We start from the raw sequence: 72089 nt of genomic DNA, 5'->3' as shown, positions 1-72089 counted from the left end.
GCCTTGCCCTGGCAGTGGACAAGGCCGAGGACAGGCAGATTTGTGTGGGAGTGGCAAGGGGAGTTGAAATGTGATATGACCGGAAGCTCAAGATGTCCGTTGTGGACAGAGTGCCAAATGCAATAGATCAGGTTGGAGGAGATGCGCATGAATCTCTGCCTCACCTGGAATCAGTGCTCAATACTCAAATAAAAGTCAATCTATAATTTCCCTTCCTAATTACTCATTGTACCTGCATGTTAGATTTCAGTGATTCAAGTACATGGACATACAGGTCGCTTTGCATACCAACAATTTCAAACCCTCGCCACTTAAAATAACACTCTGCCTCTCTGTCTTTCGGTCTTTTCCTACAAAAGTGGATAACCTCATATATTTTTCCATCTGCTATGTCCTTGCCCATTCACTGAACCATTTTGAAAACTGACCTTTTTTTCCCCAGAACCATTTTATTTCACTCCAGACACCCAACCGAGTACTTTCTGCCAAAAATCACTGGTACTCTGGCCTGACCCTTTGTATATGCTAGTCGTTCTTTCTTTGGAGACTTCTTGAACATTAGCAGAATGAAGTAAAGCCTAAAGTTTATCAGTGGCACAGCAGAGACTGTACCTTTGGAAATATACATTTATTGGGATAGGAAAGTTCACAACGGAAGATAACTGAACGAGGAGACTAAATAATAGTCACCTATAAGACCATACTAAACATAAAATATCAAAAAACATGGCTGAATTGCAGATAAATTTTTTTTTAATTTTATTTACAGTGTGGTAACAGGCCCTTCTGGCCCAATGAGTCCACGCCGCCCATTTTAAACCCAAATTAACCTACTCGTACGTCTTTGCAATGTGGGAGGAAACCGGAGCACCTGGAGGAAAGCCACACAGACACAGTAGAACGTACGAACTCCTTACAGACAGCGACGGGAATCGAACCCCGATCTCTGGCGCTGTAATAGCGTCGCGCTAACAGCTACACTATTGTGGAAGAGTAATTTGTAATTTTTAGCAACAGCAGTAATTTATAACCATTAGTAGACATCCATTTCTGGGGGAGGGGGGGGGTTGACAGCTTAAACCCTTTTTAACCTTTTTAGAATCATTCTATACCTGCTGATAATGGCAGAACATGTTCTCCACGGGAGCCGCAAGACTCCCATTGAGAACCAGCTGCTGCCCTTCCTCAGCCATCAGCCATCATTCTTCAGCAAGAAACCAACAGTTAGTGTATGTATGCATGAGAGAAAGACAGGTTTTCATTTCTTCACTTTTTGTAAGATCTAGGCTTCATCAGGAAGTCCAACATTTATTGCCACCACCAAATTGCCTTTGTATTGTGTGTCTTGCTAGAATCTTTCAAGGGGCATTTTGGTCAGTTACTCTGGTGGGCCTGGATTTACATAAAATCCACTCCAGGTTAGGATGGCAGAATTCCTCTCCTGATGGCATATTTAACCAGATCATCTTTATGACAATCCCATACTTTTACATTGCCATTACTCATGAGTTGTTTAATTAATGCCAGTTTATCCACTGAACTCAAGTTCTGCAGCCTCCATTGTGGGATTTGAACTCAGGCTTCTGGATAGTTAGTCATGGCCTCTGGATTACAAATCCAGGAATATAACCATTGCTTCATCACTATATCTGTCAGTAGCTTGGGTGTAAGAGACAGTGTGGGAGGGACGAGAAAGCGTGGGAGAGTGCGCGTGAGAGAGAGACACGGTGAGAGAAATTGAGAGAGATGATGAGTTAGTGTGTGAGAGAAGTCAGTGTATGAAACAAAGGAATGTTTGTAAGAGTGGGAGAGATGAGGTGTGAGAGGGGGATTCAGTGTGAGAATGAGTCAATCTACGTGAGAAAAGGGTATGTGGAAGAAAGGGTGTGTGTATGAGAGAGAGTGGGCGTGCAAGAAAACAAAAGAATTGATGTGTGTGTGTGAGAGAGTGTGTATGTGAGAGGATTGCAAGACAGAGAGAGGGTCAACATGTGTATATGAGGGAGAGAGAGAGGAAGTCTGTGAGAGAGTCAATGTGTGAGAGATCAATGTGAGAGATTGCGTGTGATTGAATGTCAGTGTGTCTCAGAGTTAGCACATGAGAGGGTGTGTGAGGGAATCAACAGATTACAAAAGATTAATTATGTGTGAATCAGAGTATCAATGCAAGTGAGAGGGTAAAAGTCAACCTGTGACAGAGGGAGAGTGTGAGAGGCACTGAGTGATACAGAGTGAGTAGCGTATGTGTGAGAGGGAATCAGTGTGCAGGGGACTAAAAGAGAGTGTTTCTGAGAGGGAGAGAGAGTGAAAAAGAGAGTTAATGTATGCAAGAGAGAATTGGAACATGTATGAGAGACACAATTGGTGTAAGAGAGGCAGTGTTGTGTATTTGGATTTGTTTTTTTGTTTATCAGTGTGTGAGTGTGAGAGAAAGAGGGGAGATTTAAGGTGTGAGTGAGACAGGAAGGCACAGAGAGAGGTAGAATGAGAGGGAGGCAGAGAGATGGAGTGAGGCAGAGAGAAAGGGTGTAGAGAGAGAGGGAGGCAGAGTTAAAGGGAGGCAGAGTTAAAGGGAGGCAGGGAGGGGAGGCAGGCACAGAGAGAGAAGAGGTGCAGAGAAAGGAGGAGGGAAGCACAGAGAGAGAGGGGGTAGCAGAGATAAAGGGAGACGGAGAGATATCCAACAGGTCAGGCTGTGCTAGTGAAGAGAGAAAGACTAAGCCAATATCACAGAAGGATAACTTACAGCCAAAATGGCCATCTCTGACACAGGCAGAGAATATGAGTTACCTGGAGCTTAGAATTTGATTTTGAGTCAGTAGAACTGCAACATATCCAGCCAGAAGATTAAGTGGAGTTCCTCAAACTTGCATTGGGTCATGTTACAATAGTACAGGAACCACAGATGGATAAGTTGGAGTGGAAGCAGAACAGAGAATTAAAGTGGCAGACAACAGGAAGCTTAAGGTTGCCACCGAGGACTGCACACAGGTGTTCTGCAAAGCAGTAATCCGATCTGTGTTTGGCAGAGGAGACGTATTGTGAACACAGAGTAGAATACAATGGGTTGGAAGAAGTGAATGGCTGCTTCACCCTGAAACAGCACCCTGAAACCCAGGCATGATAGTGTAGCGGTTAGCGTAACACTTTACAGCGCCAGCGACCCGGGTTCAATTCCAGCCGCTGTCTGTAAGGAGTTTGTAAATTCTCCCCGTGTCTGCGTGGGTTTCCTCCGGGTGCTCTGGTTTCCTCCTACATTCCAAAGACGTACGGGTTAGGAAGTTGTGGGCATGATATGTTGGCGCCGGAAACATGGCGACACTTGCGGGCTGCCCCCAGAACACTCCACGCAAAAGGTGGATTTCACTGTGTGTTTCGATGTACACGTGACTAATAAAGATATCTTATCTTAAGAGTGTTTGCGCCCCTGTACAGTGGGAATGGAAGAGATGAAAACATAGATTCAGAAGAGATGTGAGGGGTAAGTTTTTTACTTAGAGAGTGGTGGATGCTTGGAATACATTGCCTGATAGGGTGGTGGAGGCAAATTCAGTGGGGGCTTTTAAGAGGGGCTTGGATGGGCACATGAATGAGAGGACAATGGAGGGATATGGGCATTCTGTAGGTAGGAGGGAATAGCTATGTCGGCACAACATTGTGGGCCGAAGGGCCCGATCTGTGCTGTACTGTTCTATGTTCTATGTTCTATGTTCTATAGATGTTGCATCTTCTGAGCTCCTGAGGTTAAAAGGGAAAGCAAATGGTGAAGATCAAAAAAACTCTATCCCCCCTCTGAAAAATAGGATGGGGAGTGAGAGCAAAGGTGTAGGAATTAGATGATCTACAATCAAGGTCTCAGTCAACTATGGTGCAAACCATGGTTCAGGAGGAAAGCAAATATTTCAGAAGCACCCGTGTGGAAAGTCTTATGATTGGAACAAATATGATGGAGAGGGAAGAAATGGGAGAACGGAATGGAGTCCTTATTGGAGGCAGGATGGGAAGACCATAAAACCATAAAATATAGGACTAGAATTAGGCCATTTGGCCCATTGAATCTACTCCACCTTTCAATCATGGCTGATTTTTTTTTCAACATTATTCCCCTGCCTTCTCCCTGTAACCCTTAACCCCATTACCAATCAAGAACCTATCAATCTCTGCCAATGGCTTGGCCTCCACAGCCCTCTGTGGCAATGAATTCCACAGATTCACCACCCTCTGGCTGACGAAATTCCTCCCCATCTCAGTTTTAAAGGGACATGCCTTTATTCTGATGTTGTGCCCTTGGATCCTAGACTCTCCTACTAATGGAAACATTGTCTCCACATCCACTCTATCCAGGCCTTTCAGTATCTGGTAGGTTTTAATGAGATCCCCCCTCCTGAACTTCATCATGTACAGGACCCGAGACATCAAATATTCCTCATACTTTAAACCTTTCATTCCCAGGATCATCCTTGTGAACCTCCTCTGGACCCTCTTCAGGGCCAGCACACCCTTCCTTAGATATGGGGCTCAAAATTGCTCACAAGGAAGTATAGTCAAGAGAGCAAATGGAGTCTGTAGGCTTGAAATGGATATTTCTTGCTAGTCTCTCTCTTGAGATAGAGACAGAGAGATCCAGAGAAGGCAGGTAAGAATCAGAGATGGACCATGTGAAGTGAAGGTGGAATTTAGCAGCAAAAGTAATTAAATTTTTGTGAGTTCTGTATGAGTTCAGGAAGCAATCACCAGTGTACTGGAAAGAGGGTTGGGGGATTGAGCTCAAGTAGGGCTGAAACAAATACTGTTCCACAAATGCCCATAGGTACACCTTTGTTCAGGAGAATGAGTGGAGTTGAAGGAGAGGTTGTTCAATATGAGGACAAGTTCAGCCAAGCAAATGAGTATGCTGGTGGAGAGGAACTGATTAGGTCTCTGTTCAAAGACAAAGTGGAGGGACCTCAGACCCTGTGGGATGAAGGTGTAGAGGGATTGTACATCCATGGTCGAACCAGTGGGGACCAGGGAATTGGAAAAGTGGCAGAAAGCATCCAGTGTCACTGATGTAAATGGAAATGGACTGGACCAAGGAAAAAGGATAGAGTCAAGGTAAGAAGAAATAACTTCAGTGGGGGCAAGAATAGCCTAAAATAATGGGTGTGCCTGAACAGTCCCGCCTGTGCTTGGTGGGCAGAAGATAGAAGCAGCCTGTAGGGGACTGGAACATTATAAGTTTGGAAGCTGAGGAGCAAAGATCTCTTGAGGAGAAATAGTCCATGACTGTGTGGGGGACAATGGCTTGGTGTTTGATTGTGGGATTATGGTCCAAAGGAAGGCATGAGGATGTGTCTGAGAACTGCCATTTGTCATCTATGAGACAGCGGTCAGTTCAAATGACCACAACAACACTACCCTTGTTGTTAGGAGCGATGTGGCTTATCAGGTTGGTTTCTTAAATAAGAAAATGATGCAAGTTTAGAAGGATGTGGGTTTGAATGAGTAAGGGGAGTGGAAAACTGAAGAGAGTCAATGTCCGCCCACTGTTAGCAATGAATAGATCGAGAAAGGGTAAGAGGCCAGAGGGAGAGATCCAGGCGGAGAATTCTGGAGATGGGTTTACAGTCTAGAGTAAGGACTCCCGGCCAAAGAAATGGGCAGAGCAGCAGAGGTGGTGGAAGAAATTCGTCCCAGACTAGAAATTCACTATGATGGGGCCAGAGGGAAAGGAACTGAAGCCTCTGCTGAGGACTATCATTTAGAATCAAAGAGGAGAAGATCAGAAGGGATGGTGAGAACACAGCCGGGGGTTGAACTGGTGGAGAGATGGTGTCAGAGGAAAGGGAAGGAGGGGGAAGGTTAGGACGGGTGTGGAATTCAAGGGCTGTGGGTGTTTGTGTCCTTTGATGTCTGAGAGGAAGGAATAAAGAGAGAGTGTGGGTGGGAGTGAGGCAGCAGCGTTTGGCATTGATGGTCTGGGCTGAACTATTATAAAATATAAACAATCTGCAGTGCAAAATCACAATTTACTTCAGGCTTCTACCTCTGTACTCACTCCCACTTTCTCAATTGTTTTGGCTCTTCCCAAGTCCTTTGTTTCTTCCGTATTTTATTTCAGCTCTCCTATTTATTCACTTGACTTTGATGACTTTTTACATCTCACTGCTAATGTGCTTTGTGTTAGCGACTTTGTCTTATTGACAAACACACCTGAAGCATTGACCAGCTCTTCCTCACACAGACACAGGCTCATCTACCTTCCTGTCCGTTTCAAGGTTCAATACCTTGATGTGCTTTTACAAAGCGGCAGTTGATGAATGTAATAGCCTGTACTTAGATTTAAAACAAGAAGAGCTGAAAAGAGCTTATAAGGAGTTTGTAAAGCATACAAAGGCAGTGTTCATTCATTTAGGCAGGGGTATGGTAAGTTAAATGAGGGAAATCTATAACAGGTGAGGGAAGACAGAAGCCAATAACTTGCCAGGGGCAAGCTGTGGCACATTTCATGTCCCATCCCAGCATCAATGTTAAGATTTGCAACATGCTACTAGCACCCTGGGATAAAGATGCTTACAGTGTTGTGGGGAGATCAGATCACTTCCACAAACAGCAAGCTCACATTGCTTGATTCAGGGATTCCCAAAAACGATGGCAATTCCTTTAGCCTCCACAGATGCTGCTCGAGCTGCTGAGTTCCTCCAGCAGATTGTTTGTTGCTCCAGATTCCAGCATCTGCAGTCTCCTGTGTCTCCAGCCAGCTTAAATTCCTTGATGTTAATAGCATCTGGGAGATAGCCATAGAATCAGAGAGTTGTACAGGACAAAATGGTCCCTTTGGTCCACTACATCCATGTCAACCCCTTTGCCCATCTACACTAGTCCCATTTGCCCGTATTCAGTCCGTACCCTTCAGACATGGTAGTGTAGTGGTTAGCGTAACACTATTACAGTGCCAGCGACCCGGGTTCAATTCCCACCACTGTCTGTAAGGAGTTTGTACGTTCTCCTTGTGTCTGTGTGGGTTTCCTCCGGGTGCTCCAGTTTCCTCCCACATTCCAAAGGTGTACAGGTTAGGAAGTTGTGGGCATGCTATGTTGGCACCGGAAGCGTGGCGACACTTGCGGGCTGCCCTCAGAACACTACACAAAAGATGTATTTCACTGTGTGTTTCGATGTACGTGTGACTAATAAAGATATCTTATCTTATCTTATTCAAATGCCTGTCTAAATGTCCCTTAAATGTAATAATTGTACATGACTCCATCACCTCCTCTGGCAGCACATTCCAGATATCAACCACTCATTGTGTAAAATCTTTACCCTCAGATCCCCTTTAAAATCCTTTCATCTCACATTAAATTTAAGCTCTTTTGCTTTTGATATTCTTACTATGGGAAAAAGATTCTGACTATCTACCCTGTCTATGCCTCTTATAATTTTATATATCTCCATCAGGTCACTTCTCAGTCTCTTTCATTCTAGGAAAAAAAACACCTTATCCAATCTCTCCCATAACTAAAGTCTTCCAATCCAGGCAACGTCCTTGGTGAACCTCCTCTGCACTTTCTCCAGCTCAATGACATCCTTCCTAAAGTGTGGTGACCAGAACTGTACTCTATACTCCAAATCTGGTCTTATAAATATTTTGTGAAAGTTGCAACATTACACGCTAATTTTTGTATTCTATGCCGGACAAATGAAAGCGAGCATGGCATATGCCTTCTTCACCACTCTATTTACAAGTGTTATCTCTTGCAGGGATTTAAGGACTTGAATCCTAAGGCCTCTCTGTTCATCTGCATCCCTTAGTGCCCTTCCATTTACTGTATACCCTCATAAATGTAACGATTATACATTGTTTGCCCTCCTAAAATGGATCACCTCACATTTTGTCAGAATTAAATTCCATTTGCCAGTGCTCCATCCAACCTTCCAGCTGTAGCCTTAGACAACCTTTTTCACTACTTACAACCCCACCAACTCTTGTGTCATCCACAAACTTACTAATCACATCTCCTACATTCACATCCAAGTTGTTCATATATATCACAGAGAATGAGAATCCCAACATCGATCCCTGTGGGACACCAATGGTCACAGACTTCCGGTCAGAAGAACATTCCTCCACCACCACCATCTGCCTCCTATGACCAAGCCAATTTTGGATTCAATTAGCCAGCTCGCCTTAGATCCAATCGGTACTTTGCCTTGTGGTTGTCTCCAAGAGGCCATGGAATCATAGAAAATTTACAATGTAGAGGACGGTTGTTCAGCCCATCATGTTGGTGCTGATTGAGAAAGAGCTATTTACTCTAATCCCACCTTCCAGCATTGGACCTGTTTCTGGCCATGGCTCTTCAATAGCACATCCAGGTAATGTTTAAATCTGGCAAAACTATTGGAGTCCACCATCCTTTGAGGAAGTGTGTTCCAGACCACTACCACTCTGTGCCAATGTCTTTAAATCCAAGTGCCCTGGTTAGTGGCTGCCTGCTAAGGAAACAGGTCTTTCTTATTTACTCTCACTTGGCCCCTTGTAATTTTATTCTCCTCAATTAAAATTGTCCCTTAGTCTCCTCTGTTCCAAAAGAAAATAAAACGAGTCTATCTATCTTTCCTCATAACTGAAATGTTTTAGTGCTGGTAACATCCTCATAAATCCTGCACCCTGTCTATGAAATAGCCTCACCGACATCCAATCTCCCCTCCAAACATTCACTTCCACTGCACACTGAGGCTGTAAGTGTATACAATCTACACGGTGCATGCAGTTACTTCACTAGACAAATCTGATGCACTTCTCTTGTGACATCTACAACCCAAAAAAAAAACAAGAGTAGCAGGTGGATTCATTGTGACAAGCTGCAAAATCTCACAGCAACCAACTTGGAAATACATCACCTTTCCAACACTGCCGCTGGGTCTAAATCCTAAAGCTTCAAACCTACCAGCACTGTGGGAGTACCTTCACCACAAAGATTGCAATGGTTCAAGAAGGAAGCTCACCATCTTCTCATAGGACTTAAAGCCAGAACTGCCCACATCCTTTGAATAAATAAAAGATAATCAATTACCCTTCCACATTTGCTTGCATGTGGTAGTTTCTAATTATTCTGAATTAGCTGCATGGAGATATGTTGAAATGAGATGCATGTGTCCAAGAGGACGCTGAACAAGATTCATTTGTAAACTTCAAAAGGAAATGTTATCAATATTCGAAAAAGACAATGCTTGCAAGGTCATAGGAAAAGGAAGTGGGGGTAAAGTTGCTGTGGAGATGTTACAGGTCTGGAATAAGACGTATTGATTTACCAAGGGACCATAACAAGCAGGCAGAAGCCTTCTTTGCTGCATCTTTCTGTGGGTCTGCTGGGACGGCTCACTCTTAAAGAGTTCAGAATCAGAATCAGAATCAGTTTTATTATCATTGCCTTATACGATGTGAAATTAGTTGTTTTGCAGCAGCAGTACAATGCAAAGACATAAAATTACTATAAATTACAAAATAAATAAATAGTACAAAAAAAGGAATGAGGTAGTGCTCATTGGTTCATAGACTGTTCAGAAATCTGATGGCGGAGGGGAAGAAGCTGTTTCTGAATCGTTGAGTGTGGGACTTCAGGCTCCTGGTAGCAATGAGAAGATGATGGTGAAGGTCCTTAGAGATGGATGCCACCGTCTTGCAGAAGTCCTTGATGATGGGCAGGGTTGTGACCATGATGGAGCTGGCTGAGTCTACCACCCTCTACAGCCTCTTGCGATCTTGTGCATTGGTGCCTCCATACCAAGCTGCAACCAGTCAGAATGCTCTCCACCATATATCTATAGAAAGTTGCAAGGGTCTTTGGTAACATGTCAAATCTCCTCAAACTCCTAACGAAGTGGAGCCACTGGCATGCTTTCTTCGTGATTGCATCAATGTGTTGGGCCCAGGATAGATTCACCAAGATGTTGACACCCAGCAACTTAAAGCTGCTCACCCTTTCCACCACCGACCCATTAGTGAGGACTGGTTTGTATTCTCCTGACTTCCCCTTCCTGGGGTCCACAATCGATTCCTTGGTCTTGCTGATGTTGACTGTGAGGTTGTTGTTGCGACACCACTCAACCAGTTGATCTATCTCACTCTTGTACGCCTCCTCGTCGCCTTCTGAGATTTTATCAACAACTGTGGTGTCATCTGCGAATATATAGATGGTGTTTGAGCTGTGCCTAGCCACAGTCAAAAATGTACAGAGAGTAGAGCAGTGGGCTAAGCACACATCCTTGAGGCGTACCTGTGTTGATTATCAGTGAGGAGGAGATGTTGTTATTGGTATTAGTATTGGTTTATTATTGTCACTTGTACCGAAAAACTTGTCTTGCATACTGTTTGAACAGGTCAATTCATTACTTAGTGCAGTTACATTGAGTTAGTACAGAGTGCATCCATACTGACTTTAACTGGAGGTCATGGTTTAAACAATCAATAACAGGCCAATAACAGGAATATTCTGCACATGATTATCCCACAAGCAACAACCAAGTTGCAAAAAATCAAATCGGTAGTAAATTGCAACAAAAATTGGAACTGTGGAACTGCACACAAGTGAAGCCATGATAACCTTTCAGCTCATTCACACTTCCAACCAAGGTTGAGTTTCTCTTTATCAATGGATGGCTAATTGTTCAATACAACTTATTTCAATCTGGATGGCGTAATGCTTCAAAATGGCTCCATTTGCTGCTTAGCAGCTGTAGAAGTGGAAGAATTTAATTCATTAAAGTCAGATTGATAAAACTGGCAATCAATTTCTTTTGCCTCATTAATACTTACAGTACAAAGAGGCTTGCAGAATGTAGACCACCAGAATAAAAAAGATAGTCCATTATTTCAATAAAATACTAAAATATTGTGTACAAGCACACACATGCACACACACACACGTGCACACACATACAAACACAACTTAAGAATGCACACATAATCATCCTTTCTCCAATACACTCAAAACCATGTAAGTACATACAGAGATACAGTATACACAAACATGCATACATTCTCACATATACACACTCGTAGAAACTCTACCCATTTTCGCAAACATATGCATTTGCATAATTATGAATAGCAATGTAATCACACACAATTATTCCAAACACAGCAAACCACATACATAACTGGTGTTGTGCAAACACAGAAATGCAGACACACAGCTGTACAAGTTCATAAGGCACACATACTCAAACATAGACTCACATAAACAAATCAATATTATTGGCAAAAAACACATCTTTGAAATTTTTCAAAAAGCTGAAAAAAATTCATAAAAATTCATCCACCAAGTTCTAGCAACATTGTGTTTTATTAAAATTGTTAGTTTGTATGCCTCTTGACATTTTGAGTCAAATGTAGAACAACAAAATTGCATTGACAAAAATACGAATTAAATGATAAAGAATACACTTAAGAGGGAAACGAGGAGGGCAAAGAAAGGGTATGAGATGGATCTGGCAGGCAAGGTTAAGGAAAATCCCAAGAGGTTCTATAGATATATTAAGAGTAAAAGGGTGGCTAGAGAGAGAGGGTGGGTCCCCTTAGAGATCAGCAGGGCTGCTCATCTCTCTAGCCACAAAAGATGGATGGGAATTTCAATGAATATTTCTCCCTAGTGTTTACTGGGGAAAAAAATCATTGTTGCTCAAGAGATAAGTGAAACAAGTGGAGATGTTTTGGAGAACATTCATATTACCAGGGAGGAGGTATTTGCAGCCTTAAGCGCATTTAAGTGGATAAATCCCCAGGGCCTGACAGAGCGCATCCTCAGACTTTGTGGGAGACCAGAGAAGAAATTGTGGAGGCTCTTTCAGAGATCGTAAGATACTGGTGAAGTTCTGAAAGACTGGACAGGCTAATGTTGTTCTGTTATTTAAGAAGGGTGGCAAGGACAACCCAGGGAACTACAGGCCGGTCAGCCTGACATCAGTGATGGGGAAGTTACTGGAGGGAATCCTGAGGGACGGCATCCATCAGCATTTATATAGACAGAGACTGATTAGGAGGCATCAGCATGGCTTTGTGCATGGGAAGTTGTCTTTGATGAATCTTTTAGAGTTTTTTGAAGAGGTAACCAAAAGGGTAGATGAGGGTAGGGCAGTACATGTTGCCTATTTTGACTTTAGCAAGGCTTTCAACAAGGTCCCGCATGGCAGGCTGATCTGGAAGGTTAGGTCCCATGGAATCCAGGGAGAGCTAGTTAGGTGGATTCAAAATTGGCTCGGAGGTAGGAAGCAGAGGGTGGTGGTTGAAGGGTGTTTCTTGGAATGGAGGCCAGTGACTAGTGTTGTGCTGTAAGGGTCGGTTTTGGTGCCCTTGTTACTCATTATTTATATAAAATATTTGGATGCGAATGCACATACGTTAGACTATTGTTTATTGACTACAGCTCTGCCTTCAATACAATAATTCCAAGTGAGCTTGTCATCAAACTCCCGAGACCTAGAACTCAACACCTCCCTCTGTAACTGGATCCTTGACTTTCTAACAAACAGACTGCAATCAGTGAGGATAGGCAGCAATACCTCCGGCACGATTATTCTCAACACTGGTGCCCCACAAGGCTGCGTCCTCAGCCCTCTACTCTACTCCCTATACACTCATGACTGTGTGGCTAGATTCTGCTCTAACTCCATCCTCAAATTTGCAGATGATACCACCGTTGTAGGCTGTATCTCAAACAGCGATGAGTTGGAGTACAGGAAGGAGATAGACAGTTTAGTGGAATGGTGTCATGACAACAACCTTTCCCTCAATTTCAACAAAACAGAAGAGCTGGTCATTGACTTCAGGAAAGGGGGTGGTGTACATGCACCTGTCTACATCAATGGTGCTGAGGTTGAGAGGGTTGAGAGCTTCAAGTTCCTGGGAGTGAACATCACCAACAGCCTGTCCTGGTCAAATCACGTAGAAGCCACGGCCAAGAAAGCTCACCAGTGCCTCTACTTCCTCAGGAGACTAAAGAAATTTGGTTTGTCCCCTTTGACTTTCACCAACTTTTACCGATGCACCATAGAAAGCATCCTATCTGGATGTATCACAGCTTGGTACGGCAACTGCTCCACCCAGGACCTCAAGAAACTGCAGAGTGTTGTGGACACAGCCCAGCGCATCACGGACACCAGCCTCCCTTCCTTGGACTCTGTCTTTACCTCTCATTGTCTTGGTGTAGCAGCCAGTATAATCAAAGACCCCTCTCACCAAGGACATTCTCTCTTCTCTCCTCTTCCATCGGGTAGAAGATACAGGAGCCTGAGGGCACGTACCACCAGACTTAAGGACAGCTTCTACCCCACTGTGATAAGACTATTGAACGGTTCCCTTATACAATGAGATGGACTGTGACCTCATGATCTACCTTGTTGTGACCTTGCACCTTATTGCACTGCACTTTCTCTGCAGCTGCGACACTTTACTCTGTACTGTTATTGTTTTTACCTGTACTACTTCAAAGCATTCTGTACTAACTCAATATAACTGCACTGTGTAATGAATTGACCTGTACGATTGGTTTGTAAGACAAGCTTTTCACTGTACCTCAGTACAAGTGACAATAATAAACCAATACCAATACCAATACAAGGCTTGATCAGTAAATTTGTGGATGACACAAAATTAGGAGGTATTGTTGATAGTGAAGAAGGTTATCGTGGATTGCAGTGGGACCTTGATCAGTTAGGGAAGTTGGCCAAGGAGTGGCAAATGGATTTGTATACAGATAAGTGTGAGATGGAAAGTCAGAACTGTGTAGGACTTATACCATGAATGGTAGGGCACTAGGGAGTGTAAGGGAACAGAGGGACCTAGGAGTACAAGTGCATAGTTTGTTGAAAGCAGCATCACAGATAGACAGGGTGGTGAAAGGGTGTTTAACACGCTGGGCTTCGTCAGTCAGGGCACTGAGTATAGGAGTTGAGACATTCTGTTGCAGTTGTAAAGTCGTTGGTGAGGCCACACTTGGAGCACTGTGTACAGTTTTAGTCATCTTGTTATAGGAAAGAAGTGGTTAAACTGGAAAGAGTGCAGCAAAGGTTTACAAGGATGTTGCCAGGACTGAGCTACAGGGAGAGATTGGCCAGGCCAGGTCTTTATTCCATGGAACGTAGGAGAATGAGGGGTCACCTTGTTTAAAATTATGAGAGGCATAGATAAGGTAGATGTCTTTTCTCCAGGGTAGGGGAGTCCATATCTAGGGGACATAGGCTTAGGGTGAGTGGGGTAAAATTTAAAAGGGTCCCGAGGGGCAACTTTTTCATGCAGAGGGTGGTGAGTATATGGAATGAGCTACCACAGGAAGTGGTTGAGACAGGTACAATAGTATCATTTAAGAAGCACTTGGATAGATACATGGAGGGGTGGGGCTTAGAGGGATATGGGCTGAACACAGGAAATTGAGACTAGCTGGGTAGGCACCGTGGTCGGTATTGATTGGTTGGGCTGAAGGGCCTGTCTCCATGCTGTCTTGCTTTTTGATTCTCTGAAAGGTAAGGAATGGTAAAAATCTGAAACAGAAAGAAAGTTCTAGAAAAGTCCAGGAGAGATACTGATTAATTCTAATGAAGTGTCTCCCCACCAATCATTTATTTTCTAAAATGTTGGTGGCTATGTTCTGTACTTCCACTATTTCCTCTTTTTTTGCCTGGAGATGTCTTACTCCTCCCTGCAGGAGGGAGAAAAGCCTATTTTAAACAGTGACAGATATCCTCTTTGAGAGCGGAATGTGAGCTATCTCCTCTCATGCTGTTGGAGGGGAACACCTGACTATTTTATTCTCTCTGACTGAAGCAAAAACACCATAACAATGGGGAAAATACATTGTTTCCTCCATATCATGATTTTATAGCAGTCCACTACTTAACAGGCCTGCAATAAGAATGACAAGGGTTATTTATGTATAAGTGAGATTTCAAAATCCACAATGTGTTAACAGTCACTAGTTATCACCTGGAATCACTTCGGGCTTATTGATGTGTCACTCAAAGCTGCTTCCTACGCTTGATACCAGCACAATTGGCTCTGGATAAGATTTCACCATCAAAATGTTCCTGTGATGGAGTTCTAAAAGTAGTTAACCTCTTCTGTGCACGGAGGCCTTTTCCATGTGACTATTAATCATAGTGGCACAGCAATAGTGCCGCTGTCTCACAACTCAGGTTCGATCCTAACCTCGGCTGCTGCCTCTGTGGAGTTTACACATTCTGTCTCTGAGTGAGTGGGTCATTCCTCAGGACCTTTGGTTTGCTCTCACATCCCAAAGATGTGCAGTTGGTAGGTGAATTGGCTGATGTGTCGATGGGTGGTAAAATCATGGTGGGGTTGATTCACATCTGAGAGAGAAATATTTACAGGGAACTAGAAGGGTGAGTGGGATTGCAGGAGAGCATTGATTCAATGGGCTGTATCGTCCTATGGCACATATAACATAGAACAGTACAGCATAGGAACAGGCCCTTGAGTCCATGATGTTGTGCTGAATTAAGCTAATGACACCTAATCCCTTTTGCCTGCACAATGTCCATTTTCCTCCATTCTCTGCATATTCATGTGCCTACCTAAGAGCATCTTAAACGCCTCAATCGTATCTGCCTCCTTCTCTGTCGTAACAAAACAGTACACAGCAAATAGGAAGCCTGAAGTACAATAATGGTCTTGATTTGGCATTAATTAGCATAATATCATAATATAATATCAATGAGTAATTTCTTTACTCATTGGTGAGAAAGATGATGAGGGGAGACATGATAGAGGTATACAAGATATTAGGAATAGATAGAGTGGACAGCCAGCACCTCTTTCCCAGGGCACCAATGCTCAAAACAAGGGGACATGGCCTTAAAGTAATGGGTGGGAAGTTCAAGGGAGATGTCAGAGGGAGGTTTTTCACCTAGAGAGTGGTTGGGGCATGGAATGGTGGTGGAGGCTGATACGTTGGTCAAATTCAAGGGATTGTTAGATAAGCATATGGAGGAATTTAAGATTGAGGGATATGTGAGAGGAAGGGATTAGGTAGCCTTAGGTGTAGTTTGAAGGGCAGCACAACATGGTGGGCTGAAGGGCCTGTATTGTGCTGTATTGTTCCATGGTTCTATGGTTCTATATCATATCTCTTTATGGCATAGAAGCTCCAGACCAGATATTTACACTTCGAAGGCAGTAATTGGGTAATTGGGCTTTCACAAGGAGATTGGTGACCTAGGGGTTATTGATGAAGAGGGGCTTCTTTGAGGAATTCCACAGAACGTGTGATGAACTGTTCACATGGGGCATCCTCTGGCCACATGTCTTCACTCACAGATTTCACAAGCTTATTGTTATCTGAAAATCCATGAATGAGTGACTCATAAACTCTCAGACTGGGTTCCAACAGAGAGGAATCAACTCCTCTCTAACACCTGTTTAATGAAGGAAGCTGGAAACGATAACACTGCAAAACAGCAACTTATATTCACTGCTGTTTCTCCAGCACTTCCCTTTCACACCCATCTTTCTTTCATGCCTGTTTCTCTATCATAGTCCCATCACTTTGACATCTTCCATTTTTATTGCTTCCTTTTTTTGTCATTTCCACTTTTGTCTCTGACTTTACCACATGGCTCTCTTCACCTTGATTTTATTCTGTCTCTTTTCGTGACTCTTTCCACCCTTGTTTTATTTTCCTGTGCCTCTCCATCCTCATTGCTGTCTCTCTCACTCCTCCCTCACCTTCACATGCCCTTCCTCATCCAGTTTCTGAGCCCATGCTGAGATGATCCTGATTCAGAAAGAAGGGGTTGGCCGGAGTATTGAGCTCCAAAATCGTAACACTTGTGGTGAACCAATGTCACAGACTGATTGACATCAAGATCTGTCTGCTCGGTATAAGGCTGAACATAAGAAACAAAAGCAGGAGTAGGCTATTCAGTCCTCATGCTTGCTCCACTATTCAATAAGATCAAGGCTCATCTTTGACCTCAGTGCCACAATTCCATATCCCTTGATTCCCATAATTTCTAAAAATCTATTTATCTCTTGAGTATATTTAGTGACTGTGCCTCCACAGCCCTCCTAATTCCCTGGCCCTCTGGATAAAAAAACAATTCTTTTCAGCTCTGTTCAATTGACCAACCCCTTATTTCAAGATAGCAACCCTTGGACACCTCGTCCATGAGAAGCATCAACTACACAGTTTCCCAGTCGAACCCTACTGGAATTTTGCAGGTGCTTCCAGGGCATTAGCGCACCAACACCCTAGTGCCTGGTGTGACCTGGAACCATATTGCATTTCCCTCATTCTTCTGAACTGAATGGTTCATTGGGACACTTCAGAAGGTAGCTAAGTGTTAAGAACTTCCCTTTGGATTGGAATCATGCATAAGCCAGACCTGATAAAGATGGCAGATTCCCTTCCCTGAATTAGTAAACTGGATGGATTAACATGAGAATTGGTAGTTTTTACCTTTTTTCCCCAATTTTACTTAATTATTATGTTTAAGTTCTCCAGCTGCTATGGTGGTATTCAAAGCCATATTTGTGTATTAATAATCCAGGTTTCTGGATACTTGTCCAGCTATGTATTATCATGTGCTGTCTAATGTGTTGCAAATTTGAACACTAAGATGTTTCCATTTGTAGAGAAACCAAAACTTGATTCAATACAATGGTCACCAGGAAACTCAAGGGACAATTTAGCAGGATAGAAGAACCATTGAATCAGAGACTGGTGACGGGATAAAAGGAGGCCATTTGTCCCATTGTGTCCATGCTGGTTCTCTGAGTAACTTGCTAGCTTCACTGTAGTCTTGCAGCATTTCTTCAGCAATGGTTCTCAAATTTTCACAAGGCCACAATGGAACCTGCCTCCGCAATAACTGCAGACAGTGCATTCCAGATCCTAACCACATGTTGCATTAAAAAGAAATTTATCCTCACATTGCTATTAGTTCTCTTCCCCTTCTTTTTATACCTGTGATCTCTAGTCGCTGATCCCGCCACCAAAGGAAATACCTCCCACTCTGTGCAGACCTTCATCATTTATATATGTTTATCAGATGTCCCTTTACCGTCCTCTTCCCCAAAGAAAACAACCACAACCTCTCTAATCTACCCTTGTAACTATAGTCCCTCATCCCAAGTACCATTCTCGTAAGTTTGTTCTGGACTCCCACAAATGCTTTCACATCCTTCCTGTAATATGGTGGCCAGAAAAGAACAAAGTATTCCAGCTGAAATTAGACCAGTGTCTTATAAAGATTCAGCATGACTTTTATACTCCATGCCTCCACTGATATAGCTCAGAATTGTGCATGTCTTATTAACCAGTTTCTTGACCATTTTCAATTACTTGAATTATTGAAGCAGAAACTCGTGACAATATCAAAGGAGACCATTTGTCCCATCATGTCCATGCTGGCTCTCTAACAGAGCAACTCACTAGTTTCACTGCAGACTTGTGACTTTTCTTCACCAATGATCATTCCCCCAAGTCCTCTGCTCCTGCATCCATTTTAGAACAATATCCTTTATTCTATGTTACCTTTCATTCTTTCTCGGGAGATGAATCACCTAACATTTGTCAACATTTGCCATACACCTGCCCGTTTTACCGGCCTGTTTATATTCTGCTTTAATTTATCACTGTGCTGCTTGCAGTTGACAATACAAGCAAGTTTTGTATCATCAGCAAATCCAGAAGTTGTGGCTTGCACCCCCAAATCTAGATCATGAATACAGACAAAACAAAAGCAATGACTTTGACACCAGACCCTTGGAAGCTCCAGTATTCGCCTTCCACCAGTCCAATAAATAGCCATTTACTGTGACCCTCCGCTGTCTATTACTTTACCAACTTCATATCCACGCTATCAATGTCCCTTTTATGCCATGTGCTGTTCCACACAGAGAGCTATTACAGCACCAGCGACCCGGGTTCAATTCCGGCCGCTGTCTGTAAGGAGTTTGTACGTTCCCCCTGTGTCTGTGTGGGTTTCCTCTGGGTGCTCCGATTCCCTCCCACATAACAAAGACATACGGGTTAGGAAGTTGTGGGCATGGTCTGTTGGCGCTGGAAGGGTGGTGACACTTGTGGGCTGCCCCCAGAACACTCTACACAAAAAAAGATGCATTTCACTGTGTGTTTCGATGTACATGTGACTAATAAAGAAATCTTTAAAAAAATGGATGCTTCAAGAGTGAGGTGGATAGTAGATGAGAGTGAAAGTGATGCAGGGATTCATTGCTGGAACTAGATTAAGAGGAGCGTGGAGAGTAACATGTAGACTCTAATGTTGCCACACATCACTTGGCCCAGTTCTATATTGTAATTTCTACAATATAAGGTCTGATTTTAATACCTCACAACTAACAAGGATGAGGTGCACGTTATAATATTGTCTGACACCCATTGGCAAACGGGACAGGGAAAGGTAAGAATGGGCAGGAGAAGTCTTTAATAGTTTATGGGATTTCCTTGTGGACTACTCATGTTTTGCAAAATCTTGAGACCTCCCCTTGCTTAGGTACCTCCATCTCCTGTGCCACCGACATCTTCAGACAGCTTAACTTTCAGTATGTTCTGCAGCCTCCTGTCTGAACAGCAACATGGAAATTGTAAAATCTCGCTCCTGCTCACAAGGAGCTGGGATAATGAAGGAACCCTACCTGGGAGTTGCCAATTCCAGGCTTAAGATGGCCTGCACCTTACTCACTGTCAATGCAACCAAGACTGAAAATAGGAACCATGTATTTTTTATGCTGAAAAAAACTTTCGTAAATGATGATATTTTCCAGCAAGCACAAAGACTGCAGAAAAGAAACTTCAAAGCTTGCACTGAAGCACTGCTGTTCTGTAGTACTGCATGCTGCCAGTGCTGCCTCAAACACCTTCAAATGGCATGGATGTCACACAGGTTCTACCACTTCACTGCAAGAGCTACTTGATAAACTCAAAACGGAGCCTAGAGTGTGGGCATGACAACACTCACAAGTGAAGCAATTGCAAAGTAATTTAATCCTTCCCACACATCGAAGAACAGTTAAAAGTGAAGGCACCTGTCAGCAATCCATGTCATTGGATGAGCACTGTTAAACCTCATCCCACTCTGGCACAACAAAGCATATATTTAACCTGACACTCTGCTGCCTGTCAGCTCTTTGTAAAGTTGGAGTCATTAGGTAGGGTTTAGTTCTTATGCTGTAGTTACTTCACTCATCGAATTCTTAATCTCGATTGTTCTGATATTTGTCTGGTGAAGGGAAGTGATGCTTTCCAGAAATGGAATTCTTAAAGTCATCGAGAGATACAGCACAGAAACAGGTCCTTTGACCCACCAAGTCCACACCAACCATCAAGCATCCATTTTTACACTAATTTTACCCTAACCCATCTTATTCTCCCCATGTTCCCATCAACCCAAACCCTCCAGATTCTGCCACTCATTTACACACTAGGAACAATTTACAGTGGCCACTTAACCTATTAAACTGCACATTGATAGGTGCAGGAGGAAACTGGAGCATCTGAAGGAAGCCCACACAGTCTGCAGGGAGAGCGTGCAAACTCCACACAGACAGCACTGGAGGTCAGTGAACCTGAGTTGCTGGAGATGTGAGGCAGCAGGTCTACTGGCTATGTTGCTGTACCATCACCAAACCCCTTGGAAGATAGTGGGAAGGTTAACAGGGATCCGAGAATGCTAATAGATCTGTTTATTTATTTATTCTGGGATTGTGAGACATTCCCAATGCATACTGATCCTGGGATTCTAACATACTTCCAATTACTCAATATTTCTGGGACTTCTGCACACTCCTATTATCTATTGATGCCATAAATATGCTTGCATTATCTAATATTGCTGGGACTCTGACATGTTGGACAAATGAAAATGTTCTCCATCAAGAATCAGCACTTTTGTGGGAGGTGGGAGAACAAAAAGTGTGTATTTGCAATAAAAGTGTGAGATTTGTTTCCGCTGGGGCAGAATTGGTATGTACAACAGTCTGTCATATGTATTTTACAAAAGAAATTGGATAAATTCAAAAATGCTCTGAATAATTGAAAATACAGACATCTGTGATGCAGTGACACTCAACTAACAATATGGCTGCAGTATGTAAACATACCAAGAGGGTTTATACTTATTGTATATATACAGGACCTTCCAATAAAATCTCATTGCTTGGTTACAATGGTCAAGATAGCATAGAACGATGTAAAAGTCCAAGAAAATGACTATTGTTTGATTTAAAATTACTGAGTGTTGGAACAATTAATGGTGATTTAAGATTTACAAGTTGTATACCAACTGTGTGCCAGCAGATAAAAAATAGTAGATAACATCATTGCCTTCCTTCTGAAGCTATACAAATTACCGTAACATTGGCATCTAGCTACAATCTATTACTGATTCTGCCTTACATGTTTAAAATAGACTTCCAGTTCTGTTCAATTTTATTTTCTATTGAAGAGTCTCTGCAAATATAGCATTTATTGCTCTACTCCATTTATTAACAACCTGGGTTAATCACAGTTTTGTCAAATCACCCTTCAATGCTCCAACATGACATTTCGGGCTACACAGGGAGATCAGATTCTGGAGAAGCTGGAAATGGGGATGCTCTGAAGTGTGACCACATTTGATATAATTGACATCCATGGATCGTTATATACCTTGGTAACTGCTGGACTTAATTAGTTGGGATATAAATGGGTGAACTACTTGCTATTTTCATTGCTCATTGAGCAAGTGAGGGTTATGACTGCCAGAGATACAAGCTAACGCTGATACAGAATCAAACTGAGCCATCAGCTTACCAATGCAATCAACATAGTTCCATTTTTCTAAGTGCCTGAGTGCTCTTTTTTTCCACTTATTTATTCACAAGTTGTTAGCCTCCTCAGTATTTAATATCCATCCCTGTCAATGTGTGCCTTGTTCAGGCCACTTCCGAATTGAGTTCAGAGTCAATTGCATTGCTCTAGGGTCTGGAGTCATATAAAGGCCAGACTGGATAAACACCATGGTTCATTAACTGCATGATACTAACTTTTTAGTTCAATAATTATTTACATTAATGAATTTCAATTCCACTACTTCCTGAGGGGATCTGAACTTACATCTAATGGTCATCAGACGCTAGATTAGTAACCACTCATCTGCTGACTAAGAACTGGACTAAGGTTGTCCAAGTTCATTTTACTTAGGTTGCTTCTAGCCAAAACAAAGGGAAGATCTTTTGTTTTTCATTGTAGTCTGGGATGTAAAAAGGAAGTGTATAATTACAGCACCATCTGAATGCAATTTTAGAATGATATTACAAGAGATTACCCAGTGTTTTCTTCTGTTCTTGCTTGGAACTATCTAATTAATTCCACTTCCTTCTCTTAAACTTGTGATTTTGTTTTTGTTTCGTTTCAAGTATTTGAAGTGACTATTCTTATTCAACCAGTTTCCACCATCCAGTGTATCCTAGATCAGTGCATTCTAGGTCATAACCACTTAAAGTGTAAGACCATTGTGTTTCACATCATCCCTAGATCCAAGCCTAACAAGTCTAACATTGGGCTTCTGCCTCCAGAAATGCTTTTATTTATTTCAAGAAAACCTTTTATGATATTGAATTCTTCCATCAAATCTTATTTATTCTTCTTCACTCCAGGTTCTTCAGCCTCTGCTCATAACTGCAGTCCCGCTTCTCTGTTAACATTCTTCTAAATCTCCTCTGGAACCTCTCCAAGGCTTTGACACCCTTTCTGAAGTGAGATACCCAGATTTGAACACAACATGTCACCTAGGGCCTTGCCAGGATTTCATGGAAGAATAGCATAATCCCTTTGGTTTTGGTTACCATTCCTCTAATAATAAAGTTGTATCCCACTTATATTTTTAACAGAATTATCATACTTCAAAGATTTGAAAGCATACACCCTCATGTCGCTATTCCTGAAGCTACTTTAAAATGGAACTATTTAGTTTGTATTGTTAAGATCCATCACTTCTCTGTGTTAAGTTTCATCTCCCATATGCCCACCTATTTTACCAGTCTGTCTATCTTCTCCTGAAGCCTGGTATTAACCTTCTTATCAGCCACAGCATTTCCTAGTTTTGTATCATTTGGTATTGGTATTGGTTTATTATTCACTTGTACCAAGGTACAGTGAAAAACGTGTCTTGCATACCATTCATACAGATCAATTCATTGCACAGTGCAGTTACATTGACTTAGTACAGAGTGCATTGAGGTAGTACAAGGTCAAACAATAACAAAATACAGAGTAAAGTGTCACAGCTACAGGGAAGTGCATTGCAGGTAGACAATAAGGTGCAAGGTCATAACAAGGTAGATTCCATCTTATTGTACCAGGGAACCGTTCAATAGTTTTATAACAGCGGGATAGAAGCTGTCCTTGAGCCTGGTGGTATGTGCATTCAGGCTCCTGTATCTTCTGCCTGATGGGAGAGGGGAGAAGAGAGAATGTCCCAGGTGGGTGGGATATTTGATTATGTTGGCTGCTTCACCAAGGCAGCAAGAGGTATAGAGTCCATGGAGGGGAGGCTGGTTTCCGTGATGCACTGGGCTGTGTCCACAACTCTCTGCAGTTTCTTGTGGTCCTGGGCAGAGCAGTTGCCATACCAAGCCGTGATGCATCCAGGTAGGATGTCTTCTATGGTGCATTGATAAAAGTTGGTGAGTGTCAAATGGGATATGCCAAATTTCTTTAGCCTCCTGAGGAAGTAGAGGAGCTGGTGAGCTTTCTTGGCCATGGCATCTACGTGGTTGGACCAGAACAGGCTATTGGTGATGTTCACTCCGAGGAACTTGAAGCTCTCAACCCTCTTGACCTCAGCACCGTTGATGTAGACAGGTACATGCACACTGCCCCCTTTCCTGAAGTCAATGACCAGTTCTTTTGTTTTGCTAACATTGAGGGAAAGGTTGTTGTCATGACAACATGTCACTAAGCTCTCTATATCCTTCCTGTACTCCAACTCATCGTTATTTGAGATATGGCTTGCTATGGTGGTATCATCTGCAATCTTGTAGATGGAGTTAGAGCAGAATCTGGCCACTCAGTCATGAGTGTGTCAGGAGTAGAGTAGGGGGCTGTGGACACAGCCTTATATTCTATGTGCCATAGCCAGGGTCATTAATATCAAGGGTTAATAAGCACAGATTTAAGGTAATTGGCAACAGTTCTAGAGATATTAGGAAGAAATTATGTTGATCTTTTGTGAATATCATTATGCATTTCCCTCCTGCTTGAGAAATAACAATGAACCACTATGTTGAACTTGCTGCTCCTTAAGTTGGTTTGTGGATTTCAAAGAACTATCTATTAATAATTGGATGTAATTAATTCTCAGAAGATGGTCATCACATGCAACATCATCAAATTGTCCTATCCCTGGCTGCCCTGAAAAGGTAGACCTTCTGCATGAACCTTGCACAACAATATTTGATGCGATGGTGTGCAATTCTGACCCAGTAACGATCTTGGACCATATCCATCAATGTCTCCATTGCTATGGCCCAGAGACATTTAATTTGCATTCCAATGTGTTTATTTCCCTTTCATAGCCTTGTATATTGCCAACATAATAATAAAAAAAAACACAATTTGCCAGAAATCAGTCCATCTTCACAACTGTTCTCAGTTCTGCATGACGGTTTGTCAGTTGGTTTTGGAAAGCCTATCTCACTACAGTTTAAGTTCAGCCTACAAACTCAAGACAATCCTGCTTCTGGCCCCAGTTCCAAATCAAAGTTCTATCCTGGAAAGCAGGAATTAGAATTTTAAATATTAGTATTTACTGAGTATTTACCTACTTAAGTCAATTCAATTGCTAAATCTGGTGCAGTTCTACAAATATTAATTGTATTTCAGACCTACCTGGCAATGCTGTATCACTGTTCAGATCTCTTAATATCCAATTTATCGCAGCAGCCTTAATGGATCTGCAGACAAATTGAAAAGAATGTGTTTGAAATAGCCCTTTCAGAAAATGCATATCTCACGAAGTATTGTAAGAATCTATTCAGTTAAACTGAGTATTTAAGCTGCAGGAGAATACTGGTCTCTAGATAAACATCAGGAGAATTTTAGCCTGCTTGAACCTCCTTCCAATCTTTGGAAATTCTAATGCCATCATCAGAATGTTATCATTTTGCATCAATGTGTCCCTTTCATTCTCAATCAGACATTGAGCAGAATTTCATATATCCTTGTAGCTGCTTTTGCCCAGATCTTTACTTAGTTTTGAACAATAATAATGTGCATTGTAATCCACTATCTCTCCATCATCCTGCTATCCATTAATTAATCATCAAAAACTTCCACAAGGATTTTGATGTTGCTTGCTTGGCTTCAGAGGATTTGCAGTGGTGAAAGGATTAGCTGTAGCTGCTGTAACTAGTTTCTGCTCCCATTTTTGCTTGAGAGAGGAACGCGTTAGTTGAACTTACTCTCCCTGCAAAATCCTGAAAATCCATTGGCAAGATAAGCGAACTAACATCAGTATTCTCCACGAGACTGACATCCCCAGCACTGAGGGTCTAATTACACTCAGACAGCTCCTATGGGCAGGCTGCATTGTCTCCATGACATGCAACAAGCTGTCTACTCCAATCTCTTTCATGGCAAGAGATTTCCAGTAGGAGAGAGAAAATGCTTCTGGAATTTCCCCAAAGGCTCCTTGACTCACTGACTCACGGGGATCCTTGGCTCATGACGCACAAAATGAAGAAGGAACTTACATCTGGTAAGCATACAGAAAAACACTGAGTGTATTGAGTCTCTTCCACAGGAGCACATGTGGAGCAAGCAAACACACTAGAAAAGCCACAGAACCTCCCAAACAACCACCACTCATCCTTAACTCTGAGGAATTACCGAAGAAGAAGACATTAGATTGACATGGCCAAACAAAAATACATAGAAATCATAGAATGGCCCATCATGCCTGAGGAGTCCAAATGAAGCCAAAACTCTCTGATCTTGCCCATAACACTATTATTTTTCCCCTTTTCAAATATTATTCTGTTCTTATTTTGAAACTTTCAGGCAGCACATTCCAGTTCATAACAATTGAGTTGAAAACACTATCTGTGTCCCCTCTGTCTTGACACCTAAATACAGCAGAACCTGCATGCCCTAATTTGAGGTGAGCGCTGTTTTTCCTATCAAAACCATTGCTTCAGTCAATGTTGAAAGCAGGTTGGGACATTCAGCAGGATGCACAGCATACGATCTATTTACTCACAAACAGATCCTGTCGAAGAGCTCAACACTTCAATCTACAGGGTGGTGTTAAGGAGAATCTCAGCAAACTGTAGCTAACAGAGCTCATAAACCAAACTGCAGAAATGACTCAGGATAAAATCAGGCTTATTAAAAAAATACAGTGAGTGGAGGATAACTGGGTACACATTACGTGCATGAAACTAGTTCCAGCCATTCACTGGAGAATAGTTACAAATGTTATTGTTGGGGAAAACAAAATCATCTCCATTCTCATCAGGAATGCTGAAACCTCTCTTTGCAGCTATTTTCCCTCAAGATCTTCCACTTCTGGAGAATAACGGGCATGCAGAAAATAAGAGCATGAGTAGGATAAATGGTCGCTCGGGTCTGGTCTGTCATTTAATATCATGGGTTCTCCTTTACCTCAACTCTACCTTTCCATAATATCTCCATATTCCTTGTTTCTTTTAGTATTCAAGATCTATTGACCTCAACATTGATTGTCTGGCAACTACAACCTCCTGGAGGAGAGAAGACCAAAGATTTACAACCTTCAAAGAATTATTTTCCACATCTCAATCCGAAATGTCCAACTCCTTATCCTGAGACTGCATCAGAATCAGAATCAGGTTTATTATCACTGATGTAGGTCATGAGATTTGTTGTTTTGTGGCAGCAGTACAGTGCAAGACATAAAAAATTACTGTAAGTTACAAAAAAAGATAAATAGTGCAAAAGAGGAATAACGAGGTAGTGTTCATGGGTTCATGGACTGTTCAGAAATCTGATGGTGGAGGGGAAGAAGCTGTTCCTAAAACATTGCGTGCCTCCTGTACAGGCTTCTGTACCTCCTCCCCAATGGTAGTAATGAGAAGAAGGCATGTCCCAGATGGTGAGGGTCCTTAATGATAGATACCAACTTCTTGAGGCACTGCCTCTTGAAGATATCCTCGATGGCAGTGAGGGTTGTGTCTGTGATGGAGCTGGGTGAGTCTGCAACCCTCTGCAGCCTCTTGTGATCCTTCACATTGGACCCTCCATACCAGGTAGTGATGCAACCAGTCAGAATGTTCTCCACTTTGCAAGAGTCTTTGTTGACATACCAAGTCTCCTCAAACTCCTAATGAAGTAGAGCCACTGGCATGCCTTCTTTGTGATTGTGTCAATGTGTTGGACCCAGGATAGATCCTCTGAGATGTTAATGCTCAGGAACTTGAGGCTGCTCACCCTTTCTACCACTGACCCTTCAATGAGGACCGGTGTGCGTTCTCCCGACTTCCCCTTCCTGAAGTCCACAATCAATTCCTTGATCTTGGTCCCTTACTCTGCAGTCACCTGCTGAAGGAGACAATCTCTCGACATCTGCCCTGTTAATCCCACTCAGATCTGAGATCACCTCATTCTTTTATATACACCGTGATGTGTGGTCTGCTCTGAAAACTTTCTCTTCCACCGCGTTTTCCAATAATCACAACCTGCATTTCAAAGCACGTGTTATTAATTGTTAAAGTGTTTCTCCACCTCGAGGAAGGATTTTATATTAACAAATGAACATTAAAAGATAAAAAAAAATTGGAGCAGGAGATCAAACAGCACCTTAAGCCTGCTCTGCCATTCAATAAGATCATGGTTGACCTGACCTTGGTATCAGCCATATCTTTCTGCCTGTCCTTGTCACCCTTTAGATTCCTCTGTATGTTAAAAATCCACCTAATCCTTGAATATATTCAATAACTCAGATGATCAATCTTTCTAAAAAATGAATTTGCATGATTTGGTCACAAGGGTGTCAAAGGTGTGAAGATTACAAAAACTGGTGCTCGGGCAGAGCCCTGTGATGATCTGTTATTCATGTTTTATAAGTCGTTGCTCTTGTCCACCAGATGAATGAGGAATTTTTGGTCACTCATTGTCTTGGCGGTGAATGTAAACCCACTTGTACGCTGAGGTTGCCAACTGAACTGTGGTCATCGTTTGCTGCAGCTCCACGTTGACTTTCCTTTCATGTTGTTTTTGATTTTCACTGCTTAACTGTTTCCCATCCACCTCCACCTTATGCCATTCCTTTCATGAATTCTTCAAAATTCTGCATGGATTTTTGGTCTCTGATTTTGCCTTCAATGTCCACATCCCTTCAACTTTCACTTGAATCATAGTTCTCATGCCCTTTAATAAAAGATGGAAAGGAAGTCTTGTATTTCCATGGCATCCTTCTGCAATATCAGGGCATTCTAGAGTACTCTGAGGCTGATGGAACTCTCCTGAACTCCATTTCATATTGTAATGTAATGGCAAACTAGAGCCACAGTCTTCTGCTGAGTTACTCACAGAAGTATTGTAATAATGATCAGATAGTTTGTTTTTGTGAAATTGTTTGAGGAATAAACCTTGGGCTGGACAATAGATTTAATATACTTAGAAATTAATATATTCAAACATACTTCAAATTTTAGATTCTTAGAACCATAAAGCACGGAAACATGGAAACTTTGCTTGTGCCAGCCATCAAGTGTCTACACCCATTTACCACCTGGTCCACAGCCTTCTATGCCTTGGCAATTCAAGTACCTGTCCAGATAATCCTTAAGTGTTGTGAGGCTACCTGCTTCCACTACTTGCCCCTGGCCATTCCCACAGGCAGTGTACTCCAAATTCCAACCACATTCTGGGTGAAAATTTTCCTCAGATCTTTTCTAAATCTCCTGCTCCCTACCATATACCTGTGTCCTCTGGTCATATACACCACCGCTAAGAGGAAACACTTCTCACTATCTATGCGAGAAACTATAATATGTCCCTCGTGATTTGGTATATCTCAAACATATCCTCCCCCAGCCTTCAACCTATTCCAATCCAATAAAGTACAGTCCTGGTCTATCCAAGCAGCATTCTGCTGGAGGAACTCAGCAGGTCAAGCAACATCAATTGTTGATGTTTCAGATTGAAACCTGCATCAGGACTAATCCAGGGTTTCAATCTACAATGTCCGCAATTCCTTTCCCCTCACAGATGCTGTTCGACCCACTGTGTTCCAGATTCCAGCACTTTGCAGTCTCTTGTGTCTCCAGCCCATCCAAGATCTCCTCCTAGCTGAAATGCTCCATCCTAGGCAATATCTTGTTGAATCTCTTTTGCACCCACATCCATCATATCCTTCCTGTATTGTGGTAACCAGGATTGCACACAGTACTCCAGCTATGGCCAAACTAATGTTTCATATAGTTTTAATATAACTTCTCTGTTTTTATATTCAGTGCCCCACTAATAAAATCAAGTATCCCATATGCCTTCTTCACCAACTTATTTGCCTGTGTTGTGCACCAAGGTCCCTCTGTTCCACAGAAAGATTTTGTCTCACATTCATTTTTTTCAGGGTCCTGCCATTCAATACATATATCTTAGCCTTATTAGTCCTCTCAGGATTAAATTCCATTTGACACTTTTCTGCCCATCTTACCAATTGACTAATATCGTTCTTCAGCCAAGTCTACCCTGCTCACTGTCAACATCACCACCAACCTTTGTTTAACTCTCATCCGAACAGAGCAGAACTTGAGCACCAGCATATATTTTGGCCTGGGTCTCTGAGGAGAGACTAGTTTCCACAATTCTATTTCAGAAATGAAGCAACTAACACTGAGCCATGGCTGACACCACAGACATTTAGCCGTGCAAACGAAAATCTTTCTGTCATCAAATCTTGCTTGAGTTTTATTTATTATTTATGCTCAAATTCTCCCAAGTGCCTGCACAGTTCAGGCTATAACACTTTATTGAGATCGCTTACCATTTTAAAGGTCTGAATTTTGTCCCATCTCTGCTGAATAATATATTTTGTGTCATTAAATTTAAGTCCAGGAATATATTCCTCTAATGCCTTCAGGGTGTGGAATACATTTCACAGACTTTCCTTTCCTTTCCAGTTTTTACTGTGGCTTTTCACTTTCTATGGGATACTTAAATATATCAATGAGAGTCACAATGACACAAATGAATATTGTTCATGAACCAGAGTGAGGTTAATGAGTTTTAGTTCCTATTGGCATCTGCAGTGTTGTGATGAAAATCCCTGGTTTTGGTGAGTTAGTGATAGAAATCCCATATTAAAGGAAGTCAGGGGAAAATCTCTTCCTTGGTTGGAGAACAGTTGTGGATTTTGGCAGTCAATTATTTCAATCCAGGACACTATTGAAGAGGTAAAGTATGGTGGTGTAACCTCACTGTCTTCAGTTATTTCATTAGTGGCTTTATCTTCATCATAAAGCCGGAGGTGCCAATGTTCTTTGATGACTGTACGATCTTCAGTTCATGATGATAAGAAGCATAAATCGAGTGGACAGTCAGAGACATTTTCCCAGGGCGACAATGGCTAACACGAGGGGGAGGATTTTTAAGGTGATTGGAGGAAGGTATGAGGGGGATGTCAGAGGTAAGTTTTTTTACAGAGAATGGTGGGTGCGTGGAATGCACTGCCGGTAGAGGTTGTGAGGGGCAGATACATTAGGGATATTTAAGAGACTCTCAGATAGACAGATGAATGATGACGAAATGGAGGGCTATGTGGGAGGGAAGAGTAAGATCGATCTTAGAACAGGATAAAATGTCAGCACAACGTCGTGGGCTGAAGGGCCTGTACTGTGCTGTAATGTTCTATGAGCATACAAAGAACACAAGAAAATAAGAACAAGAGTAGTCTGCCTCAAGTCTGCCCCACTATTCAAAATGATCATATGACCTCCCTAGTCTTCAACTCCTCCTCTGTGACAGTTCCCTAAGGTCCCCAAATCCTTGATCTTACAAAAATTTATCTATTTCCACTTTAAGTACTTCTAATGATCTAATTTCATTTGGAAACTCTCTGATAATGAATCAAGACACAAGAGATGACAGGTGCTGGAACCTGGAGCAAAAACAAACTGCTGCAGGAACTCAGAAGGTCAGGCAGCATCTGTGGAGGGAAACGGATGGATGACGGGTCTCAAGCTGAAATGTCAATGATCCATTTCCCTCCACAGATGCTGCCGCACCCACTGAGTTCTTCCAGCAGTTTGTCTTTTTGCTGGTTGTGAATGACCATGTGTTCACCTATGGAAAGACCTGGTCAACATTCAGGCATGCTAAGTAACATCTGCACCACAGAGGCGTAAGAAAGGAATCATTTAGAAAAGATACTGTCCACCCATTTCTCCTTGACCATCAGCAATAATGTGATCACTGAATCTCCACCATCCTTTGTTTCACTGTTGGCTGGAAACTTAACTGGACCAGCCACACAAGTAGTGTGGTTACATCAATTAAACATTTATGATCAGCACTAACCAAGAATAGCACAGTCACTAAAATTGGGACATGTAATTTAAGCTATAAGGGTTTCACAGTGGGTGCTGCTGTCTCACCAATCCAGCAACCTGGGTTCGATCCTACCTTGGGTGTTAAGTGTGTGGAGATTTCATGATCTCCTAGTGACTGTTTGGTTTTCCTCAGGTAACATTTTGGTTTCCCTCAGGAAACATTTCGTATGTTAAAAGGCCTGGACAGAGTAGATGTGGCAAAGTTGTTTCCCATGGCAGGGGAGTCTAGTACAAGAGGGCACGACTTCAGGATTGAAGGGCGCCCATTCAGAACAGAGACACAGAGAAATTTCTTTAGCCAGAGAGTGGTGAATCTGTGGAATTTGTTGCCATGGGCGGCTGTGGAGGCAAAGTGATTGGGTGTATTTAAGGCAGATATTGATAGGTATCTATGTAGCCAGGGCATCAAAGGTTATGGTGAGAAGGCGGGGGAGTGGGGCTAAATGAGAAAATGGATCAGCTCATGAGAGAATGGCAGAGCAGACTTGATGGGCCGAATGGTTGACTTCTGCTCCTTTGTCTTATGGTCTTATGGGTTAATTGGTTGCTGTAAAGTGCCCCTAGTTTAGGTGGGAGAAGGGAGGACTGGGAGGGAGTTGAAATGGATGTGAGAGGAAAAAAAGGAAAAATGGGATGAGTGTGGATGGGTGCTTGATGATCAGCTTGGACCCAGTGGACTGAAAGGCCTGTGTGATATTCACTGAAGCCACTGATGAGTTGCAGTGATAGTGTGAATACTCCCTTTTTGCCACTCAGGAAAGATAGCTATTACCTCGCACGGCTCCCCTTATAAAAAGTCGCTGGAAAGAGCCTGCTTCATCTTCAGTCGCAATGTCCTGTGTTCTTGTACATATAAATCACACCTGGTGAGGGAAACCAGAACAAGCTGCACTCAGAAAGCAACGGAAAAAAACATTGACAGTGTCTCAGCCTTACATTTGGCTCAGTTGGCTGTTAAAACTGTAAAAAAAAATGTTTCTACATGTCTGGAACATTTAAAAACCACTAAAAAATGAATTAAAATATGAAATTAATAACATTTATATATTTTGGAAATTATCTTAAAAATATTCAAATGAATGATTTAAAAGATCTAAAGATGCCAACACTTACCAATCCCTGGCAGCTATCCTTCCCCATTAAAATCTGTGAAAAAAATGTGTTTCATTTCCATCCTGGTGCAGGTTACATGAACGGATTCCTCCCCATTAATGGTGAGGAATTGCTGCAACTTTGCACAACTTCACTGGAGTCTGCGATGTCCAACAGAAATCCCAAACTTGTTGCTACTTATGCACAAAATGCAAGCAGTGCATGAAGGACTGCAGAATTTTCCCTGAAAAATCCAATAAAATCATCTCCCATTTCATATATGTTGAAGGGGAAATTAACTATTCTCCGTTAATTCGTAATGAAGGGCCCCTGCATTGTTTGTGGGCATTATATCAATTTCCATAATCATATCGACAATAATGTCATACAGCACAGACAGGGGACCCTTTGGCCACAATCTCCATGATAACCAAAACCAAAATAGAGTACAAAAATACAAATCTGTTCTAATCCAAAAATAAAATATCATAGATGCTGCAAACCTGACTTTTAATAAAGAGAATGCTGAAATACTCATCAGGTCAGGGAGAAAATGTGGAGGGAAACAAGTAAGAACGTTTCAGGTTATTATCTTTTCCTCAGAGCTAACTTACTGTCACGAGCCTTGACTCCGCAGACATTTTTATATTGCCAGTTATCTTTTGCATCAATGAGTTAAAACTTCCTGAAGTTGAACTTTGTGAAAAATAAAGCCATTTTGTTGCAAACCTTATCCCATCTATGACACCAATTCTGTTCTTTTGCAAACAGCCTATCAGATGTGAGTGTAGCATTGAAGGCGGATCTGACTCTGTGAGCCCCATACTCAGAGCTGAGACTTATACCATCTTCACTTATATTTAAGCACTTAAAAGTTACTTCAGATGTCATTGGGTTCCTGGCAGATGATGCGTGATCCACTTGACCTAGATTTAAGCTCTTCCATATGTCTCCCTTGCTCAGGTGTAGTTAATCACAAGAATGAGATAGTTAACAGCTTGCGATACTGCACTCAGCTGGCGAATGCACCATCTTCAGCTAGTTACGAAAAAACTTTATCTAACTCCACAAGGAAGAGGCATTTTGGAAATTTGGCTGAAAAATACACAATCTTTTCCTCAGTGATTAGATAGCACTCTCCAGCCACAAAATACTTCTGATCAATTCAAGGTCAGAAGTTTGAGGATTGTAGCATAAATTACTAACAACCCTGAATGTTCAAAGAGCATTATTTTCAAAATTATGCTATGGAGTTACAATCTATTTTCTCATTCAATTGTAACTATTGCTGTTGAGTCTTTATATTGCATCAAAGTTTTTCACGTTTATTTTGTGCACCTGGGCTTATATTTATTCCTATTTTTGTGCCTGTTAGACTTATGTTTTTATTAATCTCTCTCACTTCGACCTTTCTTGCCGCCCGTGGCTAGATTCGGCAACAATCAATCCCACACGCTTCTTTCTTGATTTCACACTAGGGCCTGGAGTTTCATCTCATGTGACTTAAACGATCATGGAATGTTTGGACAGAAATGAATCACTCAGACAAGTGTATTGTGCACCCAGGTCTCCTCGATCTTCTGACGCTCGTCCATCAAACCCTCTGCCTGCCCCCAAGTATTTAGCTTTCTCCAATTATGTTTGTTTGAAGGTCTCATGAAATTATGAATAGACCTTCAGACAAGGCAGCAAACCAAAATATTCCACTGTTCTTCCGGTCTAAATTTTTGACCTAATTATCAAATTTTGATTTCATTCAAACTACTTTCAATTAATTTTTATTGTATTTTCACTTGAAAATATATATCATCTTTACAATGGGAAACCTTCACCTGTTCTAGATTCCTGAATCTGACATGGCTGATGCAAATGAATTAGTTGAAACTTCAATTTTAAAAATCAAAGAAAAATCTAGGGTAAGGAAGGAGGCTATTCTGAAGGTCATACTGGCCCATAAATGATTTTGGCTAACCCCATTTTCCATCTTTTCCCACTTAATATGGACGTCCATGTACTTTTCAAGTGTCAAGTTTTTTACCTCTACCATCCTTTACCAGAGCAAAGACAAGCATTCATGACGAGGGGGTCCAATGCCTGTCTTAGGATACCTTAGGTAAATGGTGTTGCCCTAAGCAACTCTGGCAGTGAGTTCCAGAGCTCCACACAAGGATTACTCTCATGCGAGTTCGTTGCTTCATTAATAGTGTTTATGGTGATGCCCAATTTGAGTTCCAGCAGACTCTAATGATGGGTTACCTGGGTGCAACCGGGCAGTGGCTGCATTGAAACAACTTCAAGCACAATTTCAGGTGCAGGTGTGGTGCACTTGTCCATCTTTGGCAGATTCTAACTCCACATCTTTGGGATTTCAAAGCTACAGGCCTCTCACACAAGAATATCAGGGGTTTGTTGGCAACGGATGGAGACTAACATGCAAATATCTCTTTATCCCAAGGTAATTTTAAGGGGTGATCTGAAAAGACATATTTGTTTCCTTCTTCCTTCCTGGATCTTAAGTACAAGGCAAAAACATCCCTTTATATTTTGGGGTAAGTCCCCTTTCTGAAGTCATTAAAAGGTAGTCAAGTGCATCTGGTCTTCAGGAGAATTCAAGAACCCTATAAACACCCTTTAAAAATTAGTCTGTTAATGTATTAGTAATATACCCCTACCCTCACCCCATGGTATCAACAATAATCAGTTGCAGAGGCTTTTTGCAGTGGTAACTGAATTATAAGATGATTTGATTGTGAAAATTATTTTGCAATATTGCACCAGCATTGGTTTCCAACATCATGTGTTCACTATTGGCTATATCCTGTCAGAAGCTCACTCCAGGCTGCAGTGAATAGAAGCCTCCAACACTGGCAGTGCTGCATTTTTGGATGAGGCACTTAACCATGGGCAAAATAAGTCCCATACAAAGAGCAAGGAAATTTACCTGAATAGCATTTCTTACTCAACCCCAACGCTGAAGGAACGGATCTCATCAGTTACAACGTGCCTATTGACAAAGGAAACACAACTCATAACAGAAGCTGCATCAACTTCTCCCAGTAACATTGCCTGAAAAATGCAGGGAGTGGAGGGTAGTTATGCATAAATTATGTGATTGAATTTAGTCTCAGTAGTTTGCAGCAATCATCCACATTCTTTCTTCAAAAGCGCTATCAATGCATACAGCCAAACATTTATCTCATTGCTGCTTGTGTTTAAACTGGTTGCTGCATTTGCTTACATTACAACAATAACTGCACTTCAAAGGCATTTCACTGACTGTGAATAGTTTAGACCAATCCTGAAGTTGTGAAAGGCAGTAATAAATAGTTTCTTTGCATTAGTTTGGATACAATTATACTACAAGACCATTTGACACAATGGCACTGGGTCATAAATCCTTGCACTGATTGAAAATAGGCTTGCCAAGCATTAGACAGCTGAGGAGGAGAATGGGACAGCTGCAGTATTGACAAGAAAATTGCCTATTTTATATGTTTATCAAAATGCAAATTGTGCTTCAGATCCCCACAGAACTCTACAGATCAAAGATTTGGGGACATTTGCAAAAGCATTTGCAGAAATAAGTGAGCTATTTACTACCAAAATTAAACAACAAATCTGAGCTCTCATCCTGAAATTTACCAAGCACAATCCTCAGCTACAATTTTTTGTGGTCTGGTAGACAGCAGCTTATTCAACATAAAAGGGAAGATGCTATCCATCCAAACCTTTGACCTTCATTTAATATTGGAGCAAGGAAGAATGAAAAATAGGTTATGGGAGACTTACAGCTTCCTCAGTTTCTCCCACTTTGTATTTCCATTGACTCATACTTTAAAATGACCAATCATGGCAGAAAAGCAATCAAAGCATATTGAATGCTGAACTAATTACTCAATACAATTGATTGCAAGTGGGTAATGTTAGATTTAAGTTGAACAGTGGCTATTGGTTGGCTGTACACAATAACATCAGCACCAATAAAGTATATCATCAAACAGGAGTCCCAGTCTTTGTAATTCAGGAAAACCCTTTCACAGGCTCCATGATAGATCCAGCCATTGTGAATGGAGCCTATTACAGCACCACTCCATTTGACCATTTACTCCAGACATTAATGGCAATTTTCAGCTCTGGCCAGAAGACACAGGGAGAAAGTGACTCAAACTTTTTAGATGAAATAAAAGAGATTCACCATGTTTCCTGGACACCAAGGGTTATCTTACCAGAGAGGTGACAAAAATTTAGAAGGTTACGGGCTGATCCAACCAAACTTTCAAGGTATTATGGGAAACAAATAAGATAGATAGAGGGAAATGTTTCCAGTGTTTAGGAAATCAAAAGCTGGAAAGAGGGTCTATAAATCAGAGCCAGCATTTCAGGAGTGAAGTGAGGAAACAATTCTATAAGTAGATAGTTGAATGGTCATATGCAAATAGTAATTGGCACTGGGTTAATAGTTAATTTTATATCTGAGGTTGATAGATATTTAGTAAGGTGTTAAGAGATATGTGGACAAGGTAGGTGTTTGAACACACATCAGCCATGATCTTGTTGAATGGCAGATCACATTCGAGAGACTCATTAAGTGCTCCTGTTCCTATGTCCCTATTAATGACTAATACCAAAGGACTGCATTACATTTAGAAATGAGAGAAACTTGGCTCATGTTCAACATTATTAATTATCTCTTTAAACCCTGTTGCACTCCTCCTTTCTTTTTCACCTCCACCAATGTGTGATCACCTCATGTCACTACCTGTGATTATAGCTCTGTAGCAGGTCTTTCAGGTCAAAGGGTCATTTCCAAGGTTTACTCAATATTGGCAGTAATGCCCTTAGCCAGCTAGACCCTAAGCCTAAAACTAAAAGACTTATGGGTTAGGAAGTTGTGGGCATGCTATGTTGACACTGGAAGCGTGGCAACACTTGTGGGCTGCCCCCAGAACTCTCCGCACAAAAGATGCATTTCACTGTGTGTTTTGATGTACATGTGACTAATAAAGATATCTGTCTATCTACTTTTTGCATAAATGTCCGCAATGATTGACTGCCTTCTCCTCCTTTTTGAATGGCTTTAAAACACACCTCTTTCACACCTCTGGTAAACAAGATATTAAGTTCACAAGTTGAAGTATATATGGAATTTTGTTTTAAAATGAGGCCCAGAGTCCAAACTTAAGGAGGGCCAAGCGAGGATTTAAGCTAGTAAGTTATTATTCTCCCAAATGTGATCAACATTTGGAACAGATCAGAAGAAGCCACAGATGACGAATCAATCAGGAAACATTTTAAAGCTACATTGTTGGAGCATAGCTTTTGTCAGCTGAAAGATAATGAATGGGCTGAATAATAACCTTTTTCACCATATCTACCTTCTGTTCCTCCAAAGAGGAAGAAAAGAGGATTGATATCATGTCTCTAACTGGAAGGCATAGGTTTATGTTAAGAAGTAAAAGATGAAAAGTGGGTATAACACAGAACATAGAACAATACAGCACAGAACAGGCCCTTCAGCCCACAATGTTGTGCCGACATATCTATTCCCTCTATTTTCCTCTCGTTCATGTGCTCATCCAATCCCTCTTAAAAGCCCCCAATGAATTTGCTTCCACCACCCTATCAGGCAACACATTCCAAGCATCCACCACTCCCTCAGTAAAAAACGTACCCCTCACGTCTGTTCTGAACCTATGCCCTTTCACCTTAAATACATGTAGGAAAGAATCTTTTACTCAGAGGGTAGTTGGAGTTTGGAATGCACTTCCTGAGAGGGTGGTGGAGGCAAAGACTCTCATAATATTTAAGAAGTATCCAGATGAGCACTTGAATCACAAAGGCATAGAAGGTTAGGGATCAAATGCTGGTAAATGGGATTAGCATAGATGGGTCAAAAAGCAGAATGCTGGAAGAACTCAATGGGTCAAGCAGTATTTGTGGAGGCAGAAGGTGTATCTCAATTCTTCAGGTCGAGACCTTGCATTAGGACTGAGAGGGAAGAGGAAAGATTTCAGTACAGGCCATGCCCAGGTTATAAACTTCCAACTTCTGGACAAAAAAATGAGCTCCCATAATATTAATAAATTCAAAAGTCTGATGTATGTACATACATTCATTCCTACATGCGGCAGAACTAGTTTCTCTCTCTCTCTCTCTCTCCCCCTCTCTCTCTCTCTCTCCACTTTTGTTCTTTCTTGTCAGTCTTAGGTGCTTTTGATGCCATTCGTTACAATATTGTGGAGGTTCAGTTACCATCGAGTGCTTTTTGTATATTTTCCAATATATGGACAAAACCGACCTATGGATGTCTGTAAGAACTGAACCCATTCATAATCGGGGACAGTCTGTACATAGCAGTATGAGAGAAGGGTGAAACAGAGCCTGGAACCAAATGGGGAGGGGATGATGCGTAGATGGAACCAGGTAGGGGAGGGAGAGGGGATGGGAAAGGTGAACAAAGGCAGAAGAAACTTTGAAGATAAGTGTGTGTGAGAGGAGAACATGGGGGTGTGGGATAGGTCTAAATGGTTGACATGACAGTTGGGTGAAGGGGCTGTTTCTGCACTGCATGACTCCATGACTGGGAAAGGTCCACAAATTATCAACCTGACCGCGAAAAATGCCTGTTACATTTTCAAAATTATGCTAACCTCATCTGATTTTATCAGGAGATCAGGGAGGTTTAGGTGACTGAATCTGGCAGACAGCAAGCTCTGACACTGGATGCACGCACCCAGCCCCGACATCAAGAAGTTGGTTGTGGTTATGTTCATCAATTGCCAGAGACCATGGGTCAAAACAAGAGCAGCACGGAATAGTGTTCAGGCTTTAAGGATTGCAGGCAAAGACAAGCATTCGTGATCAGAGGGTCTAATGGCTGTCTTAGGACACCTCAGGTAAATGGTATTGTGGCTCTGGTAATGATTCCTCTGGGCTTTCTGAGCCAGGATACAGCCAAGCAAGTGATTGCTATCAAGGTTAAATTGAAGAAAAAACTCAGGTAGAGGAGGGGGGAGCTCCTTCCGTCTCCAATTTCCCAGACACTGTGTACCTTCTCCTGTCCTTCTCGCTCTTCCCTCTGCACCCTCCCAGCAAGGCAAATGGCCTGAAATCCATTGTAAGAAATGGAGGGAGTGTTGGCAGCAGCTCAGTAAATGTGGTGAAACCAGGCTTGAGGACCAAATGGGGCAGGGGCTTGACTTCCTGGTCTATTCAACACTAAAAGTGTGACCAGCTGAGTGTGAACTCAGAAGGGAGAGAAGCCACCAGTCAGGTGCATCACTGTGTGAGCCAACAGTGCATTTTGCCAATTTGCAGTGAAGTTATTCCATATTGAGTCACAGAGCTACACAGCAGGGAAACAGGCCCTTCTGTCCAACTTTTCCATGCCCACCAAGTTGCCTAACTAAGCTAGTCCCATTTGCCTGAATTTGGCCCATATCCCTCTAAACTTTTCTTATCTACGTAACTGTCCAAATGCCTTTTAAAGGTCATAACTGTACCCACTTCTACCACTTCCTCTGCCAGCTCGTTCTACACACACAGAGCCCTCTGTGTGAAAAACTTACCACTCAGGTCCCCTTTAAATATTCCCCCTCTCACTTTAAACTCCTATACTTGGGAAAAGACTTTGGCAATTCACCTTATCTATGCCATCTCCCATCAAAATACATATTTTCCTTATTTTAAAGTAAATATAAATGAAGCTGTAACTGTGAAATGAGAACAGAAAACGTGAGTGATGCTCACAGGTCAGGCAGCCACTGTGGAGTGATAAAGACTTTCAGGGCACCTTTCACTGAAAAATCCTTCCTTTTTCTTCAGTTAATGAAAGTAAAAAAAAATCTACAGATAGCGGAAATCTAAAACAAGAACATTACTCTGGTTAGACCACACTTGGAGTATTGTGTTCAGTTCTGGTTGCCTCATTATAGGAAGGATGTGGAAGCTTTAGAGATGGTGCAGAGGAGATTTACCAGGATGCTGCCTGGATTGGAGAGCATGTCTTATTAGAATAGGTTGAGCGAGCTAGGGCTTTTCTCTTTTGAGGGAAGGAGAATGAGAGGTGACTTGATAGAAGTGTACATGATGATGAGGCATAGATCGAGTGGACAGTCAGAGACTTTTTCCCAGGGCGAAAATGGCTAACACGAGGGGACATAATTTTAAGGTGATTGGAGGAAGGTATGGGGGGGATGTCAAAGGTAAGTTTTTTACCCAGAGAGTGGTGGGTGCATGGAATGCACTGCTGGCAGAGGTTGTGGGAGCAGATACATTAGGGACATTTAAGGGACCCTTAGATAGCCACATGAATGATGGAGAAATGGGAGGCTATGTAGGAGGGAAGGGTTAGGTAGATATTAGAGCAGGATAAAATGTCGGCACTACATTGTGGGCCAAAAGGCCTGTACTCTGCTGTAATGTTGTATGTTCTGTGTTCTAAAATGCTGGAAGTCCTCAGCAGGTCAGGCAGCAGGTTTGTCCCCTTCGACTCTCACCAACTTTTACCGATGCACCATAGAAAGCATTCTATCTGGATGTATCACGGCTTGGTATGAAAACTGCTCTGCCCAGGACCAAAAGAAGCTGCAGAGTTGTGGACACAGCCCAGCGCATCACGGACACCAGCCTCCCCTCCTTGGACTCTGTCTTTACCTCTCATTGTCTTGGTGTAGCAGCCAGTATAATCAAAGACCCCACCCACCCGGGACATTCTCTCTTCTCTCCTCTTCCATTGGGTAGAAGATACAGGTGCCTGAGGGCACGTACCACCAGACTTAAGGACAACTTCTACCTCACTGTGATAGGACTATTGAACGGTTCCTTTATATAATGAGATGGACTATGAATTCACGATCTACCTTGTTGTGACCTTGCACCTTATTACACTGCACTTTCTCTGTAACTGTGACACTTTACTCTGTACTGTTATTGTTTTTACCTGTACTACCTCAATGCACTCTGTACTAACTCAATGTAACTGCACTGTGTAATGAATTGACCTGTACGATTGGTTTGTAAGACAAGCTTTTCACTGTACCTCGGTACAAGTGACAATAATAAACCAATACCAATACCAACAGCATCTGTGGAAAGAGAAACCGTTAATATTTCAGGTCCTAGAACCTTTGTTAGTTTTTTTCACATTACCAGTATGCATCGTATTTTGAAATTGTGTTATACCTTGCCAGATTGAAATATGTGACAATATAAAGTCCCTCTTTAAGAGAGATTAACAGTTTTTATTACAGCAGTCCATTTATTGCAAACCTCTCTTATAAATCTTAAAGAATACAGAAAGGGGATTGTCTGCTGTTTGCTTCTGAATTAATGACATTGACCTGAAATTGACAAGTAGGCTCCTGGATAAGTTATAAATGGCAACTTTTTATTGACATTAAGATTGCATTTCAGAATGAAGCAGAATGACGAGCTAAGAGTAGCTGGAACCAAATTACTTTCATACAATAGACAGAGGCATCATAGTACTGAGAAAGTAGTTACCTTCTCAGGTGCCTACTAACAAGGGAGTGCTGTACTGTTGGAATTACTGTTGAAACAGATGAGATATTAAAGCAAGACCATATCTGCTCTTGCAGGTGGATGTAAAGTTTGATGTGGTATTATTTTCAAAGGAATGGAATTCTTCCAGGTGCTTTTCCCAGGATTTATTCCCCAGCTGTTAAAAATAGACACTTCCATCTGGCTATTGTTGTTTGTGGGAGCTTATTGTGCTCAAATTGGCTGCCTGGTTTCTTCCAATACAATAGTGACCATCCTTCAAAGGTTCTTCTTTCTCCAAGTATTTCAGGAGTACCTGTGGTTCTGACAGGTGATGTGTAAGTGGAAACATGGTTCTTCCTTCCCTCCTTCCTTCCTTTCTTTCTTTTCTTTCATTGTTTTATGTTCCTTTCTTCCCACAGTGATTGAACTGAATTGATATCAATTCCCATTTTGATGGGTAAAGATTTTCCTCTCAAAGTACAGTATTTTCCCCATGAATCAGATATTTTCTCCATTCAGCTTTGATGCAATGGAACCTTTTTAAATTAAATAAAACTTAGCAATCAATTTCAATTTGTCATCCAAAAGGCAAGAGTGATAGAAGTGGGCGTTTGTACTAGCTTGCAATCATTGACATTATTGAAATATCTTCCTCTCAAAATCATTGCCAAATAAATCAGTTCCTTTCTTCTGTAACTTCACGGGGTTTGGTATCACTTTTACAGATACCTGTAACATCTGGCAATGATGGGACTGCAGACAATTTCATACCTAGAATATGCAGCTGATCCTCCAAGCCTCCTCTTTAGCAAAAGAACATTGTAAAATCTAGATGAAGAAAAATTCCTTTAATCCTCTTGGTAGTTGCAGGATGCAATAATTGGTTAATGGTAGCAATCAAATTCTATAAATCACTCAAAATCTCTGGTACTCATACTTTCAATTCCAATTTTTGGCACCTTATGCAGAACTTCTTTGAATCCTATTCAGGTTTTATTATGTGGAATCATATTCCATCCCTACCACAAGGCAGCTCCTATGAAAGAACATAATGATATCATTTGTGACTGTAATAAAGTAAGCTATGCCTCCTCATTTCTTGACTTGTCTGGAGCCTCTGTGCAGTTGAACACACTGTTCTTTTCCAATGCCTTTCCACTGTTGTCCATCTGGGTGTTTCTGCATTCATCTGGTTCCATCTTATCTCTCCAGTTATTACTAAGAATCGCCTGCAATGGCTTCCTTTCAGCTTCTGCACTGTTGCTGCTGCTGAGCTCCCAGGATCCACCCTTGGCACCATTCTGTTTCCTGTTTACATGTTGACACTTGGTGACCACTGCTATTTCCACATGTGTGTTGATGACACCAAGCTCTACTTACAACTACCTCTTCAGCCCCTCCACTATCTCCAAACCTTTAGACTATTTATCTGACATCTAACTCTGGGTGAACAAGCTGCTTTCTTCTGCCTTTGCCATGAACTTTGTTCCATACCACCAACTTTATGCCTCTTTGTGGTACATGTCTGTGGTCTTGGTGTTATATTTGAGCCCAAGATAAGTTGGCAACCATACATCTGTGCCACGTTTGACTGTCTGTTTCCACTTCCATAATTCACCTGATTCTGCCTCTGCCACAGATATCTTCTGCTGAAACCCATATTCATGCCCTTGTTATCTCTAGACTTGGTAACTCCAGCATACTCCTGACCAATTTCCCATCAACCACCTTAAATTCATCCAAATCTTTGCAGACTATGTCCTAAAGTAACACAAACGTCTCTTTCTTGTTTCCAAATCTGTGGATCTATCTTTGTAGTACATGTTGGCTTTCCAACCCTCCAAGATCTCTGTATCCCTCCAATTCTAGTCTTTTGAGCATTTCCATGGATATCATGCAAAGAAAAAGGTGGAGGAATTGTGTGTGTGTGTGTGTGTGTGTGTGTGTGTGTGTGTGTGTGTGTGTGTGTGTGTGTGTGAGTGTGTGAGTGAGAGAGAGAGAGATGAATAGATGGATGGGGGGATACAGAGAGAGAGTTGGAGGACAGAAGGAGTGACAGAGACAGACAGAGGAACTCAATCCATGTGGGGCTTATATCATGTACAGACATGTTGGCATTGCTACGTCCTTTGGCCACATGACTAATTTACATAATTATGTACAAAGACACCAGATTGCTATCCTTCTGAAGAAAACCCATATGAACCTTCTCACAGTTAAACACACCTATTCCTGATTCAGTCTATTGATTGGCTTCCTCAATCCATTTGACCTCTTCATTTCTGTACTTGTCTCTGATGTTGTACTTCTTGCTGATACTCTTGCAACACTTGACTCACTATTCCTCTGTGATTCTGTATTGATGTCAGGAATAGATTCAATAACATGTCTTACTTTAGTGTCTGCATGCATGTCCCTTGTTCTGAGAGGGTATGGTAGTGGAGTTGTTAAATGACTGAACCAGCGACCAGAGCTTAGAATGACTGATCCAGAGATTCCGTTTTGAATCCCATCAAAAGAACTGAGGAATTATAAATTTAAGTAATTAAATAAAATTTGGAATTTTTAAAAATATACTAATCTCAATAATGATAATTAGGAAATTTGTTGTTAAACAAAATCAGCTGATTTGCTAATATCCTTCAGGGAAGGAGGATTTGTGACTCCAGCAATGTAATTGACTGTTAATTGCCTCCTCAATTTGAGAACAATTAGGGTTTCTTTTTGATTCATTTTTCAGGATGAGGGCATTGCTGGAAAGACCAGCATTTCTGGCCCATCCCTAATTCTCTTTGAGCAGATGATGGTGTGCTGTCTCCTTGAAATGATTCAGTCCTGCTGGTTAAAATATTCCCTCAGTGCTGTTGGGTAGGAAGCTGCAGGATTTAGCCCCAGATTGGTAAATTGGTTTATTATTGTCACATGTACTGAGGTACGGTGATAAACTGTCTTTCATACCCTACATACAGATCAATTCATTGCAACAGTGCATTGAGGTAGTGCAAGTTGAAACAATAACAGAGTGCAGAATAAAGTGTAGTAATCCTTAGGGACATAGAATTTAAATTTAAAAGAGTAGAACGATTATAATAGAAGTAATGAGTGGATCTGCAGAGTCACCACGCTCTGGCACCACTTTGCCAGAGTTCATCGCGCCATCTTGCAGACCCAGTGACAATGAAGTACTGTTCCCAGGTCAGGATGGTGTTTGACTTGGAGGGGAATCTTCAGATTCCAGCATTCCCATGCACCTCCTGCCCTTGTCCATCTTGCCTTTTTTTTTAATAATCATTCAAGGGATGTGGGATTCACAAGCTGAGACGGCATTTAATTGCCCGTCCCTAATTGTCCTTGAGTAAGTAGTGGCGAGCTGCCTGCTTGAACTGCTACAGTCCTTGAGGTGTGGGTGTAGCCACAATGGTGTTAGGGAGGGGGTTCAAGGATTTTGACCCAGCGATGGTGAAGGAACAGTGATATATTTCCAAGTCAGGATGGTGTGTGCCTCGGAGGGCAACTTCCAGGTGGTGGTGTTCCCTTGTTTTTCCTGCCCTTGTCCCCCTAACTGGTAGAGGTCATGGGTTTGGAAGGTGCTGTCTAAGGTGTCTTGATGAGTTGCTGCCATGCACCCTGTAGATGGTACAAACTGCTGCCACTGTGCATCAGTGGTGGAGTGAGTGAATGGTTGTGGGTGAGGTGTCGATAAAGGAGGTTTCTACGTCTTGTGTGGTATTGAGCTTCTTGAATGTTGTTGAAGCTGTATTCATCTGGGCAGGTGGAGAGTGTTCCATCACACTCTTGATTTAAACCCTGTAGCTGTGACACTTTAATCTGTGTTCTGTTATTGTTTTTACCCTGTACTACCTCAATGCACAGTGTAATGAATTGATCTGTACGATCAGTATGCAAGACAAGTTTTTCACTGCACCTCGGTACAAGTGACAATAATAAACTAATCTCAATACAAATACTAATGAATGGTGGACAGGTTTTGGGGAGTTAAGAGGTGAGCTATTAGCTGCAGGATTCCTGCTTTTTATTAGCTCTTGAAGCCACATTGGGTATATGGCTACTCCAGTTCACTTTCTGGTGAGTAGTAACTCCCAGGATATTGATAATAGGGGATTAGGTGATGGTTATACCACTGAATGTTAGTGGGTGATAGCTGGATTTTCTCTTGTTGGGTATCATCATGCGGTGTGAATGTGACTTGCAACCTATCAACACAGGTCTGAAGATTAAGGGCTTGAAAAGTGCTGTAGGAGTTGCCTAGGCAAACAACTGGTGCATTTTATAGGTGGTACATGCTGCAGCCATTGTGTGCTGACAGTGGTGGGAATGAAATTTTTGCGAGTTGGATGGTCAATGTCAGGATTGCTGGTAAAATACACAACCATAAATAAATAAATTCAAATAAAAATATTTTGATCCACATGTTCATCACTCACGTCATTTCCAATATGATTTAATTACCTTTTGGGCTGTAGATTTAAGCAACTTTCGAGGTCCTGCTGTTAGATCTTGCATTCGCTTACTGATTGAAACTACCTTGATGAGACCACACCTGGAAAATTGTGTTGAGTTTTGGTCTTTTTACATAATAAAAGGATATATTTTCCATAAAATGAGTGCATTAAAGATTCATCAAACTTGTTCCAGAGAAGATGGGCTTACCATGTGTCAAGATTAAGTAGATTAGGTCCCCTAGTCTCCAACGTTTTGAAGGATGAGAGAGGAAATCTCACTGAAATGTACAAAGAACCTACAAAGCTTAACAGGGTGGATACAAGGAGGAACTTTCCTCTTTGAGATATTTAGAAGTCTCAGTATTAGAATAAGTGGTAGGCCATTTAGGGCTGAGATATACCTACACACTCTTTGAGTGGGCTGTGGAGCCTTAGACACTGTTCATTCAAAACAGAGATCATGATTGAGCATTGTGCATTCCAATTTAGATTGGAGAGTAGGCAGCAGTTTAATTAGAAGATAATTTAATTTAAGTTTATGTAATTTATGTTTGTCATGTTTGTAACGCACTGTGCTGCTGCTGCAAAAAGCTAATTTTCATGGCATTTATACCCTTGGGTATGCATACCCATGACAATAAACTTGAACTTGAAGAATGCATAAGAACATAAATATAAAAGCAAGAGTGGGCCATGTGGCTGTTTTTCATCAACAATACAGTTAATCACTACCTCAGCAATGTTTTCTGGATTTCTCCAGATTGGGGGAGTCAAGGGATATGGGGATAACACAGGACACAGTGCTGAGGTAGAAGATCAGCCATGTTGTTGATGAATGGTGAAGGCTGCTCAAAGGGTCAAGCAGCCTACTCTTATTTTTATGCCCTTTTGTTTTCTTCAAAACATCTTATGATTAAATTGCTGCCTACTCTCCACTTTAAGTTGGGATGCAGAATGCTCAATCATGAACAAAGGTGACAGCACATTAACTGCTCTCTTACAATAATACCAAAAGTGTGGAGTCATACAGTATTGAGACGAGAAATTAGTCGATGGACGATTCATCATGAACCGAAGGTAGCCTTGGAACACTTGTTCCTCCAAGGTTTCTTTGAACACAGCGAGAGAATCAGAATCAGAATCAGGTTTATTATCACTGACATATGTCGTGAAATTTGTTGTTCTGTGGCAGCAGTACAGTGCAAGACATAAGGACATAAAAATTACTTTGTTACAAGAATAAATAAATAGTGCAAAAGAGGAATAATAAGGTAGTGTTCATGGGTTCATGGACCATTAGGAAATCTGATGGCAGAGGGGAAGAAGCTGTTTCTAAAATGTTGAGTGTGGATCTTCAGGCTCCTGTACCTCATCCCCGATGGTAGTAACATGAAGGGGGTACGTCCCAGATGGTGAGGGTCCTTAATGTTGGCTGCTGCCATCTTGAGGCATCACCTCTTGAAGATGTTCTCAATGTCGGGGACAGTAGGCCCATGATGGAGCTGGCTGAGCCTACAACCCTCTGCAGCCTCTTTCGATCCTGCATATTGGAGCTAGCATACCAGGCAGTGATGCAACCAGTCAGAATGCTCTCCTCCGTACATCTGTAGAAATTTACAAGAGTCTTTGGTGACATACCAAATCTCCTCAAACTCCTAATAAAGTAGAGCTGCTGACATACCTTCTTTGTGATTGCAACAATGTGTTGGGCCCAGGATAGATCCTCTGAGATATTGACACCTAGGAACTTGAAGCTGCTCACGCTTTCCACTGCTGACCCCTCAATGAAGACTGGTGGACACTAGTTTATCTTGTATTCCACAGGTAAAACAAGAGCTATCTCATCTCTTCAGTAATATGTCCTGCGATGCAAATACCTACATGTCCAACCTCAGTCTATACTAAGTGCATATCAATGAGAAAAAGGAAATGACTGTTCCCCTTTCAACAAAAGCTAAAATGTGACTCATGGAAAGTGGTTGAGATGGCTATTTCTTTGGTCTTGTTGGTATCTTTATTTTTATTGGTCTGCATTTTTAGCAAACTGTACATATGGACACTACTCCTGACAATGGTCTTCATATTGACAATTGCAGTGTATTCAGCATGTAGCTCACCTACAATACTTTACCTGAAAGTACTTGTTCAATGTTTCTACTTTAAACACCATATATAGGTCAGCTGATAATTCAAATCTGCAATTATAGTATGGTTACATAACTCACTTGAGCACTTTCTTGGGCTAATCATAGAGTCAAACAGGAAGGTCCTTAATGAATATTTTGCTTCACTATTCACCAGTGAGAGAGACCTTGACATTTGTGAGGATGGAATACAACAGTCTGTTATGCTAGAGCAGTTCGACGTGAAGAAAGGATGTGCTGGAACTTCAGAAAAACATTAGGATAGATCAGTCACCAGGGCAGGATGGGATACAGTATATCCAAGGTTATTATGGAAAGTGAGGGAAGAGATTGCTGCTCCTTTGGCGATGATCCTTGCGTCCTCACTGGCCACAGGTGTAGTGCCAGATGATTAGAGGGTGGCAAATGTTGTTTCTTTGTTTAAGAAAGGGAGTAGGGATAACCCTGGGAATTACAGACCAGTGAGTCTTACTTCACTGGTGGGCAAAATTACTGGGGAGGATTCTTAGAGACAGGATTTATGAGCATTTGGAGAAGCATAGACTGATTAGGGACAGTCAGCATGACTTTGTGAGGGGCAAGTTGTGCCTCAGGAACCTGATTGAATTCATTGAGGATGTGGCAAAGAACATTGATGAAGGTAGAACAGTGGATGTGGTGTACATGGATTTTAGTAAGGCGTTTGATAAGGTTCCTCATGGAAGGCTCACTCAAAAAGCCAGGAGGCATGGGATCCAGGTAAACAGCTATGTAGTTTCAGAATTGACTCGCTCATAAAAGACAGTGGGTGGTGGTAGATGGAGAGCATTCTGCTGAGAGGTCAGTGAGCAATGGTGTTCTGCAGGGATCTGTTCTGGGACCTTTGCTCTTTGTGATTTTTTCTAAATGACTTAGATGAGGATGTGGAAGGGTGGGTTAGTAAATTTGCAGATGACACAAAGGTTGGTGATGTTGTAGAAAGTGCAGAAGTTTGTTGTAGGTTACAACAGGACATGGATAGGATGCAGATCTGGGCTGAGAAGTGGCAGGTGGAGTTCAAGCTGAAGAAGTGTGAAGTGATACTCTTTGGAAGACTGAATTTGAAGGTAGAATATAAGGTTAATGGCAGGAATCTTAGCAGTGTGGAGGAACAGAGGGATCTTGGGGTCCACGTCCAGAGATCCTTCAAGGTTGCCGCGCAGGTTGATAGGGTTGTTAAGAGGGCGTATTGTTTGATGGCCTTCATTAGTCCAGGGATTGAGTTCAAGAGCCATGAGGTAATGTTACAGCTCTATAAAACTCCGGTTAGACCATACTTGGAGTATTGTGTTCGGTTCTGGTTACCTCATTATAGGAAGGATGTGGAAGCTTTAGAGATGGTGCAGAGGAGATTTACCAGGATGCTGCCTGGATTGGAGAGCACATCTTATGAGGATAGGATGAGCAAGCTAGAGCTTTTCTCTTTGGAGAGAAGGAGGATGAGAGGTGACTTGATAGAGGTGTACAAGATGATAAGAGGCATAGATCGAATGGACAGTCAGAGACTTTTTCCCAGGGCAAAAATGGCTAACACGAGGGGGTATAATTCTAAGGTAATTGGAGGAAGGTATAGGAGGGATGTCAAAGGTAAGATTTTTACACAAAAAGTGATGGGTGTGTGGAACGCACTGCCAGCAGAGGTTGTGGGGGCAGATACATTAGGGATATTTAAGAGACTCTTAGATAGACACATGAATGATAGAAAAATGGAGGGCTAAAAATGAAGGGTTAGATAGATCTTAGAGCAGGATAAAATGTCGGCACAACATCATGGACTGAAGGCCTGTACTGTGCTGTAATGTTCTATGTTCTGTTTACTTTTGACCCATTGAGTCTGTACTGACTTTCAAACACCCATTTACACTATCTCAGTTTATCCCCCCCTCCACTCATTTGTCTTCCCTTATTCCTATGGCTCCCTTCCCCACCTTGATGATTTACCCATCTCCTCTCCTCCCCTTGCCCATCCTTAATTCCATGGCCCACTGCCACCTTCTACTGGATTCCTTCTTCTTCAGTGCTTTGCCTCTTCCACCTATCACCTCTCAGCTTATTACATCTTCTCCCCCTCCCCACCTACTACTTTCCCCCTCTCACCTGGATTCACCTATCACCTGGACTCACCGATCACCTGCCTGTGCTCCTTCCCCCTCCCCCCACCTTCTTATTCTGGCTTCTTCCCTCTTCATTGCCAGTACTGATGAAGGGTCTCATCCTGAAACGTTGACTGTTTATTTCCCTCCATAGATGCTGCCTGACCTGTTGAGTTCCTCCAGCACTTTTTGTGTATTGCTCCAGATTCCAGCATCTGCAGAATTTCTTGTGTCCCCATTTTATTATCCCCACTTTCTCATCAACTGCCCCCAGATTCTGTCACTTACCTACACACCAGGGGCAATTTACAGTGGCCAATTAGCCTACTTGCTCCCAAGTCTTCGGGATGTGGAAGGAAATCAGAGCACCTGAAGGCCACATAGTCTCAGAGCACGTGCAAACTCTGCACTGACAGCATCAGAGGTCGGGATTGAACCCAGGTTACTGGAACTGTGAGAAAGTAGCTTTAGTATCTGCACCCTCCTCTAAAAGTGCATTCATAGACCTGCTTTACTGAGACATCTCGCAAAGGTGTCTGGAAACCTTAGTGCTTATTATTGGGAAATCTGGGTCTACAAATTGCAATGTGTAAATCAGATCTCTGCCTTCAGTATCAAGTTATTCAAAGGTGACGTGCACAGATCATCAGCTCGAGTTATAAACAATAATGCCCAAACATTTTCCTATCTTGTCAACCAATCATTGCTAATTTTGCTGGTTGCCAAAGGTAATCTGACACAATTATTGGTAACTCAAGACATAACAGATCATCCATTGCATCTGTTCCAAGTGTCTTGATAATCAAGGGGCTGAAATGTTCCTACGGGTGTACAGGAATGCAGAGTTAAGATTCTAATCAGATCAACTGTGATCTTATTGAAAGGCAGAGCAGATTGAAGGGGCTAAGTCCCTATCCCTGCTCCTAATTTGTATGTTTGGAAAACCTGTCAAGTCTTAAGACCTTGTTTCTTCCTGAAATGCTGGGCTGAACTGCTTGTCATATCTGTCCTCTCCATAATGGAAAAGTCTGCAGTTGTGTCGGTCTGCATCTTTAGTGGCACTCTAGCAGACTGGACTGTGTCCTTGCAGTACCACAGGTGTATGTAGCAAAGATGAAAAACACGATGATGCTGGAGGAACTCAGCAGGCCGGGCAGCATCCGTGGAGAAAAGTAGGCGGGGTGGGCACAGTGTGGTGATAGGTAGATGCAGGCAGTGATAGGCAGGTGCGGGGAAGGAGGGGAGAGAAGATCCACCGGGGGATGGGTCAAAGATAAGGAGGAAAAAAGGGGGTTGAAAAAAGAGAGATTGGCTAGGAAATGTTGACCGCCTGCTTTTCTCCACCGGTGCTGCCTGGCCTACTGAGTTCCTCCAGCATCAGAGTGTTTCTCATCTAGATTCCAGCATCTACAATCCTTTGTTTCCCTTGTATTACTACTCCACTGCGAAGTCTCTTCAAAGATGCCCACTTTGAAGAAGTTTTCTTCCTCTCTTTGATGGGAGCTTTGTGAGTCCCTCTCTCACTCCTCCCCATTTGTGATCCCACCCCATCTCCCCTCTTTTATCCACCTATCACTGCTCTGTTTCTCCCTGCCATATATTGGGCTTCCCCTTTTCCTACCTTCAGTCCTGAAGAAGGGTTCTGACCCGAAGCGTTGACCGCCTGCTTTTCTCCAAGGATACTGCCTGGCCTGCTGAGTTCCTCCAGCATCGTAGTGTTTTTCATCTAGATTCCAGCATCTTCAGTCCTTTGTTTCTCCTGTATGTAGCATAGACACTATAGAAAATAAATTTTATGTCACCTGCAGTAATTATGCACATTCCTTTTTTTGTGAATTCTTATTAAGAAATTTGTTCTCCCTGTGCTAATGATGTATTAGAGGTTGCACTCCCATAGTTTGCCTTGTGTTTTATTTTACCAGCTCTTGCTATCTGTCCTTACTTCTGAAAGAAGTCAGCACTTACAGTCTTTCACAGGAAGATTGCATGGAGAATGACTATAAAGTGATACATGCCTCTTGCATAATTTACCACAGTGTTTTCAGCTGGAAACATTTCACTGCTGGAATTCCCTCCCTAAACCTCTCTTTTGCTTCTTTTTTCATTTTTCACACACTCTTTGATATCCTTTACTCAATGCCGTGATAGCTCATCAAGTGGCTCGCTAACAACTTTTTTTTGATGACACAATTTCGTTTTTGAGGATGCTCAGTTACAAAAAGTGTACAACATGATATTCTAGTTGGCCTCCTCTGCTGCCATCATTTTGGTATGTTTATTTGTTTAAAAAATAGCTTGAAGCAACAGCAATTTGCATAAATGTAGCAGTTCCTTTAATGATGTGTAACTGTTCAAGGTGTAACGCATGGAGGAATCGGTTAAAGCACTCACATGGGCTGGAAAAGGAGGTCAATTAAACCCAAGAACACAAAACAAAACAGAGGCCAACTGGTCCCTTGAGCCTGCTCATCCATTCACTGAGATCATGGTTGATCTAGTCTTGGTCTCAATACCAATTTCCTGCTCTCTCCCCATGTCTCTTGACTCTTTTATAGTTCAAATATCTGTCAATGTCCACCTGGAATATATTCAATAACTTTGCCTCCACAGCTTTCTGGGGTAGAAAATTCCGAAGAGAAGAAATTTCTCATCATCTCTTTCTTAAATGGATGAGACCTTATTCTGAAACTATGGCCCTTACCTCTAGATATGAGGGGAAATATTCTCTTAACTTACATTCTTCTCAATCCCCCACAGAATCGTATGTTTCAAGATGTGCCATTCTTCAAAACTCCAATGACTATGGCCTCAGCTTATCTTCATCCAGGGCAGGGGAGTCTAGAACTAGGGGGCACAGGTTGAGCTGAGAGAGAGAAATTTAAAGGAGATCTGAGGTGTAAGGTTTTTACATAGAGGGTGGTGAATATTTGGAATGAGCTGCCAGGGGAAGTAGTGGAGGAAGATACTATTGCAATGTTTAAAAGGCATTTAGACAGATACTAGGAGAGGAAAGGAGTAGAGGGTTATGGGCCTAATGTGAGAAAAGGGGTGCTGGAGAGGTTCACCAGGATGCTGCCTGGATTAAAGGGTATGAGCTATAAGGAGAGGTTGGTCAAACTTGAGTTGTTCTCCCGAGAGCATCAGAGACTGAGGGGAGACCTGATAGAGGTTTTAAAATTATGAGAGGCATAGATAGGGTAGACAGTCAGAATCTTTCCCCAGAGTAGAAATGTCAAACACCAGAGGACATGCTTTTAAGGTTAGAGGGGGGAATATTTAAAGTTGACGTGAGGGACAAGTTTTTTATCTAGAGAGTGGTAGGTGCCTGGAATGAGTTACTCAGGATAATGATGGAAGCAGGCAGTTTAGTGGAGTTTAAAAGGCTTTAAGATAGACAAATGAATGTGAAGGGAATGAAGGGATCTGGATGATACACAGGAAGAGGACATTCAGTATAAATTGACATCAAGATTAGCACAACATTGTGGGCCTAATGGCCTGTCCAGTGCTGTACTGTTGTATGTTCTGTGTTCTATGTAATTGGGATTAGTGTAGGTGGGCATCACGGTTGGAATGATGAGGTGGGACCTAAGGGCTCATTTCTGTGGTGTATGTTTCTATGATTCCATGGTTCTAGCCTAGGAAAATACTTGGGGATCTTTTTTCTGCCCTTCCTCTAATGCAGATACAGTATATACGCAGCTGGATAAGTGTGTGGTTGATGGGCAGATGGAACCAAGTGGGAAAGGGATCTTGGAAATGGAGGGGAGGGGGGTGGTTAGTGGGTGGGCGGGAGGTGGTGGAAAGAAAAGACGAACAAAGAGAGAGAGAGGACAAACACAAACCTCGTATTCCACTTGGGTAGCCTACAGCCCAATGGTATGAACATTGAATTTTCCAGTTTCAAGTAACCACACCCCTATGTTTCTTTCCCACTCCATCAGTCCATCTAGCTGCTTTCTCCTTTCTGTCACCTTTCTTTTCCCTTCCCCCTGTTACCTAGATACGCAAAACAATACTTCATCATGTATTATGGTCAAAACCAATCTGATTCTAAATGCTAGGAAATTTTACAGAATCACAAATCCACTGATTAAAAAATGGACAAGGAACTTGACATTTTGATGTCTTGAGGTTCTGCCAGATGTCTGGAGGAGGAGAGATTTTGCTCTGTCTCTCAAACATCACTGTTATAATGTGAATTCATTAAAGTATAACTCACTATTCAGGCTCTTTTGCCCTTTCTCAATAGTCTTTGCCCTTTACATGACACCAAAACTAAAGGACACAACAGTCTTGATTTATAAAAGATCAATGCTCCAGATATCTAGCACAGACCATGCAATTCCTTTGTGTTGTCCACACTCCACTTGCTGAGTTTCAATGCGTGGGTTTTGGTTGCCATTATGTTCTATATATCAGTGAAAGATTCATTCAGTGGAATATAGTTAATGGGTTTGATTGACTTATCAATACAATAAACTTGGGTATTAAGTTATTGCAGATGGGTACAGTAGCATAGTGGTTAAATTACTGGACTAGTAGCCAGGGGCTTGTACTTTTGAATCCCATTGCAGCAGAGGGAAATTTAAGCTCAAATAATTGAATTTTTGTGAAATAAAAATGGTAACTGTGAAAATACTGAATTGATATAAAATCAATTTAATCTGATAAAGTTCTTTAGAGAAGGAAAACTGTCATTGTTACCTAGTTATCTGGGTCTTTATGTGTCTCTTTGGGCAAAGGCTGGACAATGCATGATTGTTGGTGACGGCAACATTCTATGAATAAGTAGAATAGAATATCTTATATTTTATTACATCTTATATTTTTATAAGACAGAAAGAGGTTATCTTGTTCTATCTCTTGAAAATTGTCATCTCCTTTTCTGTATGCTGAAATTAGTGTATTTATTTTCCCAATATTTTGCACTTTCTTTTTATATGCCATTATAAAATCTGCTTCCACCAATTTTTACAGAATTCTATGCTAAAAGCCTTTTGCTCTTTAGGTAAGGAGATTAAGTATATGTTATCCATTCATTCATTCATTGATCAGTAGAAACAGTTTTCCCCTATTCAACCTTTTCAAAAGTTCTGAGCTTGTTAACCCACTTTAAGTCACCTTCTGTACAATTGGTTCAAAGAGCTGGCAAAGACTTTACTCTTGGATGTTTTCAATTCTCAGGCTTAAGATTATACAGATGGTGTTTCTATCCAAGCTAACTTCAGGGATGACCTAGATAATATATTAATAGCTTTCAACTGAGAAGGAAGGAAAAAGCAGACTACAAATCACTGGGACTAACATAAAGGCTATGTACATCTTATTAACGGCAGTACGTCTGATGTTAAGCATCCCTGAGGACACCTTTGTGAATTGAAGAGCCTAATCTTCAATCACTCCCCAAACATCCTCCTTCCTGGCATCTTTCTGGGCAGGATATGTAATACCTGACTGTAATACTGACAAAAAATGTTGGACGTACTCTGTAGGTCAGGTTGCATCTGTGGCAAGATAGATTAAAAGTTTCAAGTCGATGGCCTTTCCGCACTGTTTTTCTCTCCACGGAGTATTTCTGCTGGCTTTATTTTTCTTTTAGATTTCCAGTATTTACAGTATTTTGCTTGTGTGCACCTATCTTTTCATCTCGTTTTTTTTCTTCTGTTTAGTACTTCCAAATCCTCCTTCCAGGTGAAACAGTGATCTACTTGTACTTAAGCTGACATACTCTATTCACTGCTCAGTCTGGTTCCGTCTACACTGGGGAGACTAATCACTGATTGGCTGATCACTTCACGGAATTCCCTTCGTACAGTTTGCAAGAGTACCCCTGAGCATCTGATTGCTTGCCATTGAAATATTCCAAGCCCCACTATCCTTGGAGCTTTATGTTGTTCCAATAAATATTGATAGAGCTGCACCTCATTTTCGATTGGGTGCTTTGCAGCTTTCTGGACACCATCATGCTCAACATTTCCAATAACCTCTACACCCTCTTTTTCAGGCAGCAGTCGCTGGTAAGTGTTCTGATGCTTCCATTTGTGTTACCACTTGTCCCATCATTGGTTCCTTTATTTTTCCCATTACTGACACCCTCTTATCCCTTTGGGCAGTTACTCTCCCCTGCCTTCTGCCCCATCACTGAGCTTCCCCTCTATCATCTCATCTCTTTACCCTGTCTTCCAACTTTCCCTGCCTGTCTGGGGAACTGCCTAAAACTTATACCTGTTCTGACAACCAGTCGCTGGTCTGAAACATTAACACAGTCTCTCTTTCCACAGATGCTGCCTGATGCGTCTTTCATTCTGGCACTATAATTACTCGTGGTTTTCTCCCAGCTTGTAATGGTTTGGCAGAATTTTGTTAAGGAGTCTCCAGGATGATTTCTATATCCCACGTGAGCAAAGGCTTCTTCAACAACCACCGTTGACTGAAGACAAAACACAGAGAGAAAATAGAGATATTACAAAATCCAGATGTTCCACAATGGAACCCATACGACACCTCAGTGTCTACTCAGCAGTGACTACTCCACCGCTTTGTTCCAAAGCATCTGCCACTCCGAAAGGCACTGGAATTGTAGCTCTCCACACAAATACCTGTTTCCTTCTACAGGTTAGCGACAAAGTGGACTCCACCGGATTATTCCAAAAATCCATACGTGGATTGTAGTGACAGACACAGTTATTGCTTTTAATCCACCAATAGAGACTAGCAGGCTGGTGTCTCTCTTTCTCTCTCTCTCTCTCTCTCTCTCTCTCTCTCTCTCTCTCTCTCGATGGATTCCGACTGTCTGCTCTACCAACGTCATTACGTCCTTTATCTTCTGTTGTCGTCATCATGCCCCACACACATACACACACACACACACACACACGAACACACACACACACACACACACACACACACACACACACACACACACACACACACACACACACACACACGATGCTTTATCTTAAAGGGACGTTCACCAATAGTAACCTAGTCCGTAACAATTGCAATGAGTCGGAGTACAGGAAGGAGATAGAGAGCTTAGTGACATGGTGTCATGACAACAACCTTTCCCTCAATGTCAACAAGACAAAAGAGCTGGTCATTGACTTCAGGATAGGGGGTGGTGTACATGCACCTGTCTACATCGATGGTGCTGAGGTCAAGAGGTTTAAGAGCTTCAAGTTCCTCAGAGTGAACATCACCAATAGCCTGTCCTGGTCCAATCACGTGGATGCCATGGCCAAGAAAGCTCACCAGTGCCTCTACTTCCTCAGGAGGCTAAAGAAATTTGACATGTCCCCTTTGACACTCACCAACTTTTATCAATGCACCATAGAAAGCATCTTATCTGGATGCATTACGGCTTGGAATGGCAACTGATCTGCCCAGGACCGCAAAAAACTGCAGAAAGTTGTGGACGCAGCCCAGCGCATCACAGAGACCAGCCTCCGCTCCATGGACTCTGTCTATACGTCTCGCTCCCTTGGTGAAGCAGCCAGCATAACCAAAGACCCCAACCACCCGGGTCATTCTTTGTTCTCTCCTCTCCCATCAGGCAGAAGATACAGGAGCCTGAGGGCACATACCACCAGGCTCAAGGACAGCTTCTATCCCACGGTGCTAAGATACTGAATGGTTCCCTTATACGATGAGATGGACTCTTGACCTCACAATCTACCTTGTTTGACCTTACACCTTATTGTCTATCTGCAATGCACTTCCCTATAGCTGTGACACTTTGTATTCTGCTGTTGTTTTTACCCTGTACTACCTCAATGCACTCTGTACTACCTCAATGTACTCTGTACTACCTCAATGCACTGTGTAATGAATTGATCTGTATGAATGGTATGCAAGACAAGATTTTCACTGTACCTTGGTACAAGTGACAATAATAAACCAATACCAATACCAATAATGGAGTCAAAGGCTGTAGTAAACTCATAAAGAACATGTATATTAGTTGTTGTTCCCTGCATTTCTCTTATGTTACTGTGTGGTGAAGATCATGTCCACTGTGTATCTAGATGGATGGAATCGATATCACAATTCATGAACTTAACTGTTGACTGACTGACTTGTGTTTTTGTACGGATGCTGTCTGACCTACTGAAGTATTTCATCTTTTTTTTGGGGTCTTGAATTAAAATTTCCTGCTTTTTTTTTGGTATGTTACTTTCTGATTGTTGGCACTGAAGTCTTTTGAGGCAGCATGAGGCTGTCAAGGATTCTTTTTAAATCCAAGTTTCTTTCTTCGGAAGTAAGCTAAATAGTCAATTTATTAAATAATTAATGTTCTTCCCAACTGCATTAAGCATCATTTCCATTACAAAGACCTTGCTACAAATTATTGGATCTCTTTCACTTTTCCTTGAGCTATTTAAGCTCAGGGCTAATGTTCCTTCTCCAAATAACAATGCGGTAATGAAAGGAGTCCATGGTGTCTCCTCCATTCTTCACAGCCATTCTTCCCTTTTAGAATTTAGGGAATAGTACTCTTCACTTCAGTTTTAAAGTACAAACCTATCCATAATTAGGGACTAATTAGCATTCTCATTCAGATGAAGATTAAAAGTTTTCTTTGTTATAGGGTGTGGTGCCAATGTATAAATCACAGCGTTAATTGTGCTCAGAGGCCTAGGAAGTTTTGGAAGAATGAGAGTTTACAGAATGTTCAATTATCGTGCATTCTTCCCCATCACTTGTGAGGCAATCAAATACCAAAAATGCTGGAATCATTTAAAGTGTCAGCAGATGAACAGGAAAATCAACGTTTGGGTGACATGTAACTGATGCTCAGGGGGTTCTCAATCTCCATTCAAGTGGAGAACATACAGAATTATGAGGAGCTCAAAGTATATGTGGTTGCTTCAAGGACATTTCATAGACTGTCTCCAAAACTTGCTGCAAAACTTTGAAGCAGAAAGGAGATTTACAACGTATGTGTTTTTTACACAGAGAGTGGTTGGTGCCCGGAACATGCTGCCAGGGAGTTGGTGGAAGCAGGTACGATAGCAAAGTTTAAGAGGCATTTAGACAGACACATGAACATGCAGGGAATAGAGGGATATAAATCACGTGCAGGCATATGCACAGTTTAAATTGGCGTCATGGTCAGAACAGACATCATCGGCTGAAGGGCCTATTCCTGTGCTCTACTGTTCTATATTCTTTATAGAACAGTGACATGGTTGACAGATCTGCTGCCTCACAGCTCCAGCGAGCTGGGTTCAGTCCCGATCAGCGTGGAGTTTGCACATTCTGCCTGTGACTGCCCAGATTTCCTCCAGGTGCTCTGGTTCAAGTTCAAGTTTATTGTCATGGGCATACACACCCAGGGTATAAGTGCCATGAAAATTAGCTTCTTGCAGCAGCAGCGCAGTACATTACAAACATGACAAACATAAATTATCCCAAAGTTGGGCAGGTTGGTTGAAAAATTGGCCACTGTAAGTTGCACCTAGTGCGTAGTTGAGTAGTAGAATCTGGGGAGAGTTGAGGGGTGGGGTGGGGGGTGAAGTGAAATAAATTTGATTAGTGTAAGCAGGCACGGTGGTGCAGCGGTTAGCGTAACACTATTACAGCGCCAGCGACCAGGGTTCAATTCCGGCCGCTGTCTGTAAGGAGTTTGTATGTTCTCCCCATGTCTGCGTGGGTTTCCTCCGGGTGCTCCTGTTTCCTTTCACATCCAAAAGACGTACAGGTTAGGAAGTTGTGGGCATGCTATGTTGGCGCCGGAAGCGTGGCGACACTTGTGGGCTGCCCCCAGAACACTCGATGCAAAAGATGCATTTCATTGTGTGTTTCGATATACGTGTGACTAATAAAGAAATCTTATCTTATCTTAAAATGGGGCCTTGATGGAGAAGGCTGAAGGATCTATTGCTGTACTACACTGGTACTTCTGTAAGGAGTATTATTATAGATAAAATGTGGTAACGCAGTGAGAAAGATTGAAAAGGGGGCTGAAATGGTGACACTCTTGCTTGATACCGGCCTCCAATGGGATTGGATCAGTGGTCAAAAGTTTGGCTGAAATCATGACCTCCAAATCACTTACCTAATCAAAGCCTTTTACTCTGTTATTTGAGAGAGACTGTGGAGAATCTTTCTCAAATTTGACTGCCCTCAAAAATTTATCGCCATTTTATGCCTGCTGATTGATAGAATGGAAACCATATTTCCAACTGAACTTTCAACCAATCCCCATGAAGACTGGCATCAAGCAGGGCTGTCACAAATCCAATACTCTTCTCAATCTTTCCCGCTGCAATACACCACTTTATCTCTAATGCAGAAGAACTGCTAATTACAGGATAGCTGGGAAACAGCTTAACCGTCATTATTTATTCTTCTTCAAAACACTGGAGGTATGCAGAGAAGGCACTGGTGGTACAATCCTCCAAATCCATTGATAGGATAAGCAAGCCAAAATCAACATCCTCTCTAATATGCCAGCGTTGAGTCTCAAATTGCACTCAGCCAACTCCAATGGGCATGCCACATCATTTGCATGCTTGACACCATACTTCTGAAACACCTGCTCTACTCTGAGCTCTCTTATGGCTTGAGATCACCAGAAAGGCAGAGAAATGCATCATTGATGTTCTCAATGTTTTCATGAAAAATATGAGGTATCATGACTGACGTGGAATTCCTGACCTGTGACAAGTCAAGATGGATAAGAAACTGTGGACTGACAGAGCCAATGGTAAAAGGAGCGCTCCACCTCCATAGTACCTACCTTCCCAACAAACACCTCCTTTTCCACATGTGGCTGAGTCTACAAATTGGCATCATTGGCCACCTCAGAACCCACAGAACAGAAGAAGAGGAGGAGGGGAAGAAGAATATTAGGATGCCTGGACTTAATGATATCTTCTTACCCTGACCATCACTGGAAACATCACATCTTAAACTCCTCCTGAACAATCGGTGGACTTATTTCAGAAACTTCTTTGATCTCATTCTTCATTGCCAATCTCCTGGGGATTGTTCATAAAGATTAAGTAGTCAGCATGGACTTTGTAGATTTCCACCTCCAGGCATGTAATGGTGCTCTGTGAGACTGAATTCTGCAATCCTGACATACCATGCAACTGCTGGCTGGATCTTTGTAAACTTTGCCAGGCCAACAGACAAATCCCCTAGCCCCTGCCTTTATATTTTGTATACCAATGTGTTCTGCATGCAGTTCTTCCATAATTTTCTGTTGCAATTCCTTTGGTATCACTAATCTGTGTAAATATTTCACAGATTTATTTTCACTATTGGACCATGTGCATCAGCATTAGCATTTGGATTGTCCATGATATAGCTAATCATTGGCCCAAACCCACAGTTGAAAACATTGGCAACTTTTAGCACATGGCTGGTGTAATTGGTGTAACAATGAAACACTTTTGTTGCACATATCACATACCTTTCTCTGGTCTTGCCTTTATCACATACTTGTGGCTTGTCTTTCTGTAATGGTGAAGTAGTGCCAACACAGTGGCAAGGTCTGATTGAAATCTAGAGTGGTGTTGGATTAAACCTAGAAATGAGCAGGGCTCAATAACATTTTAGGGCTTTCCACTCTGATGAAGTCATCAGCTCTCTGGGTTTGAGAATTCCAAAGGTTCACAACCACCTGAGAGAAGAATTTCCTCCTCATCTCATTTCTAAGTGGGTGATCCTTAATCCTAACACCACATCCCCTTATTCTAGGTTCTTCTATGAGTGAAAACATCCTCACTCATTACTCCAGAAAAACAAAGGACTGTAGATGCTGGAATCTAGATAAAAAACACTATGATGCTGGAGGAACTCGGCAGGCCAGGCAGCATCCATGGAGAAAAGCAGGCGGTCAACGTTTCGGGGCAGGACCCTTCTTCAGGACTGAAGATAGGAAAAGGGCAAGCCCAATATATAGGAGGGAAAAGCAGAGCAGTGATAGGCGGACAAAAGAGGGGAGGCGGGGTGGGCACAAGGTGGTGATAGGTAGATGCAGGTAAGAGATAGTGATAGGCAGGTGTAGTGAAGGAAGTGAGGGCAGATCCATTCGCCTCTACATTGGTGAGACCAAACGCAGACTAGGTGACCGTTTTGCAGAACACCTGCGCTCTGTCCGTAACTGCGATCTGCATCTCCCCATTGCCAGTCACTTCAACTCCCCCTCCCACACTACCACAGATATGTCAGTCCTCGGCCTCCTCCACTGCCAGGAGAATTCCAAGCACAAACTGGAGGAACAGCACCTCATTTTCTGTCTTGGAACCTTGCAGCCTAACAGCATGAACCTTGAATTCTCCCAGTTGAAGTAATCCCCAAAACCACCCTCCCACCCCCACCCCCAACAATGCCTCTTCTTTTCTTCACTTTCCTGGCCTACCTCTCTTTTTTCTACCCCCTTTTCTCCTTCTTACCTTTGACCCATCCCCCAGTGGATCTGCTCTCCCCTCCTCCCCTCCTCCCCAGCACCTGTCTATCACTATCTCTTACCTGCATCTACCTATCACCACCCTGTGCCCACCCCGCCTCCCCTCTTTTGTCCACCTATCACTGCTCTGCTTTTCCCTCCTATATATATTGGGCTTCCCCTTTTCCTATCTTCAGTCCTGAGGAAGGATCCTGACCTGAAATGTTGACTGCTTGCTTTTCTCCACTGATGCTGCCTGGCCTGCTGAGTTCCTCCAGCATCATGGTGCTTTTCACTCAGTACTCTTCTAAATTCCAGAAAGTATAGGTTCAATATTCCTTTTTCTATCTTCATGTAGTGAATATGAAGAATGTTTTAATCTAATTTTTTAGTGGATTTAGACCATTAAAAGGTTATGAGCATGCTGAGTAGTAACATTCTTTAAAGCTCAACGTCTATGCTTGAATAAATCTTCTGAAGCTCACACACTTAATCACAGCAGTGAGCATTCACGTGGGTTAGAGAGGGCAAAAGTTTGGCAGTATTTGTGTAGAGTGCAGCAATTTGAAGGAAAATCCAGATCCTCAGGAAGTCCCAATTAGCCTGAAATGAGATGTACAAAAGGTGAAAAGCGTGGCTGAATCGGAGGTACAGCAGGTGGTACCACTGCCTCGGAGCTCCAGCCACCGTGGTTCGATCCTGACCTCTGGTGCTCACAGAGCGGAGTTCGCAGATTGACCCTGTGACCTTGTGGATTTCCACCAGGTGCTCCAGTTTCCTTCCATATCCCAAAGGTGTGCAGAGAGAGAGAGAGAGAGAGAGAGAGAGAGGGACAGAGTTACAGGAAAATAACTGGAAATAAGCTGGAAAGAGTGCAGAGGAGATTTACAAGGATGTTGCCAATACTCGAGGGACTAAGTTATAGAGAGAGGTTGAGAGGACTGGGTATTTATTGGACCAAAGGAAAATGAGAGGTGATCTTACTGAGGTGTATAAAACCATAAGGGGCATAGATAAGGTTAATACATACAGACATTTTACCCAGGGCTGGGGAATCAAGAACTAGAAGGTATAGGTTTAGGGTGAGAGGGGAGAGATTTAAAAGGTATTTGAGGGGCAACTTTTTCCACCCAGAGGGTGGTCGGTATATAGAGTGAGCTGCCAGAGTAAGTGGTTGAGGCGGGTATGTTAACAACATTTAAAAGACACTTGGACAGGTAGGAAAGGTTTAGAGGGATATGGGCCAAACATGGACAAATGGGACCAGCTTAGATGGGCATCTTGGTCGGCATGGACCAGTTGGGCCGAAGGGCCTGTTTTCATGCTGTATGACTCTATGACTCTATCACTGGGCCAATGGGATTGATGGGATCGCTTGGAGGGCCAGCATTGATCCAATGGGCCATAAGGCCTCCTTCTAGGTCATAAGAGAAAATGAGATAATCATTTGTACAGTTTGCATTCTAAGTATACAGTGACCTTACTGATCATAAACAACATACCTTCAGCCTCAATGTTGTCCTTCTTATCCTTCTAAATAGACCTGAGGGCCTGTTTCCATGCTGAATATGACTAGATAAATCTATTATTTTAATGATAATCTAACATTTTCACCATTACTAAAACAAGGTGTTTTTTTTTTATTATTTGAGACTCACATCTCCAAATCATCCCAGAAACCATTCAGCTCAATGGGCAATTAGTGCTGGACAATGATGCTGCCCTTACCCCATCTACAAAGAATAGCATCATTTATTCCAGGTATTTCAATTATTATTCCAGCAACATAACCTCTCTGCTCCCCTGCCCCCTTGGTTGCATCACTTAAGCCTGGTAGTGAGGTCTGACAATTTGATAAGGTTTGTCACAGTGCAATAGCAAATGAACCAGGATTCCCCAGAGTTCGGTTGTTACTAACTATACTCACGAGGCTGTATTTGCCTTGGCTGAGTATTCTTATCATTCAGCAGAAATGTATTTTGCTCTCTGAATCTTGAACGAGTTTCTAATCCAGTTTCTTCATGTGAATGCCAAGCATGTTGGCAGCTGCCATGATGCATTTATACTCAAGCAGTCTAATATTCCTTCTTTCTTTCACATTGAAAGGGAAGCCTCGGGCTGATTTCATGAGGGAAAGGCCCTCTTCTCCTCCCATTGCTGAAGACATTGCTCCTCAGGATGGACAATGACTTCGGAGAACTGCACAACAACAGGTTTTACATTAATAAAACTGTATGAATACTCCGCACAAATTTCTGGTTTCCACGTGTGTTTAGGGGGGAAACTATGGATCTGTGTGTGCTGCTGTACTGAGGAGAAACAGTTTTATCAGTGTGATCCACAGTTTTTCTTTTAATATGAGAGAGAACATAATATTTGCACAGCATGATTTGTAGGAAACAGTTTGGATTGAAACATTAATATCTCCCAAACATTGTGAGAATGTATTGGATATTGTCTGACTTCTCCAGAAATCTAATTGCTCTCCTCATTGCTCTCCAAGGTCCAAAGGTCTGTTGCCCTTCCTTCTATTTTTTTATATACAAGATTTCTTTATTAGCCACATGTACATCAAAACACACAGTGAAGTGCATCTTTTACGTAGAATGTTCTGGGGACAGCCTGAAAAACAAGGATGGATCTAAATGTCATTTGCGGATGTTGCTGAAGCTCCCAATTTCTCCAGCATCCACTATATTGAAGTGAATCTCTTTTTAACAATGTTTTGAAAGATAGAATTGTACACGGTCACCATATCTACAAAACGCTGCTTATTTAATTCAAAGCTGTGCATTGAGAACTGCGGAGTTAAGGATGCTATACTTTTTATATACCCGACCCTCCATATCATGGCCTAAACTGCCTGAAGCCGTCTGACTCTCTCCTCTGCTGACTACTGCATTTGTTCTCTCCAATATCTACCTTTTCTTGGCTATTCTGGGCACAACTTTCCTGATGGTAGGGTGGCAAAGAAGGCCTTGCCTCTCCCAAAACCATTTAAATACAGTGAGAAGCAGAAATCCGATGGATTTCATATCACCTTGAGCCAGTGAACTGGAAGGGTTCATAGAATCATAGAAAGGTACAGCAAGGAAATAGGCCCTTTGGCCACTGAGTCCATTCCACCCACTAACCATCCATCTACATTAATCCCTTGTTATTATTCATAGATTCATAGTGTTATACAGTACAGAAACAGGCCCTTCAGCCCAATTCGTCCATGCTGACCAAGATCCCTATCTACGCTAATCCTATTTGCCCACATTTGGCCCATATCCTTCTAAATCTTTCCTATCCATGTACCTGTCCAAAAGTTTTTTAAACATAATTGTAGCTGCCTCTACCACCTCCACTGGCAGCTTGTTCCATATATGCACCACCCTCTGGAAAAACCTGCCACTACATTATTCTCACTGCATCCCCATCAATCCCCCCATCAGATTCTAAATCTCACCTACACACTTGGGGCAATTTACGGAGGTCAATTAACCTACCAACCCGTACGTTTTTGGGCTGTGGGAGGAAACCGGAACAGCCAGAGGAAACCCATGTGGTCATAGGGAGTATGTGCAAACTCTGCCCAAGGTCAGCATTGAACCCAGGTCTCTGGAACTCTTGAGGCAGCCGATCCACTAGCTGTGGCAGTGTGCTGCTTTGAATCACTTGGTTTTCTCTGTGAATTTCAGGATAATCGATTGCTAAATTGGTTTGAGTCCATTACAGAACACTTTGATTTACACCAGCTATTTAATTTCAACAGCTACATCGGTTCTCCAGACACTTGGCTGCCTGCTTGCAATTATGAAAATAGCCCTCTGGCTTAGCAAATGTGCCTATCACTTGGGAGCCTGTGTTTGAATACAGTGATGGGATAAACATCTTCTGCCTTGTTCTCTCTCTGTTGGCTGCAAACAGTATTCTAACTGAAAAGATTTTCAGAAAAGATTTACTCGAATAGTTCCAGGGATGAGTGATTTCAGCTGTAAGGTTAAGGTGCTGCAAAAAAAAAGGTTGAAAGGAGATTTGATGGAAGTGCATCTGGTTAAGAAAGGGTAAATAGAGTGAAGCTGTTTCCATTAGTGATGGATCAAAGAATAGAGGACACACATTTAAAATGATGGGCATAAGCTACAAGGGGATAGTGAGGAAACACGTTTTATGCAGGAACTGGTAATGATCTAAAAAATCTCTGCCTCTGAGAGTGGTCGAAACAGAATCAATCAGGGATTTTAATAGGGAAATGATAGACACTTGGGAGGGGGAAATAATTAATATGGATAAAGGGAAAAGGATGGGAATGTGACTGACTAGGTTGCTTATGATTGATCCCCTATCTCAATACCATATTCCTGCTCTCTTCCCAAACCGCCTGTTATATGTTGTACCGAGAAGTTGAACTATCTCCTTCTTAAGTATATTCAGTAATTTGGCATTCAAGTGAGTGATGAAATTTCTCCTCTTCTCCATCCAAAATTTCTTATCAAATATCCCTCAATCCTGACCCACTCCAGCTTGGGGGAAGTAACTTTGGTACATTGAATCTATCTAGCCCCGTCAGAATTGTGTAGTTTCAATGAGACCTTTTCTCATTCTTCAAAACTCTACAAGATACAGGCCTTTGACCCAATTTCTCCTCAGACAATAGTCTAGGAATCAGTGTGGTGAACTTTTGCTGCACTCTCTCCTTGGCAAATATGTCCATCATTAATTAAGAAGTCGACAGCTTCACACAACACTTCCACATAACACTCCATTCTTGCTCCTGTACTTAAACACTCTTGTGATGAAGGTAACTACTTTTTGGAAAATCCATTTAAAAATGCTGTAACGATAACTTTATGGTTGAGAACTGCTACACAATATTGTATTAATGTATTGATTTTTATGTATGCAAATTTACTAATGATGCAGAGCTTGGTGGGAAAGTAAGCCATGAGAATGAGTTTGCAAAGGGACTTGGGCCAGAAGTGTTTGAGCCAAAATATAGCAAATGGAATAAGAAGTCAAGCACTGTGATGTTCTCAACTTCTGTTGGAAAAATAGAAAACTAGAACGTTTTTCTTTTAAATGGTAAGAGCCTGGTAAATGTTGATGTTCAGAAACCTCTGTGACCTTTTACACTAATCACATAAGCAGAAAAAAAAAGGCAGGCAAAACAAAAACCCTTAAAAGTTTGGAATATAAAAATAAAAACAAATATCATTGTAATCATGAGTTGAACCTCACCCAGGCACAGTTTAGTCTCTTTCCCTAAGGAGGAATGCAGGTTTTCTCAAGGAATCCAACCAAAGTTCAATAGAGAGAAGGCCTCAGTGGAGGAGGGAAGGGTGGAAATAGTGACAGAGGCTGGGAGGTGAGAGGTGGAGGCAACAAAGGGCTGCAGATGATGGAATCTGATGGGAAAGAAAGGTTGAACATGGAACCAAATAAGAGAGGTGGGTCGGCAGATGAGGTGGGCAAAATGCAATAGATTACTTTCTGGGAGGAATGTTCTCTGTGGAGAGATTGGATAAATAGACCTAGATCACATTAAAATAGTGAAAGCTGAACTCATTGAAACCTGGAACATGTTTAATACACTTGGCAAAATCAAGGCTGGGGAATCTAGAACCTGGTATAATGGTCTCAGAATAATGAGTAAACCACTTGGGATTGGGACGAGAAGAGTTTGTCAAAGGATTCTGAATTTTTGCAATTCTCTTTCTCATGGTACTGTGGACAGAGAGTTGCTGAGGATATTTGTGTCAATATATGAATTAGGAGAAGGCGGCCACTCGGCCCCTTGAGCCTATTCAACCATTTAATAAAATCACTAATTGTAAGTTCAATTCCACATTCCTGTCTACCCACAGTAAACCTTCACTTCCTTGCTTTACCCTTACCAAGTATCTAGCTACCACTAGGTCCCAATGCAAGGTTTCAACGCGAAATGTCTACAATTTCTTTCCTCTCTCAGATGCTTCTCGACTCACTGAGTTCCTCCAGCAGATTGTTTGCTGCTCCAGATTCCAGCATCTGCAGTCTCTTGTGTCTACCCATCGAACTCTGCCTGAAAAATAGTCAAAGATTCTCCTTCCACTGCCCTTTGAGGAAGAGAGTCACACAGACACACCTTTCTGAAGGAACAAATTTCACCTCATCTCTATCAGTGCCCGATTCTAATACTTCCATGAGAAGAAACATCCTGTGAAAACCATTAGGTGTTAAGATAGATAGTGCTGGATTCTTGGACATGAAGGTAATGAGGATAGTGTTGGTAAATTGGGATATGGTAGATGATCAATGATGTGGTTGATGGTTGGCACAGACTCATTCAACCGAAGATCCTGTTTCAATGATGTATCTCTCTGTGACTATATGATCAAAGCACAAAATGTCTTCCCCCATTTCTATTTTTATATCATTTTCTTAATTCTTTTTGGTTGGCACAAGTATATCTCTGTGAATTACATATTGACACCAATTTTTATTGATGCACCATAAAAAGATCCTATCTGGATGCATCATGGCTCGGTATGGTTACTGCTCTGCCCAGGACCGCAAGAAACTGCAGAGAGTTGTGGACACAGCTCAGCACATCACGGAAACCAGCTTCCACTCCCTGGACCCTGCCTATACTTCTCACCGCCTTGGTAAAGCAGCCAGCATAATCAAAGACCCCACCCACCCCAGACATTCTCTCTTCTCCTCCCTCCCATCAGGGAGAAGATACAAAAGCCTGAAAGCATGTACCACCAGGCTCAAGGACAGCTTCTATCCCGCTGTTATAAGACTATTGAATGGTTTCCTTGTACAATCAGATGGACTCTTGCCCTCACAGTCTACTACCTCATTATGACCTTTTACCTTATTGTCTACCTGCATTGCACTTTCTCTGTAGCTGTGACACTTTACTCTGCATTCTGTATTGTTTTACCCTGTACTACCTCAGTGCACTGTGTAATGAATTGATCTGTATGAACAGTATGCAAAAGAAGTTTTTCACCATACTCAGTACAAGTGACAATAATGAACCAATTCTAATTACAATTCCAGTTCCAATTGACCAATACAGGATGTAACATACAGCATGTGCAGATGACATACATACTAAATGGATAGTAAGAGGAGAGGTGGGGTCAAAGAAAATCCACAAGTGGTGGGGCTGGACTGGAGAAGATGACATTGTTCTCCGTAAAGCAGCAAAACATGAGAGAACTGATTTGAGAGAATTATTCAAAATCAAGGGTCTAGGAAAAGATAAACTATTCACAGTTATGGAAAGGACAAGGACACAGATAGAAGGTGATTGGGAAAGAAATCAGACAGAGGTATTCTTCAAATACTTTCCTTCTGTCTTTATCATGGGACATGTTGGTTGTCATAGAGACACAGACTCATACAGCAGGGAAACAGGCTCTTCGGCCCAACTGGTCCATGCCAACCAAGATTCCCATCTAAGCTATTCTCATTTGTCTGTGTTTGGCCCTTTAAACATTTCCTATCCATGTATCTGTCCAAATACTTTTTTAAATGTTGTTAGTTTACCTGCCTCAACCACTTACTCTGGCAGCTCATTCCATATACTGACCACCCTCTGGGTGAAAAAGATGCCCCTCAGCTTCTTATTAAATCTCTCCCCTCTCACTTTAATCCTTTGCCCTCGAGTTCTTGATTCCCTAACCCTGGGACAAAGACTGTGTGCATTTGCCCTATCTATGCCCCTCATGATTTTATACACCTCTATGAGATCACCCATCATTCTCCTATGCTCCAGTGATAAAAGTCCCAACCTGGTATTGGTATTGGTTTATTATTGTCACTTCTACCAAGGTACAGTGAAAAACTTGTCTTTCATACCGATCGTACAGGTCAATTCATTACACAGTGCAGTTAAATTGAGTTAGTACAGAGTGCATTGAGGTAATGCAGGTAAAAACAATAATACAGAGTAAAGTATAACATTATTAGTAATAGTAAGTGACATAGAATTTAAGTTTAAAGTTGTAGAACGATTATAGTAAGGATAATGAGTAGATCTGTAGAGAGCAGCTTGCAACGAGTCGCCATGCTCCGGCACCATCTTTTGTCATTATAAAAGAGGAGGTATTTCACAAACTGGATTAGCTATATATGAGGAGGAATGATACTAGAAAGCCTGAATGCGGTTAAGTAGATAAGTCACCAGATATGAGTGGGTGGTTTGGGTCAGTAAGGGTGAAAATTCCAGAGATATCCGTATAATATTCTAATCCTACTCAGGCATTGGGATGATGCTGGAGGCAAATGTTATTTCCTTCTTCAAAAGAGAACGTAAATATAAGCACAGCAACTTCAGTCTAGTCAGTTTAGTCTGAGTAGTGAGCAGCTAAAGAAATGACAATCAGGGACAAGATTTATATTAACTAGAAAATAAAAACAGAAAATGCTGGAAATACTCAGCAGATCAGGCAGCATCTGTGGGAAGAGAAACTGAGTTAACGTTTCAGGTCGAAGACCCTGTGCCAGAACCCTGACTTACTGAGTATTTCCAGAATTTTCTGATTTTTTTTTAATTTTAGATTTCCCAAATGTGCAGTTTGTTTTTGATTTTCATAAAATTAATACTCATTTGAGAAGGTAAAGAGGCGTGACAATTGATGAGCACTTGAAATGCCAAGGTTCCAGACCAACTGCTGGTAAATAAGAATACATGATGGGCCAAAGGGCTTCTTCTGTGCTCTCGGACTCCGTGACTGTGATTTGTCAAAGGTAAATCATGTTCAGATAGTCAGAGTCTTTTTCCAGGTGTGGAAACATCAAATATTA

This window comes from Pristis pectinata, chromosome 2, assembly GCF_009764475.1.
Source record: "Pristis pectinata isolate sPriPec2 chromosome 2, sPriPec2.1.pri, whole genome shotgun sequence".
Classification (NCBI taxonomy): Eukaryota; Metazoa; Chordata; class Chondrichthyes; order Rhinopristiformes; family Pristidae; genus Pristis; species Pristis pectinata.
This window is presented reverse-complemented; position numbering follows the sequence as displayed.